At 37.2% G+C, this 72089-nt stretch overlaps 2 protein-coding genes across 2 annotated transcripts; one reads left to right on the top strand and one right to left on the bottom strand.

Annotated features, from left to right (window-relative positions):
- Positions 1-36754: 36754 nt before the first annotated feature.
- On the top strand, positions 36755-43130 carry LOC110868944 (glycosyltransferase family 64 protein C4). Its single transcript, XM_022118226.2, has 5 exons — positions 36755-37298; positions 39006-39402; positions 40137-40300; positions 40400-40470; positions 42668-43130. The coding sequence occupies exons 1-5, from the start codon at positions 37099-37101 to the stop codon at positions 42826-42828; spliced, it is 993 nt and encodes a 330-aa protein (XP_021973918.1). The 5' UTR covers positions 36755-37098; the 3' UTR covers positions 42829-43130.
- A 4100-nt stretch (positions 43131-47230) lies between these two features.
- LOC110868945 (nematode resistance protein-like HSPRO2) lies at positions 47231-48990 on the bottom strand. The gene has a single exon (XM_022118227.2). It carries the CDS (start codon positions 48910-48912, stop codon positions 47512-47514), a length of 1401 nt encoding a protein of 466 aa, XP_021973919.1. The 5' UTR covers positions 48913-48990; the 3' UTR covers positions 47231-47511.
- Positions 48991-72089: the final 23099 nt, after the last annotated feature.

Here is a 72089-nt window from a genome sequence, read left to right as displayed (position 1 = left end):
TGACCTATCTAATTTAAGATAGATATCTTGCAACTTTTGCTTACCCATACTGTAATTAACAAATCGTCAATTTAATAAAACACATAATCACATAATAGTAATCAGGAAAAATTAAGTATCTTTTAAATACTTAATTAGCTTAACTCAGTGGCTCTGATACCACCTTATTTCTGTCACGGCCCCCGACCCGGTTTGACCCGTTTCAGGAGCCGCGGGACAGAAATCCCGTGATATTTATTTATGTGATTTTAGCAGCGGAAATTTTAACATCAGGATCGTTATAAAGCTAAAAACTTTTCCCGATTATTTTATTTCACAACTCGGGATAAAACCCCGATAATTTACAATAATAAGATTTTTCTGATAAATCTTTATTTCAAAACATATTTCTTTATTTTATACTGAGCCACTATCTTAAGCTTGAAATGCTCCCCAGCACTTTTCCTGAATTACAGTAGATCACCTGAAACATGTTTGAAAAAGGTTTTGTCAGCGGGGAAATACTGAGTGAATCATTCAGTTTACTGAAAACGACACATTTGTTATAATTCACAGTATTAAGAGTTTTTACATATGTTTATTATCAACCAACTACCCACAGTATTTGTCACTCGACCGGATCTGTGACTGTGGTCATATCACCATTGGCTGCCCCAATGAATGACGTATATCACTTAATTTTAGGTTCCCCCACCTAATGTGATTAAAACTGTAGTAATGTGCACAATACCCCACATACTGGCTGTAATTTGGTGATTACATAAACTTAATCACTGTAATTATAATTCTGAAAATAATTTGGAGTATTGTAAAACATTTGATAAAAAGAGAATGACTCACATTGCAGATTTAACACGGACAGAATATGATTTAGCCTGATTAACCTAATTTCAATAATAATGCACATAAAACTGGGTTAGTGATCAATACAGCAGTCACGATAACTCACGAAATCAAATTCTCACAACGAACGACAAAGTGCAATACTTAAACATTCACCGATTTAACGACGAACGACAAAGTATAACCCAATGTGGGCGGCACTTAAACATCCATTGGATATATTGATCTCGGAAAATGAATCGTAATAGCGATCGAGTAATTACCCTGTTTTACGGCAGCGATTCGAGTGCAGTGTGTGTTTAATTGTAGTATTTCTGTGCTAATTCGACGTATACAGAAAGTTGGGACGTCGTTTCAACTTCTAAAAGCTACTGCCAATGTCTGCTATTTATAGTGAATTTTGGGACATTCTTACGGACCGTATGGCATTTCCCCTTACGGTCCGTAAGGGGTACAGTCTATTTATGTAGACTAGCTGAGTTCGGGACTAGCTTAGCTGATTCACTCAAAAATCGAATTTCATCTGTACAACGAAATTTTAAAGATAATTATTACTAGGGTTTAACCCCCCTTGAGTTTTAGGGGCCCTGATCCTAATTCCGATTGTTCTGAAATTTTTTTAGGTTTAGTGCAGAATTACTTGGGTGTCTCAATTAGGGTTTCCTTATTGACTAATTATCATTCTAATTATAAATTTTAATGAGAGTTGTTACATAAAGTCCACAACTTTGCCTATCACAGTAACGTTATACCAATGAGAGAAACCTTCCAAATTATCATCAACCGATATCACATCAACCTTGTTTCTGTTTAATAGAGAATCCAAGAACGTACGACTACCTCCCACATTCATGCCCGTTACCCCCTCGCTGTTAAATGCCTTCTCCTGTTGTGCACCCCCATCACTAGGGTTTGCATGAAAACCATTCTCCTTCTCCTTGCCTTTCCTACTAGTCAGATCTTTCGGAACATCCATCTTCTCCCCATCCACAAAACGAGCCAATGATACAAATAATTTATAAGAACCCATCCAAAGATCAGTCATCTCCCCCGCCGATCTTTTCGCATCCATAAAACCACTAAATGACACAAACCCAAACCTCTTCCCCAACCTATCAAGCTTTCTAGCAATATAAGATCCCTCATATGTACCGTAGAACCGAAAAACATCCTTTAAATCTGAAGACGAACACTTTGGAGAAGATTTGAAACAAAAAACTTTGTGATTACCTTCGAACTACCCGTTTCCTTCTGAGATCCACGTATACCTTTACGAGATGGAGCATCCTGCCATTCTTCTGATGATTGCCGCCGTAGATCGTCCGACATATTCGGAGGGTTAGGGGTTTTTTTAAAAATATTCATGTACTATTATGAGAGTATTCAGAAGAAATTTCTATTAACAGGAAAATTAAGGTTACCTTTTTTTAATAGTTTAACACCTTAAATTGTAAATGATGAGTAGATGAAACACCGAAGAAATTAAGGTTACCTTATTTAATAGTTTGACACCTTAAATTGTAAATTGTAATTGATATTTGATAATAGTAGTTGAAACACATATAATAATACTTCTATTCTAACCTCATGTCGAATGTTACGATACCCCCTACATGTATGATCAAAAGAGAAAATACCCTAATCTATTAACAAAAAAAGGAAATGAGAAGTTAACAACATGGATGGCTCAGCCATCTCTGGGATACAAAGCGAAGTAAAACCTCTAGAGCCTAATTTGTACTCTGATTTCCATAAGATATGCAAATTACTAAAAAGGTAAAAAGAAACATATGTAAAGAACTTATATATCACATAAACACTTTATAAACTAATAAGGAGTAAGAACCTAATTAAACCACTAAATAGACATCCAAAAATTTAGGTAAATTTTGAGCTTTAGTGCTTTGCAAGTATATACTTAGGTTGTATATCATTAAAGCTTTGTGTAAAGTCATAGTGGTGGACCAAGCAACTGAAATCATAATACATATAATTGCATTTAACAAGAAAATTAAGAAAACCAATTATGTGTCTTATATCTCATCCTAAATAGGCGGGACTGATATTTTGGTGATCTTAAAATTTGTTTTGTGCGATTCGGGATCTGAGTCAGTTGAACATCTTTTTTTGTTCTTGTTTGGTAGCCTCGGTGGTCTAGAATTATATAAGCGATTGGTGTAAAGTCAATCCGATTTTCGTGTTCTCATTTAAGGACCCGATTGAGTTGCATAAGTACGTTGGATTGAGGGAGCCAGATAAGAAAGCTTTCCAAGACATTATTATTGTGGCGTATTGGTGTTTATGGAATGATAGAGTATAAAGTCCTCTCCCTCTTTCATTGATAATCATTTAATATAAATAGGTACAATAAGATCCCTATTTTAGGGGAGAGATAATTATACAACTATACAAGATACTGTCTCTAATTTTATGTATATCCTACATCTATTACACCCTCGCAGTCGAAGCGAGGGGAGAGTGAATGCTGAGACTAGATCCGAAGTCGTCAAACAGGACTTTAGGTAACCTTTGTAAAGATGTATGCCACTTGGAAATGTGCTGGTATATGAAGAACTCAGATGTTGCCACGTTGCACAAGATTACGAACGAAATGAATATCCAATTCTATATGCTTCGTTCGTTGATGTGACACCTGTGCCTCCACGGTCATCAAACAAATACCAAATCAATGAAATATTGTGTTTCATGCTTGGGGTTTGTAAAATTACGTGTGTATCGTTTGCACATATCAATTCTTGTTCGATTTCGGGCTTTAAATCGCTTTCTGGAAGGTTATACACGATCTGATGCGTAAATATAACCAGTTTAATGCAACAAACACTCCGGAACAGTGAAATAGGCTTAACATACCTTAAATAACCTTTACATAACTTAGAAATAAGTTTTGGATGGTTTGGTATGCCGAAATCAAGTTCATTCGCTTACAGGGACTAAATCCGACAAACTGCGAAAGTATGCTGATTAGTACTGTAACGGACATTCCGGAACTAGATCATTAGTTAAACAAACCCTATATATCCTTTACATATATAAGAAATAGGCTTTGAGGGGTTCGGTGTGCTAAAATAAACTTTATGCTCATTCAGGGACTAAAAGCGTCAAAAGTACATAAGTTTGCATTTTCGCGCATATCTTACGTTTTGAATACATCCGGACATCCAAACCGTTATGTAATCATTAAAATAATTTATTTTAGTGATTGGCATGATAAAATTCCATTCGTCGCGTAATTTGGATCGTTTTTCGCATTCGTTCGTGTTTCGTCGTAATTAACATTCGGTTCGCAACCGTACGACCAAACGAACCAACATCCGAGATATTTTTGAGCATGTTTCATGTTCCCTTTACTTTAACTTCATTTTAGAGCCTTGAAATGGGATTAACGGGGCTTAAACGTGTCAAAAATGCATCAAAAGCCATGTTTTGCACATTCAGGGACCAAAATTGACATTCTGCCATAGTTATCTTAGGAAGAGACCACAATGAAAAATCTAAATTCCAGCTTGTTCCATCTGTTCCCCTCATTTGCACATGGTTTTAATGAAACTAGGGGCTCCCATGGTTTCACAAAACCATGGGCACATGTGTACGGATGAGATCGAAGCTCGTTTTACGATGAACAATCTTAACGGTTCTTGCTTTCCTATAAATACCCAACCCCATTTGCTTCAAAACCCACACCTTGATCTGATTGCTCTCTAAGTTGAAGTGCTTACATTTCATACCTGAGAATAATCGGGTCAAACTTCCGTTCTTGGACCTTTTGTAAGTATTCTTTCGTTTTTTTCGCGTTTTTAGCATGAAAGTCAAACTTTGTTTGAGTTTCTGCATTGACCAGTATATGATCAACACGAAGTTCGTTTGAACTTCATAATGTGAGTGTGGTCACGATGGTTAGTGACTATACCTACTGATTACCACGTTATCTAGGCTTAGTGACGAGTCGTAGTTTCGGCCAAAATGCGTATTCTTGCGTATTTTGTAACCAAACTACGTTTGGGTATCAGGACCCTTTGTCTTGATATCAAACTTGTTTTCAAACCTCGTTAAACATGTTTTTAACATGTTTAACTCGTCACTTTTAGATTTGTGCTTATATAGGTTCGTAAGGTAAGCGATCTAAACAATCGCTTATACTTTCAAACCCGACCCGTTTGGTCGATCATTAGGATCCGACCAAACACTTTAGGTGACCATAGTTGTATAGGGAATAACCTTCCGAGGTTATACCTTATGGTCACTTCGTTTAAATAGTTGTATGATAGGTAGTTTATATGCCTTAGAAAAATTACCAAAATGCCCTTTTTACGCATAAATTCATTTTAAGCATATGTAACATAATTTTTGACATCTAAACTGATTAGGAAACATTGTTAGACATGTTAAGGCATATAATACTTGTCATAGGACTAGTTAGGCGGTCCGAACGCGTTTTACGCGAACGACTCGTTAAAGTAGCGTAAGCTACCTAAACGAGTCGTAATGGGTCGTAAGCACTTAGGATAGGTTTCCTTTTAGAATGTAGGCTTTGTTAAATCATATTACATGAGTTTCTATACTCATTTGGTTTACGAAACCTCATTCTACCCGATCTCCCGAGTTTGGTCCGGTTATTTACATAGTTACCTATATTAGGTGCCGTTTGATTCCGTGATCCCTCTAGCTTTGATTGGTTGTTATTCAAGACTTCTAAGCACCCTCAAGTGAGTACATAGTCCCTCTTTTACTGTTTTTCAAACGTTTTGGGGTGAAACACATGTGCCTACTTGTTACTTTCATGCTTTCCATGTTTTCATATCATATACTTGCTATGTTCATTAGTACACTATTAGTACATGATCTCATTATGTTTTGCTATGTATGTTCACTTAACATGCTAGCCCATTGTTTTACATTTTGAATTGTTCGAACCATTCGTAACCATTTGATGTATGTGAACCATTTGTAATCGTTGGATGTATGTGAACCATTTGTAACCATTTGATGTATGTGAACCATTTGTAATCGTTGGATGTATGTGAACCATTGGTAACCATTTGATGTATGTGAACCATTTGTAACTGTTTGAACCATTGGGTGAGGGAAGTGATTAGGTAACGGGGCAGGTGTAATGTGTTAAAAGCATGGTGGATACGCCGCTGGTACTTCCTATATATAAGTGCTTTTAACACATTATATATCGTTGCGTTATCTAGATCACTTGGGTAAACGATTTTGAAACGATGTCACACAATGATGTTTTCTGAATAATATAAACCATACGAGTTTTGTTGACGAGTTCTACGATATGTTTTACAATTTGATTTCATAAAACAAATGTTTTGGAGTTAAGAATCATGGCTACGAGATTTTATAAATCATATCCAACTTGATTTGAGTTGGTTAAATTATGTCGCAATACTATACTTTTCAAATTAAGGTTTTTAAATAAGTATTGCAACATGTAAAACGAGCCATGAATCTGACACTCACATTAACCTATGTACTCGCCGACTTTTTTATGCTGACGTATTTTCACATGTGTTTCAGGTGCAATAGTTGGTGATATATGATGATGATATTGGTGAATGCTCACATAGGAATGGATGAGGCCTTAGTGACATTAAAAGATGCAACACTAGTTAATTATGTTATGTTTCTTTGTTGTTAAGACATTGTAACTCATTTAATTCAATAAAACGAAACTGTTTAAATCCATGGTTGTGAAACAATGATTCTATTACAACACTCCCCGATGTTTCCGCCACGTTTTGTTGTTTTACGTGGTCGGGGTGTGACAGAAAAGTTGGTATCAGAACCAATGGTTATAGGGAATTAGGTTATTAGTAATGCTTTGACCTAGTCTATAACCTTCCTAGGACCCTAACACAAGTTATCTTGTGTTTAGTTTTAAAGCGATACCATCACTTATCCTTAAGTGACAACCACAATAAGAACATAAATTTTGAATCTGCTTTGAAAACTAATCATCTGTTCTAGGATGATTTATTATATGGTTTTGAACCTTCAAAGTTTTCAAAATCTCGTCAAAGTTTGGTCTAAATAATGTGAACACGTGCAAACTGGAAGGGTGGGTGCCTGTACCCTGGGTCTTCTGTCTAAGGCTAGAGTGTTCGTACAAATCCGCAATATCGGACCAGCCACTCTTACCTGGGAACTCTTGGGGTGAGTGTCCACTTATAGGCGAGCATGTCTTCGCGATACTTTATATTGACCCATTCACTTTGATTAGTCACCATCTCATTTGTTTGCCTTAGGTAATAAACAAATGATCGCAATTTTTATGCAATATCATTCTGTTTTCATTTCCATTGTTTGCGCCCATATCTTTCATCATCTTCATGATGCCTCTTCATCGCAACAACACTCGAGTGTCCGGACTAGGTGCTACAATTGCCCAACAATTTGGCGTCATACTCCAGAAGGCCGTTGATTTAGCTATCACTATGACTCGCCTCAGGGATGAAGCCGTATAAGGGAGCTGCTTCTTGGTGCAATCAATGCCACTGTCATCATCCGAGTCAAATACCCTATTTTCAAATATACCCACAGTGGACGATGGGGACATTTGGTTAACATGTGCCGCTTTGCAATCCAAAGCAAAGCTGTTACAAATCCTGCTGCTGCTCAACCTTCAAATTCTGTTTCATATGTCGCCTTGGCATATCTAGCGCCTCAACCTCTTGAACTTTCTACCTTGTGTATCGACTTAAGCACGCCTAGTGCAAGGTGTCGAAACACCTCTCGTTACACAAATTCCAAAATCCATATAGGATCTTTCTATCCTCATAATTAGATCCTTGTGGATGGGTATCGTTCATCGGAGCCCTTAATTGAATTCTTTGTATGATTCAATACGTACATTACGATTCAATAAGGACAAAGCCGAATTCCTATTAAGTTACTCCTATCTTCATAGATATATTCTTGAAAATGATTAAAGTGCCAAATGAAATCCACGGATTGGATTCCTGGTGTGCTTTAATTATCCGTGTCCAAAGATAACAAATTAAAGGTCAAATTAAACAATTGTGTGATTATGCGCTTATGTGTTCCCTTTTATGTTTTTATGTGATCCAAATTTTTGTTATCCAAATCCTCGTAGAATCTTCCATATCTTCGTATAAGGGATTCATAGTAGGATATCCAAAGGTACTACCTTAAATCCTTAATGGGCTTCAACGTTATAGTCAAAACCCTTGGATTATAAAGTACTATTCCAAAGTTTAAAGACATCATGTGTTGATGTAGTTAAAGATTCCTCTTGGGTAGTTTAGTTAAAGAGATTGATTCGTCAATCTAGTTAAAGACATCCTCTGTTGATGTAGTTAAAGATTCCTCTTGGGTAGTTTAGTTAAAGAGATTGATTCATCAATCTAGTTAAAGATATCATGTGTTGATATGGTTAAAGAGGCCTCTGGAGGTCTAGTTGAAGAGATCATTCGTTGATCTAGTTGAAGAGATTGATTCGTCAATCTAGTTAAAGATATCATGTTTTGATATAGTTAAAGAGGCCCTCTGGTGGCCTAGTTAAAGAGATCATTCGTTGATCTAGTTGAAGAGATTGATTCGTCAAATCTAGTTAAAGATATCATGTGTTGCTATAGTTAAAGAGGCCCTCTGGTGGTCTAGTTCAAGAGATTGTTCGTTGATCTAGTTAAAAGATCCTTTGGTGATCTAGTTAAAGAGACTCTAATGTAGTCTAGTTAAATCACCATAGGATTATTCGTTTGATTTTCTCCCCCTACACAATATAAGATCAACTGTGTGGACTGTGCAAGAAATTACGTGATTATGGATGCATACATAATTATGAAATTCAATGGCCGAACACCACAGTAAGATTTATTATGTGTAAGAACCGATAGTGGCAACCATAACGAAATGTGAACAATGTAATAGAGGTACGGTTGACGCACCAATAACACTTTATATACTTGTATATAAGTGTCCCTCTTACATTGCAAACATGATGTTATTAAAGTTACTAGAAGTTCAGAACCCTAACCAGTATTGTTTTATCCTTTCAACTTCATGTTTTAAGCCTCTCACAAGTGTCCTCTAAATAAATTTCGGGACGAAATTTCCTGAAGTAGGGGAGACTGTGACACCTATGCCTCCACGACCATCAAACAAATACCAAATCAATGAAATATTGTGTTTCATGCTTGGGGTTTGTAAAATTATGTGTATCGTTTGCACATATCAATTCTTGTTCGATTTCGGGCTTTAAATCGCTTTCTGGAAGGTTATACGTGATCTGATGCGTAAATATAACCAGTTTAATGCAACAAACACTCCGTAACAGTGACATGGGCTTAACATACCTTAAATAACCTTTACATAACTTAGAAATAAGTTTTGTATGGTTTGGTATGCCGAAATCAAGTTCATTCGCTTATAGGGACTAAATCTGACAAACTGCGAAAGTATGCCGATTAGTACTGTAACGGACATTCCGGAACTTGATCATAAGTTAAACACACCCTAAATATCCTTTACATAGCTTAGAAATAGGCTTTGAGGGGTTCGGTGTGCTAAAATAAACTTTATGCTCATTCAGGGACTAAAAGCGTCAAAAAGTGCATAAGTTTGCATTTTCGCGCACATCTTACGTTCTGAATACATTCGGACATCCAAAAATTTATGTAATCATTAAAATATTTTATTTTAGTGATTCGCATGATAAAATTCCATTCGTCGCGTAATTTGGATCGTTTTTCGCATTCGTTCGTGTTTCGTCGTAATTAACCGAACAACGCAACCGTACGACCAAACGAACCAACATCCGAGATATTTTTGAGCATGTTTCATGTTCCCTATACTTTAACTTCATTTTAGAGCATTGAAATGGGATTAACGGTGTAACACCCCGAAAATATAAATCTTTATATTTAAAGTTTAAAGATCTAAATAAACAAGAATTAACCAACTAGGAGTTTTAACCTAGTTAATTACAAGTCTTGAAATAACTCATAATAGGGTTAAAACACTTAAACTTAAGGATAAATCAAAGTTGAGGGTTCAAACTTGTCAAAAACTGAAAGTTAAAATGCTGAATTGTAACAAAACATACCAAACACACCATTTTTGGTGTGTCTGGTCGATCAAGGAGGAAGGGGCGACCAGGGACTTCTCCAAGCCCTAGCTTCACACTAAAACTTGCAAAATTGAAGCCTAAAATCCGTCCCAAATCGAATTCTAAACACAAATTAGTGATCACCTCGTCGTAGGGATCAAAAGGTATGTAAAATTTCGGTATTTTGCTACATCTTGAATTCTAGGTTAAATGTGAAGAACGAAAATCTAGCTTAATTACTGATGCATGGATGAAATTTGAAGGGTTATGAGGTTTAGGAACAAACCCTAGATGATTTCTTGATAAAATCTTGTATGATACTTGTAGGGTTTCATAATCACCATTGTAAGTGAATAGTGAGCTTGAAGAAACTTGTTAGATATTAGAGTTATGACTCTTGCTCTTGCATAATCTGAGATTTAGAAGTAATCTCAAAATATTGATGTCAAGATGTATGTAAAATCGACTAATTGAAGCTAAATTAGATGATTATTACAAATCATGAACTTGGTAATAACTATAAAAAAATCTGACCCGCTAGGTATTTGTTGAAATGCCTAAGTGGGGATTTAAATGTTAAAATATGACACAAACGCAGATTTAATCATGGTTCATAATAATGCGTTAATAGTCATGAAGGGAGTTCTAAACAAGTTGTAAATTGAATTTTCTAGGCAAAGAGTCCGGATCGTCAAGCGGACAAGCTGGAGAGAATTCACGGGGAAAAGGCGTGCTCTAAAGGTACGAAATTTATCGTTTCGTTACATTATGCCTAATTGTTAGTTTTATGTAGTCACTCTGAAACATGATAACCAAGATTTACCAACATGTCACGAATATCACTAGTATCTTAAACAAGTGAAACGGGTCAAAACAAGTGACAAACATGGATTCTTGCGTGCCCTGAATGGTGCTTAATTCAGCACCCAAACGGGTCAAAACAAGTCTTGTAGTAAACATGAAGCTAGACACCACTACTTAATGCATGGTTTTAAACAATGCGTAAGCCGCGTGGCGGACACGCTAAATAAGTTGAAAAACTTAACTCCTAATATAGGAGTTAAAGTTTAGAAGTTGTAAGCATGACAAGTAGCATAAAAGGGCAAACTTGAAGCCTTGGAAATAAGCTTGTAAACTATTCCGTAGACATTCCCTCGCGAGAATAGTCAAGTGTTGTCATTGGTAAAAATTCGGGTATGGGTAATTAGCTTAGTCGATTAACAACCTTATGCGAAAGTAAACCATTTTGACGCAGGAAAAGATTCGGCAAAACTGCAAAATAAAACAAGAAAACATGTACAGCAGCTACCGTAAATTACGGTGGTACCGTAATTTACAGTAGCCAGTGAAATGCTACGGTGGTTTTCCACTGAGTTACGGTAGGCCACAATAGTCCAGGGGCCACCGTAACTTACGGTGCTACCGTAAGTTACGGTAGCGCCCAGTTTAAATATGATTTTATTTTAAATTTTGATTTCTTGAATATGTTTTCGGACCTAGTTTTCGAACATGTTAAGTTTCAAGAATCATAATACTAATGTTTGTTTAAAATTTTTAGTCCCAGGTAATTCAAGTAGTAGGATGAAGATCAAGCAATCAAATCGAACCGAACACACCAAACAACGCTTCCGCACTAGAATATTTTGTTTTATATCTATGTAAACACTTGAAGTTTTAGTCTTGAATATTGTCTAGTAAGAATCATACGTTAACGTTATGACTCGTTAGGGTTTAATAAATTTCTGAAAGTTTTTGTAAACTCTAATTCTTGTAGTAATTGCAAGTTTATCTATTAGTAATATCAACCGGGTCTTACAAACGGGGCTTAAACGTGTCAAAAATGCATCAAAAACCATGTTTTGCACATTCAGGGACCAAAATTGACATTCTGCTATAGTTATCTTAGGAAGGGACCAAAATGAAAAATCTAAATTCCAGCTTGTTCCAGCTGTTCCCCTCATTTGCACATGGTTTTAATGAAACTAGGGGCTCCCATGGTTTCACAAAACCATGGGCACATGTGTACGGATGAGATCGAAGCTCGTTTTACAAATGAACAATCTTAACGGTTCTTGCTTTCCTATAAATACCCAACCCCATTTGCTTCAAAACCCACACCTTGATCTGATTGCTCTCTAAGTTGAAGTTCTTACACTTCATATCTGAGAATAATCGGGCCAAACTTCCGTTCTTGGACCTTTTGTAAGTATTCTTTCGTTCTTTTTCGCGTTTTTAGCATGCTGCATTGACCAGTTTATGGTCAACACGAAGTTCGTTTGAACTTCATAATGTGAGCGTGATCACGATGGTTATAGTTCCTAGTGACTATACCTACTGATTACCACGTTATCTAGGCTTAGTGACGAGTCGTAGTTTCGGCCAAAATGCGTATTCTTGCGTATTTTGTAACCAAACTACTTTTGGGTATCAAGACCCTTTGTCTTGATATCAAACTTGTTTTCAAACCTTGTTAAACATGTATTTAACATGTTTAACTCGTCACTTTTAGATTTGTGCTTATATAGGGTCGTAAGGTAAGCGATCTAAACAATCACTTATACTTTCGAACCCGACCCGTTTGGTCGGTCATTAGGATCCGACCAAACACTTTAGGTGACCATAGTTGTATAGGGAATAACCTTCCGAGGTTATACCTTATGGTCACTTCGTTTAAATAGTTGTATGATAAGTAGTTTATATGCCTTAGGAAAATTACCAAAATGCCCTTTTTACGCATAAATTCATTTTAAGCATATGTAACATATTTTTGACATCTAAACTGATTAGGCAACATTGTTAGACATGTTAAGGCATATAATACTTGTCATAGGGCTAGTTAGGCGGTCCGAACGCGTTTTACGCGAACGACTCGTTAAAGTAGCGTAAGCTACCTAAACGAGTCGTAATGGGTCGTAAGCACTTAGGATAGGTTTCCTTTTAGAATGTAGGCTTTGTTAAATCATATTACATGAGTTTCTATACTCATTTGGTTTACGAAACCTCATTCTACCCGATCTCCCGAGTTTGGTCCGGTTATTTACATAGTTACCTATATTAGGTGCCGTTTGATTCCGTGATCCCTCTAGCTTTGATTGGTTGTTATTCAAGACTTCTAAGCACCCTCAAGTGAGTACATAGTCCCCTCTTTTACTGTTTTTCAAACGTTTTGGGGTGAAACACATGTGCCTACTTGTTACTTTCATGCTTTCCATGTTTTCATATCATATACTTGCTATGTTCATTAGTACACTATTAGTACATGATCTCATTATGTTTTGCTATGTATGTTCACTTAACATGCTAGCCCATTGTTTTACATTTTGAATTGTTCGAACCATTCGTAACCATTTGATGTATGTGAACCATTTGTAATCGTTGGATGTATGTGAACCATTTGTAACCATTTGATGTATGTGAACCATTTGTAATCGTTGGATGTATGTGAACCATTGGTAACCATTTGATGTATGTGAACCATTTGTAACTGTTTGAACCATTGGGTGAGGGAAGTGATTAGGTAACGGGGCAGGTGTAATGTGTTAAAAGCATGGTGGATACGCCGCTGGTACTTCCTATATATAAGTGCTTTTAACACATTATATATCGTTGCGTTATCTAGATCACTTGGGTAAACGATTTTGAAACGATGTCACACAATGATGTTTTCTGAATAATATAAACCATACGAGTTTTGTTGACGAGTTCTACGATATGTTTTACAATTTGATTTCATAAAACAAATGTTTTGGAGTTAAGAATCATGGCTACGAGATTTTATAAATCATATCCAACTTGATTTGAGTTGGTTAAATTATATCGCAGTACTATACTTTTCAAATTAAGGTTTTTAAATAAGTATTGCAACATGTAAAACGAGCCATGAATCTGACACTCACATAAAACCTATGTACTCGCCGGCATTTTTATGCTGACGTATTTTCACATGTGTTTCAGGTACAATAGTTGATGATATATGATGATGATATTGGTGAATGCTCACATAGGAATGGACGAGGCCTTAGTGACATTAAAAGACGCAAGACTAGTTAATTATGTTATGTTTCTTTGTTGTTAAGACATTGTAACTCATTTAATTCAATAAAACGAAACTGTTTAAATCCATGGTTGTGAAACAATGGTTCTGTTACAACACTCCCCGACGTTTCCGCCACGTTTTGTTGTTTTACGTGGTCGGGGTGTGACAGTTGATGTTGAACCGGATTTTCCGACAAGTAAATGACATTGATGTTGGCACAATAGACCAGACTAGCAGACGTAACAGGTTTGTGTAACTCCACTAACAGGTTTCAGAGCCAACATAATTCGGCAACAACATTTGGAACTCCCCGGTATTCAGCTTTAGCACTTGACCGAGATATAACAAATTGGCGTTTAGAGGACCAGGATAGTAAATTAGGACCAAGATACACACAATAGCCAGAAGTGGATCGACGTGTGTCTGGGCAATCAGCCCAGTCTTCGTCCGTGAAAGCGCGTAACGAGAAGTTTGAAGAAGAGCCAAGAGTTAAACCATACGAATAAGTGCCTTGCAAATATCTAATGATCTGTTTCAATGCATTCCACTTGTTGAACAGTATAACAAATATCCAGTCTCGTAAAGGTTAAGTATCGTAAGGCCCCTGCAAGACTTCGATATAATGTTGGATCCTCAAACTCAGGACTAGAGGTTGCATTAAGTTTTGGTTTAGAGTCTACAAGAGTTGCCATGGGTTTACAAGAAGACATACCAGCCCTATCGATGACGTCTATAGCATACACTTGTTGTGACAAAAATAAGTTACCATTCTGCCTAGTGACATGGTCCCGATCGCATCCCAATGTTCCCTAAAGCTCTCGAATAGCTTCTTAAACTCTGTTAGACCTGCAAAACCCAAATCATATCAAAGTAGGCCATTCGAAACTAATTGTAACACCCCGTGTTTTCGAATATCAAAGTCAAAGTCAAAGTCCAAGTCAACTTTGACTTTCTTTGACTGTAGATAGTCGATTTTGTGTTTTAGTTGTATTATGTGGAGTAAGTGTTGTAATATGCAAGAACCGAAGTAATCGAATGTGTTTTAATGCGAATCGATCTACGGCCGTGAATGATAGGAAGTAACAATGCGATAAAGTAAATCAATCAGTAATCAAGCTAATCGATCAATCAATCGAACTCGAGACTCGAATTACGCGAATTGTGGTATTATTTTACGTGTGTGTGTGCCTTATGTGTTACTTGTGCGTGCTTACTGATATTCACTAATTTACACATATTTTAGTCCCCCATTTTATCCCCATTTTATGCGTTTTCGGCCGTAAAACCGTCATTCGGATACTTAATCAGGTATATTTTTGTTTACAGGCCTAAAACAGCATACCAAACAAGAAAATGATGAAAACGATGATTTTTCGGGTGAAACGACAAAGCTGCGAAGATTCTGTGAAGAAATCGGATCTGGGCAAGTTGCACCCCCATGCGGTCGGTGGCACCCCCGTGCGGATGCGACAACAAGGCTCAGCTCGGCGTTGCACACCCAGTGCGATCAGGAGTGCAACGAAATCTCGGGAACGCACCCCCGTGCAAATGGTGGCACCCCCGTGCGGATGCGACAACAAGGCTTAGCTAGGTGTTGCACACCCAGTGCGATCAGGAGTGCAACGAAATCTCGGTAACGCACCCCCGTGCGAATGGTGGCACCCCCATGCGGATTCGATGACCAGCCCCGATCCCGGATATGCACGCCCGTGCACCCCATGGCACGCCCGTGCGAGACCGAAGACCAGTCAACTCTGCTGATGTCATGCGGTATGGTGGACCACCACCAATAATTGCTTAAAGTGCACGGTCGTGCCAAACCAAGAACGACCGTGCAACTTTGAAAAAGCATAAAAACAGAACAGAACCATTCTATTAGTAACTCTGGACATTTTGGGAGCTCTGCAGGCGATTTTGAGGCTCCGAAGGCTGCTGCTTTCACTCGGATTCAAGCCACATTGCCCGGTTTTGCTCATTTACTATCCAGATTCTCATTCTTATGCTTGTTTATGGTTTGGTTTCTCAAATCTTTCCATACTTTTGTTATATTTCAAGCATTTAGACTGATTATTATGTACTAATGTAAGCCTTTGGGCAAAAACACAACAATCCCTTGCTTGATTAGTATGTTAATCTATGTTTGTAATGACATTTTGAAGTATTTTCTATGATTATCTTTGATGATTAGTTTGCAACCTTGTTATTGATATTGATTTCTTGATTATAAGTAATTGTGTTGGATGATTGGTGCTTGGTTAGGTAAGATAGTTGCAAAATGAAGCTTATTTAATCATGTATTAGTAAACTTTTAATTTGGTTAACTAGTTTAACTTGGTTAAAATGTAGGCACCATGATACTCTAACGGGTTAGTGGTTTAATAAAATGCAATTATTATTAATCAAGAGAGCTTGCCCTCACGGAAGGACTCTAACGGGTTAGATGGTGTTGTTACGGATTCTTGCCATGATTTGTTAGCCTAGTTAGTAGTTTCGGCCAAAATTGCTATCTTGGTGAATTTATGTGTAAGATTTGTAAAATGAACTCGGTTGTGATTTAATCTAGTTTATGCTTGTCTCGGTGGCTGCATTGTGTTTATCGGTGTTGCTTTCCTTGATTAAGTGAGGTTAGAAAACTCCTAACGGATGACTAACTTATTTTTAGGAGATCTTCATAGACATTTATCAATTGCACGTTAAAGAACAATTTTAGGTGGTTAAAGTGTGTTTATCGTTTTAACTTTCCGAATGATTGTCATGTTAGGATTCCCGAAAGGGATACTAATTGTCTCGAAATGGAAAATTGACCGAATGTTTCTAAATGCCAAAACTGACTTAGTTGACATGCTGCGGTTATGTATTAAGCAAGGCTATTTATATATAATCTACTATGTTTGATAAATATTTATTTATGCTTATTTTAGATTAATTAAAACCAAAACAAATTATGTTTTTACCGGTAATTTAGTGGCAAAGGTCTAGTATTATTTCTCCGCCCATTTCCGTGGATCGATACTTGGTTCTTACCGATACTTTACTACATATATGACGGGGTACACTTGCCCTTTCGTGTGTGTTTTGATGTAAAAGTAATAATCACTTTTATAAATTTAAAACCAATTCGTGTGTAATTTCATTGTAAAAATATGTATAGTCGCGCACGTACCAAGTTTTTGGCGCCGTTGCCGGGGAGTGGCGAGTTTTAGGAACGACCCGAGTCATTGTGTTATCGGTGTATATACTTGTTAATATTTGTGTATACTTTCGTGATTATTTATTCGTTGATTTATTTGTTAATATTTCTTGTTTTGAATTTAATTTATTCGTTTTCATGATTCTTTTGTACACTTGTAAATTTTTATTCTATTTATTTGTTCTAATCCGGATTTATTTATTCATTTATTCTTTAAATTTTCGGCTCTTAAAAATCGTTTTTGCACTAGCCGATTCGATTATTTTTATTGCTTTAATTTTTATAAAAATTTCGGCCCATTTTCGGATTTTTATAAATTTTTCAGCCCATTTAAAATAATATTCTGTTTCTTTTCAGCAAAAAAAAAAAAAAAAAAAAAACAGCCTTATTATAATAATATAATATTCTTGTCGAGCAATTTTTCGTGTCCTCAACCCCTGCTCCCGACGCTGCTGAGCCTTCAGACGAACCCGAGTGTGATCTGAGGAGACGTCTTCATTAGAGATCCCGTGCGGTTGCGCTGCAACTCGCAGCAGCTGTGGACGAGCAGGTGGTATCCGCTGAGACAGAGGGCCCAGCCGACGAAGGACACATCATCATGGCTAACGACAAGAAGCGTGTTTACGAAAAAGCTTCATTCACGTTGGACAGGACCATACACAGTAAAAGAGGTATTTCCTTATGGGACTGTTGCAAAAGAGAACGCGGACGGCGTTATTTTCAAGGTAAATGGGCATCGGTTGAAGGTTTACATTGGAGGGCCGATCGAGTCGGCGGTGGAGGTTATCGAGCTCCACACCCCGCATACAGCTTAAGTGTGGGGACATGAGTCTTGCTATCGACTCGCCGACAAAAAATTAGCATGAGTCTTGCTATCGACTCGCCGACAAAAATTTAGCATGAGTCTTGCTATCGACTCGCCGACAAAAATTTAGTTTGGAGTCTTGCTATCGACTCGTCGACAAAAATTTAGCATGAGTCTACGCTACCGACTCGCCGACAAAAATGTAGCAAGAGCGTCAAAAGCGCTTTAGGGGTAGTATCGTCTTTTTATGTGTTTTTCTAGTTTTAGCGTAATTTAGAAGTGTTTGGTAGTTTCCGTTTGTTTGTACAGTTTTTATACGTGCCGAGTGAAGGGTCTACGTGGGAATATTGTTAAAACATGTTGCGGATGGTAAAAATGGCGAAAAATGGCCAAAAAGAGTGCTGAAACTGGTTTCTGCAGCAAACAGACACATCTGCAGATTTGGCATGGCCATGCCAAGGGTCGCACGCCCGTGCGATTTCCGGCTGGCCTGCACCTCGAGTCGCACCCCCGTGCATTACCGAGGTCAACGTGCAAGAATGGGTCAACATCGGATTTGCACCCCGTGCGAAAATGCGCACCCCCGTGCGAAAATCCGCACCCCCATGCTAATATCCGCATGACCGTGCGCATGGTCAGGGGCATTTTTTTCATTGTTCCATATAAAAGCCCTCATCTGCATCCACTTCTCGCATTCGCGAAACCCTACTGCACTCTCGTTTCTGGCCAATTTTTTTTCCCCAAAATCGCACCATTTTTCGCACGTTTTCTCAGATCTTCTCGCACGGTTTGACTTTTTTTTTCTTTCTTGTCAATTTCCTGTTTTTATCGCTTTCTAGGGTTAGATTCTCCGATGTCTTCAAGGATTTTTAGGGTTCCCTTCATAAACAAATCGAAACCCTAGCCCTTGCAAGAACTTCACAAATCATGAACACCCGGCTGATTTCCTATCCCCCTGTCACTAAAAACTTGAAAAATTTCGAAAAAAAATTGACTGTTCTGATTCGGGGTTAAGAATCTGCAGAAACGGGATCGCATGGTCGTTCTGTACATGGAACGGTCGTGCGTATGCGGGTCGTTCATGATTTTTAACTGTGGTGCCGGATACGCACGGTGATGCGACCAGTCGCACGTCCGTGCAATCCCGTCATGTTCCGATAATCAAGACCGCACCACCACTGATCTCGGTGACGCATTACCATGCGTCCATTCGCACGCCCGTGCGAAACACCCAGATCAGTTTGACAGAATCTTCATAACTGTGGGTTAGGCTGAGCATGAAGAGGAGGAGCAGAATCAGCCACCACCCACACCACCACACCAGCAGTTCCAGCAGCACCAAGACTGGCCACCCGGCATCCCATCTTATCCTGATTTGTACTAGCAATTTCAACAAATGCAGCTGAACCAGGAGCAGCTGCGAGTCAACCAGGAGACGGTGCTGACGGTGATGATGAGTAGCTGGTGGTGGTAGTAGCATTTCAGTACTTTATATTTCGGGTGTTATTTTTGCATACTATTTCAACACCCTCGGATTGTTTTGTATTTTAAAACATTTTACTTTTTGTTATGTCTTTATTTGAACTATTAGTATGCATGTACATTATGGTTTATTTGTGTTTATCTATTACTGTTCTGTTTTGCTGTGCCATATGCCATACTTGCAGATTCTGGCTATCAAGTCTTTGATCGGAGCATATGACCAAACGTAGCTTTGGAAGTCTCGATTCATTTGATATCATCTTGAGGGGAGTACTATTATCCTTTTTCTCTATATTTCGGGTTTCGCATTGGGGACAATGCGAAGTTCAAGTGTGGGGAGGGGGTTAACTTTGTTAACTTTGTTTGTCCTCTAAAAAAAAAAAAAAAAAACTCCAGAAAAATCATCCAAAATTATCCGTGTTCTGTATATATTTTAGTAAATATACCGGTTGGTTGTGTTTTAGAAAGCTTCGGACTTGATAAAAACCCGACAAGCAAAATAAATTTTGAAAAAGAAAACCGGAAAGCGTGACAAACAAAGAAAGACTTGCATGATAGTTTTCACACTTTTACCCATTCCTTCCGTTACGTGAGCATATTTGAGCCTTGATATTGTCATGTATTTGTTCATTTCGGAGTAGGAGTGAGCCGGATGTCATGTGTAATTTAGAACTTGTCACTAGAATGCTTGTTAAGACCATGAACTTGCGGAATTGTGTAGAAGTGATAGAGGCACTTAGATTACCCCTTTGTTGTTAACCTTGTTCTTTGTGTTATGTTTCCCGTAAACCGTACATTACCCTTTAGGATTAACCATGTCGAGCCTTCCCGTTTACCTTTGTTTACCCAACATAATCGCCCACTTAGCCAAATTTAGCCTTTTTATGTTTTAAACCTTTTAGTGTTGAAACTCGGTCAAAATAATCGTTTAACTAGCGCTTGTTATAGTTTATTATTCATTGTATAAATCCATTAGTTTGCAAAAAAAAAAAAGACAAAAGAAAAAACAAAAAAAAAAACAAAAAAAAAAACAGAATATAAAACACCCTAAAATAGGGTGAAGTAGACAAAATTCGAGCAATTTTGATTAATAAAATGATGAAATCTTGTTTATGAGCTCGTTGTCGCATAAGTCGCCTTTTTAAGGCATTTGTATGTATAGTTTTGTTGTATTGCGCTTGTTAAACGTAACTACCGAGTTTTAACCGTTTCACCACTTTAAATATCCCTTTCCATACCCTTCGCCCAAGCCTAACGTTACACCCCGTAAAGACCTCTTGATTTACACTTTTTCACATGTTAGTTGGTGGAGACGAGATCTTATGACAAGCTTATGATATTGCACATTTCATTGACAAGGCATTGAGTGTTTACACGTACACATTTTATGTATGTTTCACAAAGAAAACCGAGTGTGTGTGAACATTGTGAGTTGTGTGAAGATTAGCATGTTAAGTCAATTGAAAGTGAGTCACGGCTTTTTGGTTATCACCATATATTTGCATATGCTTGTTTGGGTTTGATTCATTTGATGTTGTCTTTCGAAAAACCGGCTAACCGTTTGTAGTTCTTTTAATAAATAGTGTGTAAATTATCGTTCTTGTTTGTTCCGTCTTTTATTGCTTTTTAGTTCAGCTTGCTTGAGGACAAGCAAGGTTCAAGTGTGGGGAGATTTGATATTCACTAATTTACACATATTTTAGTCCCCCATTTTATCCCCATTTTATGCGTTTTCGGCCGTAAAACCGTCATTCGGATACTTAATCAGGTATATTTTTGTTTACAGGCCTAAAACAGCATACCAAACAAGAAAATGATGAAAACGATGATTTTTCGGGTGAAACGACAAAGCTGCGAAGATTCTGTGAAGAAATCGGATCTGGGCAAGTTGCACCCCCATGCGGTCGGTGGCACCCCCGTGCGGATGCGACAACAAGGCTCAGCTCGGCGTTGCACACCCAGTGCGATCAGGAGTGCAACGAAATCTCGGGAACGCACCCCCGTGCAAATGGTGGCACCCCCGTGCGGATGCGACAACAAGGCTCAGCTAGGTGTTGCACACCCAGTGCGATCAGGAGTGCAACGAAATCTCGGTAACGCACCCCCGTGCGAATGGTGGCACCCCCATGCGGATTCGATGACCAGCCCCGATCCCGGATATGCACGCCCGTGCACCCCATGGCACGCCCGTGCGAGACCGAAGACCAGTCAACTCTGCTGATGTCATGCGGTATGGTGGACCACCACCAATAATTGCTTAAAGTGCACGGTCGTGCCAAACCAAGAACGACCGTGCAACTTTGAAAAAGCATAAAAACAGAACAGAACCATTCTATTAGTAACTCTGGACATTTTGGGAGCTCTGCAGGCGATTTTGAGGCTCCGAAGGCTGCTGCTTTCACTCGGATTCAAGCCACATTGCCCGGTTTTGCTCATTTACTATCCAGATTCTCATTCTTATGCTTGTTTATGGTTTGGTTTCTCAAATCTTTCCATACTTTTGTTATATTTCAAGCATTTAGACTGATTATTATGTATTAATGTAAGCCTTTGGGCAAAAACACAACAATCCCTTGCTTGATTAGTATGTTAATCTATGTTTGTAATGACATTTTGAAGTATTTTCTATGATTATCTTTGATGATTAGTTTGCAACCTTGTTATTGATATTGATTTCTTGATTATAAGTAATTGTGTTGGATGATTGGTGCTTGGTTAGGTAAGATAGTTGCAAAATGAAGCTTATTTAATCATGTATTAGTAAACTTTTAATTTGGTTAACTAGTTTAACTTGGTTAAAATGTAGGCACCATGATACTCTAACGGGTTAGTGGTTTAATAAAATGCAATTATTATTAATCAAGAGAGCTTGCCCTCACGGAAGGACTCTAACGGGTTAGATGGTGTTGTTACGAATTCTTGCCATGATTTGTTAGCTTAGTTAGTAGTTTCGGCCAAAATTGCTATCTTGGTGAATTTATGTGTAAGATTTGTAAAATGAACTCGGTTGTGATTTAATCTAGTTTATGCTTGTCTCGGTGGTTGCATTGTGTTTATCGGTGTTGCTTTCCTTGATTAAGTGAGGTTAGAAAACTCCTAACGGATGACTAACTTATTTTTAGGAGATCTTCATAGACATTTATCAATTGCACGTTAAAGAACAATTTTAGGTGGTTAAAGTGTGTTTATCGTTTTAACTTTCCGAATGATTGTCATGTTAGGATTCCCGAAAGGGATACTAATTGTCTCGAAATGGAAAATTGACCGAATGTTTCTAAATGCCAAAACTGACTTAGTTGACATGCTGCGGTTATGTATTAAGCAAGGCTATTTATATATAATCTACTATGTTTGATAAATATTTATTTATGCTTATTTTAGATTAATTAAAACCAAAACAAATTATGTTTTTACCGGTAATTTAGTGGCAAAGGTCTAGTATTATTTCTCCGCCCATTTCCGTGGATCGATACTTGGTTCTTACCGATACTTTACTACATATATGACGGGGTACACTTGCCCTTTCGTGTGTGTTTTGATGTAAAAGTAATAATCACTTTTATAAATTTAAAACCAATTCGTGTGTAATTTCATTGTAAAAATATGTATAGTCGCGCACGTACCACTTACTTTATGTTTGGTGTGGTATTCAAGCAAATCAATCGAAAATCAAATCGAAACTCGAAAAGCAATCAAACTCAATCGAAACTGACATCGAAACGTGACTTATAGAAGATTGTATGTTAGATATAGTGGTTGGGATTAAAAGTAATTTGACAAGGAACGCTATCATATCCATATCATCGTCCATCGAAATCGAAACGTCGAAAAACGTCGCAAAATACTCGAAGTGCGTGGCGGATCGAACAGGAAGCATCCTGATCGAACAGGCCAGCCGATCGGCTAGCATTTTGCCAGCCGATCGAGCAGCCCACTCGATCGGAGCTCCCAGCCGATCGGCTGCCACTTTCCTCTTTTGGAAGCCTATAAATAGGGCTGTCATTGTCATACCTTCCATTTTTGAAAAGCTCTGACCGAACCAGCTATCTTCTTCACCTTTTCTCAGATTTCTCTCAATCCCGGTAAGTTTTCATTCTAATTCTTGTACGTTCTTGATCATTACTTGATTCTACACCTTTCTTGGGTGAAATCACCAAGATCTAAGTGTTCTTGGGTGATGTCATCATGGTGTTCTTGAAGAACTTCAAGCTTTGGCATCATTCAACCATGGATAGCTTAGATCTAACCGATTTCCACATAAACCAGTTAAGATCCATCATAGATCTAAACATTTTCATGATGTGAAGGATTGAAAGAAGGATTTCCAGCTTTCTTTCAACTCTTTTACACTCAATGCTTTCAAACCGATAGAAACGGAGCTTGCACCGGCTAACTAATCATTCAAATAGTTAAAAGGTTCAAGACTCAGATTCTATGAACAAGGTTCACCGATTTCGGGTTAAACTCTAAACCGACATTCCGAACCGTTCACCGGCCGGACTTGGGTGATTCCTGTTCGAGCCAAGGGAACAAGTAGGAACGGAGGTTATCATAGTTTAACACGTTGTCAAGTTACCTTGAAAGAATGACAAATAAACAAACAACCAAGTGTTAGACGAAAGGCCGACCAGGTCAGAAATGCTGGCCGAACGGCTAGGCTGTTCGAACAGCCCAGCCGATCGGACATGCCAGCCGATCGACCGGGCCAGCCGATCGGCTAGCACATGGTCCCACACTTCCAAACTTTTGAAGTATAGTATTGATGAAGTGATGTTCGATCGAATGGGTCACTCGATGGGTAAACATTACTGTTCGGATCATGAGATACTATGCTTCAACACTTAATCGTTTTCACAACTCGTTCGTAGTAGGGAATGTCAGCCGATCGAACAGACTGTTCGATCGAGTGACATTCAGCGAGGACCACTTCTGAAATTCCTAGCCGATCAAGTGAGCTAGCCGATCGAACGAACCGTTCGATCGACCGACTTGAAAGGTAGGAACACTTCAGTGTTCTCAAATGCTGCAACGAAAACTTCAAAAGTTCAAATCCTCGAACACAAACACACCAGAGGAAGAAACAATCCACTCGAATGGTCCAGCCGATCGAGCCAACCGGCCGATCGAACAGGACTGTCCAAACCAATGTACCAGCCGATCGAACGGGCCGTCCGATCGAACCTGCCGTTCGATCGACCAGCCCATTCGATCCATCCACACTTGTTTACTTTTCCGCGTTACTTATCGTTGTGCTACCGAACTATTCAGGCTAATCTTACTCTCAGCGCTCCCTTCAATCCACAATCAATCACTGTGAGTATACTCGATCCCTTTTTGCTTTTAGCACTTTTGGGTGTTACATACGTTACCTATCAAATCACAATCAAACACACACTATTTGAACGCTAACCGAATGCATGTGCTATGTGACTAAATGAATGCTGTTTATTATGTTTACACGTGGAGTGCTATCTACCTGCCTTAGCAACATAGTACTATAGTTTGGACTCAGCACCCGTTCACACGGGGGTTGTTAAGGACAATTACTTGCATGGATTACGGTGGTAATCATGTATTGCGAACCGTCTCGGACGGTCAACCCGCAGTCGTTGGTACCGATGGTCCCATGTCGATAATTAACATGCATCGTTTTCCTCTGCGTACGTGCCTGGTTATGCGTAAACTATTCGAACTCTATATGCTATTATCAAACTTGTGTGCTCACCTTTACATTTTATGTATTGACTTTATTTTAACGTATGTGACAGGTAATTAGGATGCTTACTTGCTAGGAAAGCGAGGCAATAATAAAGCTTTAGAGCCCATCTAGCAGTTGTAGGTCGTAGCCTACCTAGGGGTCTCTAGAAGCGAATAAACTATAGCCATGGAGCCGTTGGAGTTGTTCGATCAAGCATCTATGGCATTAGTTGTCTGTAGATCTTGTCCGGACGAGTCTTAATGACTCTGGGCAGTACTTCTAAACATTTGGTTTGTAATAAATTGAATCTGAGTTGTCGAAACAGTACTATTTGTTTAGTTGTATTCTATGATAACTTGTTTATTTATTTGGGATACGGTATGGGACGTATCACTTAACTGAATTTGTAATAATAGTTGTTGTGGAAACTTCTGGACAATCTGTTTCGCTCAGTGCCGCGCCCCGATGATTCCGCCATCGGTTGGGGTGTGACAGATTGGTATCAGAGCCATAACTATAGGGAATTAGGCAGACACGACCTAGTCCGGGTCGCTGTCTTAAGAACCTAGACTATAGTTAGGAACCATCAGACCCAGTTTATGTGCTTGATTCTGCGATCTTTCCTTATCACTGCACTCGAGTTTTCAAATAAAAGTCGGTAGGTTTAGTTGGGAATAGGTGTGAGAGCCGCAAACTCCTGACCAAGCTGCCTGACTTATGCTGATTTTATTCGTTTATTCATGCTCATCTCATTATTTTCACCAACAAACCAAGGAGGTTATGCCAAATCAGGAGTGACATCCATATTTTGACTAATAACCTCCTTTATTTTATTAAAAACAAGGAAGAAATTGCTAAGCCAAGGGGTGAAACCCTGACCTTGGCAGTTTGTTCTGGACTTTATTTATCTCACCAAGGCTACGACGGACTCCATCGACCTGAACTCACAAGTATGACCTAGGGAACATGTGTGGAATGCCCAAGAATCGAGGCAGAAACACGACCTCTAGAGTCGAAAGTGACGACAAGTCTACTGTGAATAGTCGAGTTGCCTTGGGTAGTCAAAGTCTAGTAGCCGCAGACAATCTATCTCTCGATTTTATGTGTTTCGATTCTGATAACCGCAACCGCGTACTCTGATGACTCGTTGAATTTTTGTGTGTTTATGTGTGCTTTCCCTGTTCTGTGTTTATATTTGGGATGTTATTCGATTTTGCTATCATTTCGATCGACGCACACGACTCGTACTGTTATTCTATCCCTAATCGATCCCCAGTTATCGCAAAACTAGACGGTATCATACTATGTTATGCTATACGACTAAGTTAGACTATACTCTACGATGCTATTCGATACGATATTCGAACGACACGCGAGCTTTGAAGGATAGGTTTCTGTATTCTGACTACCTCTGTAATCAAATAGGAATACGCTCTGTGTGTATGTGCTTCTGTGCTTCTGTGCTTCTGTGTTCTAAGTGTTTCTGTGCTTATGTGTATCTGTGGTTATGTGCTTATGTGTTTATGTGATACGTGTTTCGACGTGATTCTAAGCTTTAGATAGTAGTAGACGTGTGAGGTGAGATTCGATTTCGTTGTGTTGAGACTCGTGACGATGTCTAATGCAGACCATGTCGTCGTCTGGATCCCGACCCCGAGCCCCACTTACCCGCCAGGAAAAGAGGGACAGACGTCTCGCTGCTATCATCTCCAAAACCGTGGCAAAAGCTGTGAGTGAGGTGTATGAAAATGCTAGCAAGTCGTCAGAAGAATCCCGAGCCGAAATCCCTAAGGATTCAAGCAAGGCTGCTTTCAGCTTCAAGAAGTTCAAAGCATGCGGACCAAAAGAGTTTACTGGCGAAGATGGTCCGACAGCCATGTTTCACTGGTTCGACTCAGTCGAAGTCACTCTGCGCCAGAGCGGATGTCCTAAGCATCTCCGTACTCTCAATGCTACAGGCGTCTTCCAGTCCCGTGCTTTAGACTGGTGGACGACCGAACGAAACAAGCGCGGAAATGATGCTGCTTACGGGCTATCATGGAAGGAGTTGAAAGCGATTATGATCGAAGAATTCTGCCCTCCTCATGAACGCCAAAAGCTGGAGGACGAGTTCTGGGGAATCAAGTAGAAGGATGGAGACAACGCTGCTCTCACTGCTCGCTTCAAGCAGCTTAGCATTATCTGTCCTGATCAAGTCAAGACCTCAGATCAAGCCATCAAGAAGTACATCCGAGCTCTACCCGACTGTGTAGCCGATTTTGTTCACGCCACCAAGCCAGCAGCGATCGAAGAAACCTACCTACTCGCCGCTGAGATCAACGATAAGCGAGTCAAGTCTGGTTTTTGGGACAAGCAAACCAAGTCCCTGCATCAAGCCACTGCAACACCCACCGACTCATCTGCTCAACCCTCCAAGTCTTCAAGAAGGAAGAAGAAGAACAACAACAACAGCTCCAGCAACAAGAGCTGTGCTGCCGCAACCACCGCTGCTCCCCTACAATCTGTACCAGCTCAACAGCAGCAGCACCAGCGTTCAGCTCCAGTGATCAATGCACCGCCAGCAAAGCGTGCATACACATGCCCTCACCCACTCTGCCCGACATGTTCGTATCATCATCCAGTGGGTCTAGCTTGTCGTTTTTGCGCTCACTGCAACCTCTACGGTCATTTCACTGTGAACTGCCGTTATGGTCCCCGACAAGCCCCAGCTCAAGCCACCGTCAACCAAGCTCTACTCCCTGCTCCTCAAGGCCAACCAGCTGCTCCAGCACCAGCAGTCAATGCTCGAGTCTGCTTTGCATGTGGTGACCCTAACCACTTTGCCAACAGATGCCCGAACAGGGTAGTCAAGCAAGAGCCCCAGCAGCAACAGCAACAACAGCAGCCTCAGCAGCAGCAGCAAGCAGCCCATGCCCGAACTTTCAATCTCAATGCCCGCCAGGCTCAGGCGGATAACAACGTGGTTAATGGTACGTTCCTAGTGAATGGTATTTATGCATCATGTTTGTTTGATACTGGAGCCGATAACTACTTTGTGTCATTTGAATTCGAGAAGCTCCTTAGTCGTAAGCGCTCTTATCTATCCTCGTCATTCGAAGTCGAAGTTGCTACAGGGAGAACTAGTGCCGTTAACTCAGTACTCCGTGATTGTACTCTCGAATTCAACAATCACATCATTCCGATCGACCTTATTCCGATGCAACTCGGAAGTTTTGATGTCATAATCGGCATGGACTTTCTTCGTGAAAACCATGCTGAAGTTGTGTGCTTTGAAAAGATGATTCGATTCTCGCTCGCGAATGGTGATCTCCTATGTGTATACGGTGAAACAACGTCGAAAGGTCTTAAGCTTATGTCGTGTATTCAAGCCAGCAAGTATCTCCGCAAGGAATACCGAGCCTTCTTGGCCAACATCGTAGTAGCGGAGAAGGGAAAGAAAAAGAAAGTTGAAGTCAAAGATGTTTCAGTGGTTTGTGAATTTCCTCAGGTGTTCCCGGACTACCACCAAGTCGTGATATCGACTTTCGTATCGACCTCATTCCTGGAGCTAACCCCGTTGCCAAAGTCCCTTATCGACTCGCTCCATCCGAAATGCGGGAACTTTCGAACCAACTCCAAGAATTACTCGAAAAAGGCTTTATTCGCCCAAGCACCTCTCCTTGGGGCGCGCCAGTCCTTTTCGTCAAAAAGAAGGACGGGTCATTCCGGATGTGCATTGATTATCGGGAATTGAATAAGCTAACCATCAAGAACCGATACCCTTTGCCACGAATTAACGATTTGTTTGATCAACTACAAGGTGCAGCATGCTTCTCTAAGATCGATCTACGTTCAGGATACCATCAGCTACGGATTCAAGAGGAAGACATTCCTAAAACCGCTTTTCGAACCCGTTATGGCCATTACGAATTTGTTGTTATGCCCTTTGGTTTAACCAAAGCACCCGCGGTTTTCATGGATCTGATGAATCGCGTGTGTAAGCCATACCTTGACCGTTTCGTCATCGTGTTCATCGACGATGTCTTGATTTATTCCAAATCGAAAGCCGAACATGCGCAACATCTACGTTTGGTTCTCGAGTTACTCCAAGGGAACCAACTCTATGCCTCCAAGTGCGAATTCTGGTTGGAGGAGGTTCAGTTTCTGGGTCACATAGTGAATGGTCGGGGTATCCATGTCGATCCTGCGAAGATTGAAGCTGTCAAAAGCTGGATTACGCCTAAGAACCCGTCAAAAGTCGCCTACAGACTCGAATTACCGGAGGAACTCAGTAACGTCCACCCGACTTTCCACGTCTCTAACCTCCGAAAATGCCTTGCTGATCATGATCTAATCGTACCACTCGACGATCTTCAGGTCAACGAAACGTTACACTTCGTGGAAAAGCCTGTCGAAATCATGGATCGCCAAACCAAGCAGCTCAGGCGCTCTCGCATCCTGATCGTAAAGGTCCGATGGGAAGGCAAACGAGGCGCGGAGTTCACTTGGGAACTCGAAAGCGACATGAAGGCCAAGTACCCGCAGTTGTTTAAATAAATAGATCTGAAGTATCAAATTGGTAAATCACGGTGTCGTGTAGCCTTCGAGCCTAATTTCGGGATGAAATTCCCTAAACAAGGGGAGGCTGTAACACCCCGTGTTTTCGAATGTCAAAGTCAAAGTCCAAGTCAACTTTGACTTTCTTTTACTGTAGATAGTCGATTTTGTGTTTTAGTTGTATTATGTGGAGTAAGTGTTGTAATCAGCAAGAACCGAAGTAATCAAATGTGTTTTAATGCGAATCGATCTACGATTGTGAATGATAGGAAGTAACAATGCGATAAAGTAAATCAATCAGTAATCAAGCTAATCGATCAATCAATCGAACTCGAGACTCGAATTACGCGAATTGTGATATTATTTTACGTGTGTGTGTGCCTTATGTGTTACTTGTGCGTGCTTACTTTATGTTTGGTGTGGTATTCAAGCAAATTAATCGAAAATCAAATCGAAACTCGAAAAGCAATCAAACTCAATCGAAACCGACATCGAAACGTGACTTATAGAAGATTGTATGTTAGATATAGTGGTTGGGATTAAAAGTAATTTGACAAGGAACTCTATCATATCCATATCATCGTCCATCGAAATCGAAACGTCGAAAAACATCGCAAAATACTCGAAGTGCGTGGCGGATCGAACAGGAAGCATCCTGATCGAACAGGCCAGCCGATCGGCTAGCATTTTGCCAGCCGATCGAGCAGCCCACTCGATCGGAGCTCCCAGCCGATCGGCTGCCACTTTCCTCTTTTGGAAGCCTATAAATAGGGCTGTCATTGTCAAACCTTCCATTTATGGAAAGCTCTGACCGAACCAGCTATCTTCTTCACCTTTTCTCAGATTTCTCTCAATCCCGGTAAGTTTTCACTCTAATTCTTATACGTTCTTAATCATTACTTGATTCTACACCTTTCTATCTTTCAAAACTTGAATTCTAACCGTGAAATCACCAAGATCTAAGTGTTCTTGGGTGATGTCATCATGGTGTTCTTAAATAACTTCAAGCTTTGGCATCATTCAACCATGGATAGCTTAGATCTAACCGATTTCCACATAAACCAGTTAAGATCCATCAAAGATCTAAACATTTTCATGATGTGAAGGATTGAAAGAAGGATTTCCAACTTTCTTTCAACTCTTTTACACTCAATGCTTTCAAACCGATAGAAACGGAGCTTGCACCGGCTAACTAATCATTCAAATAGTTAAAAGGTTCAAGACTCAGATTCTATGAACAAGGTTCACCGATTTCGGGTTAAACTCTAAACCGACATTCCGAACCGTTCACCGGCCGGACTTGGGTGATTCCTGTTCGAGCCAAGGGAACAAGTAGGAACGGAGGTTATCATAGTTCAACACATTGTCAAGTTACCTTGAAAGAATGACAAATAAACAAACAACCAAGTGTTAGACGAAAGGCCGACCAGGTCATAAATGCTGGCCGAACGGCTAGGCTGTTCGAACAGCCCAGCCGATCGGACATGCCGGCCGATCGACCGGGCCAGCCGATCGGCTAGCACATGGTCCCACACTTCCAAACTTTTGAAGTATAGTATTGACGAAGTGGTGTTCGATCGAATGGGTCACTCGATGGGTAAACATTATTGTTCGGATCATGAGATACTATGCTTCAACACTTAATCGTTTTCACAACTCGTTCGTAGTAGGGAATGTCAGCCGATCGAACAGACTGTTCGATCGAGTGACATTCAGCGAGGACCACTTCTGAAATTCCTAGCCGATCGAGTGAGCTAGCCGATCGAGTGAGCTAGCCGATCGAACGAACCGTTCGATCGACCGACTTGAAAGGTAGGAACACTTCAGTGTTCTCAAATGCTGCAACGAAAACTTCAAAAGTTCAAATCCTCGAACACAAACACACCAGAGGAAGAAACAATCCACTCGAATGGTCCAGCCGATCGAGCCAACCGGCCGATCGAACAGGACTGTCCAAACCAATGTACCAGCCGATCGAACGGGCCGTCCGATCGAACCTGCCGTTCGATCGACCAGCCCATTCGATCCATCCACACTTGTTTACTTTTCCGCGTTGCTTATCGTTGTGCTACCAAACTATTCAGGCTAATCTTACTCTCAGTGCTCCCTTCAATCCACAATCAATCACTGTGAGTATACTCGATCCCTTTTTGCTTTTAGCACTTTTGGGTGTTACATACGTTACCTATCAAATCACAATCAAACACACACTATTTGAACGCTAACCGAATGCATGTGCTATGTGACTAAATGAATGCTGTTTATTATGTTTACACGTGGAGTGCTATCTACCTGCCTTAGCAACATAGTACTATAGTTTGGACTCAGCACCCGTTCACACGGGGGTTGTTAAGGACAATTACTTGCATGGATTACGGTGGTAATCATGTATTGCGAACCGTCTCGGACGGTCAACCCGCAGTCGTTGGTACCGATGGTCCCATGTCGATAATTAACATGCATCGTTTTCCTCTGCGTACGTGCCTGGTTATGCGTAAACTATTCGAACTCTATATGCTATTATCAAACTTGTGTGCTCACCTTTACATTTTATGTATTGACTTTATTTTAACGTATGTGACAGGTAATTAGGATGCTTACTTGCTAGGAAAGCGAGGCAATAATAAAGCTTTAGAGCCCATCTAGCAGTTGTAGGTCGTAGCCTACCTAGGGGTCTCTAGAAGCGAATAAACTATAGCCATGGAGCCGTTGGAGTTGTTCGATCAAGCATCTATGGCATTAGTTGTCTGTAGATCTTGTCCGGACGAGTCTTAATGACTCTGGGCAGTACTTCTAAACATTTGGTTTGTAATAAATTGAATCTGAGTTGTCGAAACAGTACTATTTGTTTAGTTGTATTCTATGATAACTTGTTTATTTATTTGGGATACGGTATGGGACGTATCACTTAACTGAATTTGTAATAATAGTTGTTGTGGAAACTTCTGGACAATCTGTTTCGCTCAGTGCCGCGCCCCGATGATTCCGCCATCGGTTGGGGTGTGACACTAATATTCATGTAAGAACACAAACTTAATACAATTAAACAACAGGTTTTCAACCACGTATCAAAACGTCGACCAAGTAGGGTTGCTCCCGTCGGTTAGATAGTACCCATGTTTGTATGAGTGTCCATCCATTCACATTAAATGGACACTTATGTGTGGTTTCATTCCATTGAATGAGAAATATTGGAGATTGCTGGAGAACATTGATGTCGTTGTTTGACCCAGACGATCCACAATACGCATGCCAAAACCATAAATCCTATCACGCAAGCGTTTCAAGCATCACCGTTGGGTTTTTTTTATCACCTCTAGTATATTGGCCTCGCAACGCAGTGGGACACATTCTCCAAATTAGTTGTGTACAGTCGATGCTACCCATCATCCCAGAAACATGATGCTTTTCTTCATGTGATTGGTACAAAACCTTAACATCGTGGCTTATCGGTCTACGCAAGAACTCATTATCGTATAAGTGAATAATAATGTTGCAGAAAAATTGTAGGCATTCCCATGAAGTCCTTGCAGACATACACAAATACTCATTGTTTACGTCAAGAGTATTACCAGTCGTGAGTTGTTTAACGACATATGTGATTTTTTTTTGTAACAGAGTAACACACTTTTTTAGCCTATCATCTACGCCCTATTGAAATCAATTTAAACCGTGCATATAGGTTACCAACAATGTTTAGAAACAAGCGTTCCAACATATGAAACCATTGACGGAAAATAACCTCATTGTATTTTAGGTCCTCCCCAAAATAATCTTCCATAAGAACTAAGAACTTGGGGATCCTTTTCGCGGTCACATGCCATGGTTCTTTTAGTACATGCTGAAGTTGTTGTGTCTTCCTCTTCGACTTGCTCGATGAGATCCTTGAATAAATGTATGCTACCATCGTTTGATAATATATCACTATTGGAATCATTGGGCCAAATGAATAAGTCGATGTCATCGTATGAGAAATTAGCAATGCTGTTGGGTAATTGATAAAATTGAGAGGATTAGAGGTTTATGAATGGTGGATAATTTGATTGATAAACGATTATGGTAGAATGGTTGGGTATTTAAATTATTTTTAAAGTATTTATTTATTTATTTGTTTTCAACACCCTAACGGTCATATTGATCACTCCAAATGGTCATATTGACAAGAAAGTCGTTGCTTCCTCTACCCTCGTTTGTAACCCGCCAAGCCTACTCGTATGGGCGGGGGTGGTGTACCTGGCAAGGGTAACAACCCTCGAACCCAACCCGTATAATGCCCCATCCACCTTAGAGCGTGTAATTATTAAGTTTTAAAAAGTTAGATTACGTGTGTTTTGAAATGTTCACATCATTTTCGACGTTGAATTGAAATTTTCAAAAACGTAAGTTGAGTGGTGAACTTGGTCTACAATAGATAGATAATGATTGATACATAAATAAATAAATACTAAGAAAAAACTATAACTAATATATAGAAACTTAGGCTACGCGGTATGGGGACAGGCATAGGGCTGACAGGCTCCGGCGCCGGGCCAGCACATCGCACCTAGGGCCGGCCCCATCGTCTCCGTCATGCCTCCGACGCCCAAGAAGGGCCTGGTCTCTCTTTCTTTTCTTCTTTATACACACACATATACATACATGCACATATATGTATATTGAGATCCATCCTCCACACCCTAGGTCCATCCCCTTTAGGCCCATCCTCACACCCGCTTACATGGACGCCTACGTGGTGGAGCATCCTTTAAGAACTACCCTCATTCACACCCCATAGTCTTATGGATCACTTATATATCCAAGATTAACGGCCGACATAAAGTTGAATTTAAAAAAAGCTTAAGGTATTTTATGATTCACATTTGTTTGATAACTTCTGTGGCCAGGGCTAGGGATGTGTTCGGTACCGAACCGGTACCGGAACTGAAAGTACCGGTACCGAAAATACCCAAAAGTAGGTATCAGTACCAGTACCAATATACCCGGTACGGTATGGTTCGGTACCGGTACGGTATCGGTATTTGAGGGTAAAACCAATAAATACCGGTACTGTACCGAACCGGTACCGAAAATGTCAAAAGTTGGTACCGAAAATGTACCCCGTTCGGTAAATTCGATACCGGTACCGGGTACCATTTGCTCATCCCTAGCCAGGGCTATATAAAAATGTAATATAAAATATATAGATCGTAAAATAATAAGTTTAATAAAATAGAACTTACAATAAGATCTAAAAAGGGAATCTTATATTTATTTTGCAAAAAAAAAAAAAAAAAAAAAAACATAAAAACACAGAACACAATAAGATCTAAAAAAGGAATCTTATATTTATTTTGAAAAAAAAAACATAAAAACACAAAACAGAAACTATATGAGAATTGGCTTTTATATGAAGGTTTAAAGCAAAACATAGTTTAGTCATAGTGAATTTTCAGTTGCCAGTAAATATATACACTTTACAAAATTATTAAATAAAATCCTTGATTAAATAATTTAATAGCCTAAAATAAAATCCTTGATTAAATAATATAATAGCCTAAAACTTGTTTGAATAAGATACTAGCCCAACACTTGTTTAAATAGCATAATAACCTTATACAGTTATACTAATATGGTTTACAAGTTTATACTAAGTTCACTTCCAACACAATAAAAAGTAGAAAAGTTGTTATTTTTTTTTTGTCCCACTTGAATATGATTATACTCTGATTTGTAGTTTTGTTTGTCGCTAAAGGGTTCCTTAGTTTTCATAAAAAGCAGATATATATTTTTTTTTTAATTCTAGACTTCATATCGACTAGTATAAAATTGAATTTATAAAAAAAGATACATCTTAGCGTCATATCATATTGCTTTAGATAAGGCACGTCAGGTAGCAAAACCGACGCTTCTACACGAACAACCATGATTTCACACGTTGACACCAACCACTTAACAAGCTTTGTTGATTGAAATGAACAAAAATACATCTTTACAATAGATTAACTTTTGGTTTTCTTTGATTTCTTTATCAACCTTATACAAATATTCATAGTTGATCACAAAATAAACACAACACATTTTATTGCATGCACATGACTCGACTCTCATACATTATATTATTAAGTATTTAAACAATATCAAAACATACTCGTGGTTTATAATAAGATCCGTAACTTATAATAAGATCCACAAGATAGCTTCTCCCAACGACCATAAGCCTTCATGAATGACCTTAGATTTCGGGACAAACTTCTTACATGTATACATCCACGTCCAGCTTATGTTAACTAGAATTCCACACCACCCTCGATCTCTAAATACAAATCTTGTTATTACCACACTTCTTCGTTTACTCTAACCGAGAAATTTCTATCCCTTCTACATATAGCGATAATATAAAGCAACAATATAATCGTCATGTAATGAATGGAGATATGAATTTTGTCAACACTTAACATTTCGAAATAAAAGTTCGCATAGTTTTTACTTTTTATTCGAAGACGAAGTAACGAGTTTAGGCATTGTTTATATTATTTTATATCTGAACGACGAATGTTACCCTACTTCTACTCTTAAGCCACACCTATATATTTCTTGTTTAACCCATGCCAAAAATTAAACCTTGATTTTCTCTTAAAAAAACAAGAGCCTCTTCCATTCGGCTAAAATTTGGATTTTGAAAAGGGAGTTTATTATTCACACACCTCTCTCCTTTATCTTTCTCTATACATACATAGATATATATAGAGAGAGAGATAAAGTGAAAAAATGTGTGAAAATAAGATACTGGAGTGTGAGAATAGTGAGAATGTTTCAAAAATCCTTATTCTTTATTTGACAAGTTCACATGGTCTATCATTGTCATAGGTTACATCATACAACAATGTTTCCTAAGCTCCAAACACCTATCATTTCTAGCTATTAGATCAAGCTTGGCTAGATTTTTTTTAACAACGAACAAAATAAATGCTCGGTTATCCAAAATAACCCAATAACAAAAGACGACTTCACACGTCTGCAAACACACTGGATAGCCTAAGCCCGCCATCCCAAACAAGAAGACCCATTGAGATTGTGAATTTGTGATTAAATTCAAAATTGAAAAATATCATAATATCCATATGATTATTCAAATAATAATCCCTCCGGCCTAAACTAGTCAAACCTGTGACATAGACCTTTCCTGTTCATCACCACATAAGATCCCCACCCTCCTAACTGAATCACCATCGTTTCTTTCACCGGAATCACTACCAATCTCCGCCGTCCATCTCCATCTAGAGAGAGAAAACCTTCAATAACAACATCTAGAGAGAGACACACACAACAGTTACACTAATTAGGAAGATCAACGCTACAGATTAGTGAAAAAACTGGTTGATCTGAGATCACATCGGAAATTAGGTCATTTGTAGTTCGTACGGAACTAATGGTGGCGAGAACGAGTTTAATTAGCCGCCGGACGGTTCAGAAGTTCCGGCAGACGGCGATCTCCGCCGCTGGATCACTCAAAATCAAACTGTTACTGTTAATCAGCTTCGTCTTCATGTTAACCTTGCTCGCGAGCTGTACGCCGTCGTTTTTCGGATGGAGTCAACAGAGTGTTCCTCCTGTTGATCGGAATTCAAGGTCAATTAACTACATCTAGCATTTATATCCAGTTATATATAGCAAATTAGGTATCTGACTATCTGTATACATATATAATAACACTTGCAAACAGTTGAAACTAGATCTAACTGTTATGTGAATATGTGAAGTTTGTAATTGAACAGGATAGGAAGTTAGAATTTAGAAACCCTAGGTTTGTTATTATACATGTATATGTGGTTGTGAGAACTTAGGCTAGGTTATGCTTGTTTGAATAATAAATGAGGATCAAGTTGTGATATGCATTAATTGATAGTGTTAGGCTTCATGTTTGATTTGGAAATTGTTACTGTTTTTCAATGAGGATCAAGTTGTGATATGCATTAATTGATAAAGTGTTAGGTTCATGTTTGATTTGGAAATTGTTACTGTTTTTCAATGAGGATCAAATTGTGATGTGCATTAATTTGTAAAGTGTTAGGTTTTATGTTTGATTTGGAAGTTTTGGAAAATTTTACTGTTTTTTCAATGAGGTTATCACGAGTGTTGTTTTTTTCTGTCTTTCGGATTTCTATTTCTGGTGAGTTGAAATGTTTGGATTAGCAATTCTTATATGTTTGATATATGCAGTGCAACATGTTTCACTTTTTGCTGATTTGCTGGTTTTAATCAATCTTTACAATGCAAATCTGCATCAGAATGTTACTTATTATGTAATGCTTGATTAAGGCAATTATGTTTCGTTGATTGTGTTTAGGTCAAATATTGATGTAGAAGTTAATGACTGGATTTAGAAGTTCAGAAGACAATACTTTACCATCTAGGCTATGGAAGCGTTACATCAGTGAGTATTATGTGATAATAGTGAGGATGCAACTCAGAATACTAATTTGTATAGTTTATAAAGGAAAGAAAGAAAGAAAAAACGAACGATGAGCCTTTTTTTTGGAAATCTAATTAGGGTCTGGTTTGAAAATAAAATGTGTGTTCATTGGTTTTGGATGTTTATAGTCCTGTATCTGGTTAGCTATCAAAGATATGGTAGAAGTGACACATGGCCATTCTGGCTTTAAAGCCATAGTTTTCAATGGTGCAAGGCGCACTCAAGACACAAGGGTGAGCCTTGGGCCTAGGCGCAAGGCGCTTAAAAAGCGAGTGCCTGATATAAGCAAGACATATAGCATAAACATACCATTCTTAGGGATTTTAGACTTGTTTTAGGCTTCTTTAGGCTCGTCCAAGGCCATTTTTGGATGTTTCAGACCAGTTTGGCCAGAATTTGTAGATTTTTACCGGAATTTACAGAACTTGGTCGGCATCTGGCTGGAACCTAGCCAAAACCTTTCCAGAGCGTCACCGTGGATGGCCCGCAAGGTGCTTTCCTTGCGACTCGCCTCGTGTGAGGGCCTAGACGCGCGCCGGGAGGGCTTTTGACAACATAGTATATGTTGTTTGGAATCAGTGATTATGTTCATATTTGGCAATAAAATTATGTTATTTAGGTTTGGTGTAATACCCTTGATATCCAATTTAGTAATTTTTTGCTTGTTTGGGTAAAGTAAGCTATTTTTGGCCTCTCTTATGTGTTTACATTCAAATGTGACTTCATATGTTCAACATGTTCTATATATATAGCACTAAAGTTCTATTCTAAATGCTTAACATATTATGTATACACAGTGCACTTAATATACTAGTCTCGGCATTATGTGACGTATGTTTGTTTTAATATAATTATTTTTCCAGGAAAGGGTATACATTGTTGATAAATACATGGAAAAGATACGATCTTCTTAAGCAATCCATTTCTCATTATACATCATGTCCTGGACTGGACTCAATTCACATAGTATGGAGCGAACCTGACCCACCTTCAGATCCTCTCGTCAAATTTCTGAATCATGTCGTAAAGTCAAATCCAAAAGATGGCCGACACATCGAGTTGACTTTCGACATAAACAAGGAAGATAGTCTTAACAACAGATTTAAAGAACTCAAGAATCCAATTACAGATGCTGTTTTTTCCATCGATGATGATATTATATTTCCCTGCTCGTCAGTAGAATTTGCTTTTAGCGTTTGGCAAAGTGCACCCGATACTATGGTGGGATTCGTTCCTCGAATTCATCTGATCAATCAATCGGTACGTCTTTGATATATTGTTTGTACCTTTACGTGTTGTTATAAACTTTATAAAATATGTATGGAAGCCTGCTTCATTAAAGAGAAATATAGGGCTATAGCCAAACACGAACAAGACCTTATTCGTGTTCATTTGTTAAGGAAATATATGTGTTAACGAACTGTTCATGAACACTTACCGAACGAGATTTTATGGTCGTGTTTGTTTGTTGAGGAAATGAACGTGTTCCTGTTTGTTTGTTAATTTAAGGCAACAAACGTTTATGAACACAAACTAACGTTCATGAACATAATTGGAAACAAACGAACACAAACAAGCGCTCATACATATCATACTCAGTATATATAATACAAGCGCTCATGAACAGAATATATAATACAATGATACTTATTAGTATTTTATTTGTCGGAATTTTGAAGTACTTAAATAAAATATAAAAACAATATACACTAATGAACTATCGAACATAACGAACACGTTACCGAACGTTCACGAACATAAACGAACGAACGCGGCCTTTGTTCATGTTCGTTCCTTTAACTAAACGAACGAAATTTCTTGTTCATGTCGTTCGTTTGATAAACGAACGAACACGAAAGAACTTCCCGTTGAATCGTTCATGAACTGTTCGCTGAATGTTCGGTTCGTTTGTTTGTAGCCCTAGAAATATATATATATATTTCTCATAGCTTTGGTTAACAGATGTAGTTGGTTTATCTTTATTATCTGTGCAGAAAGAGAACAGATATCCTTACATTTACGGTGGATGGTGGGCCGTATGGTGGACCGGTACATATAGTATGATACTATCGAAGGCATCGTTTTTCCACACGAAATACCTGCGGATGTACACTAACGAAATGCCTACATCCCTCTTGGAATATGTCAGGAGGAACAGGTACTTAAAAAAAATTACCCCTCACGTTAACCATTTACCTGCTAGGAAGTTATTGCATAACCGTCAAAATTTTCACCAAGTTTCAATTTATCTAAACAGGAATTGCGAGGATATTGCGATGTCATTCTTGGTGGCTAATGCAACAGGGGCCCCACCTATATGGGCAAAAGGTAATTTCATGTCATTATAGAGTTGACAATTTCGACCCGTTTACTTATCAAAAGAGTAAAATGCCACTTTTGTCCCCGAGGTTTGGCCAGTTTTGCGACTTTTGTCCAAAGGTTTGTTTTTCTCCAAAAGGTTTAAAATCTTACCATTTTCATCCGGCTTGTCAACCCCATCCATTTTTCTCCGTTAAGTCAGGGGTATTTTCAGCTTTTTTGTTAACTTAAGCTCTTTTTTCACTTACGGACTCGCTTGTACATTATGTTGAATGCTTGTACATAAAGTGAAAAAGATCGAATTGCCCTTTAAGTTAACAAGAAAGACGAAAATACCTCTGACTTAACGGAGAAAAACGGATGGGGTTAACGGGCCGGATGAAAATGGCAAAATTTCAAACCTTTTGGATCCAAATGCGGAAAAACAAACCTTTGGACGAAAGTTGCAAAACTGGCCAAACCTCAGGGACGAAAATGGCATTTTACTCCATTCAAAAAGTTTGTTAAAAAGGATATGTGTTGAAAGTGTTTTTTTAATTCGTAAAACATACAACCTTGAACCTCTTGAATGACCTTATGCAATAGGCTATATCACTATCGTAAATTTGTTTTACTATAGTTCTTTTGTAACCATACTAAGTATCTTAAAATTTTTTTTGGTCATCAAGTATTTTGGGTCAACTTAACCAGTTAACCCGACCATCCAAAACAAAAATTACCCATTCTAACTAGGGGTGTGCAAATGTCGGTTCGGTTCGGCTTTTACCTTTAACCATATTTGTAACCGCTAGCTTCGGTTATGGAATTTCCTTAGCCATAACCGTAACTGAATTTCGATTCGGTTATGGTTCGGTTTCGGTTAATTTCAGTTAATTAACCGATCTATAAGTTTGATCTAAAAGATAGTTATTAAAGCGATCGCTCAGGCGCGTAGGCGCAAATAAGGCCCTGGGCCATAGTCACAGGAAACGCTAAAAGACCTGCGAACCGCGTACCAGATCATTCGTACCGAATCGCGGTACATAAACGTCCCAATCGCCTCTGGTACGCGTACCGGATCGCTAAATTGAACCGTTCCCGATTGTGTTCTACAACGTGTTCCAATCGCTAAATTCACGTTTTTAATCAATCCGAAACGCGTTTCCGATTGTAGTGCCCGGTGTTCCGGTACGACCAGATTCATGTACCGGAAGTTGAAAAGCCAATTGACACTTATATTGGAAAGATGTATAACAGTTCTGTTTCCCCCTGTTTTTAATTGCCGCCATTTAACTTTTCACAATACAATTGCCGCTATTTTACAGTGTATAACAGAGATAAGTGAACAGCTTTTTCCGCTTTATAATTGGCGCCATTAACTTCTCACACTACAATTAACACACTGTAATTATTACCAGACTACAGTGGTATGCGGTACGCTATAGGATACACAGTACCACGTACCGAATTAGCGTTCCCAAATGAACCTACCCCCCAACGTACCGATTTTAGAAAGGCACGAACTGCGTACCGGTTTTTGTACCGCGTACCGAAGCGTACCATGTTCCATGTGACTATGCCCCGGGCCCAACAAATTGCCCTGACTGCGCCTCGCGCCTTTGATCTTCAGGATAGTTCATGTATGCCAATAATGTTATTAAAGTGAGCGCCAAGGCGCGCCTAGGCGCAAATAAAGCCCCGGGCCCAAGAAATCGCCCTGAGTGCGCCTCGCGCCTTTAATAAGTATGACCGAAAATTTAAACTAAATAAACATATAAGACAGTTATTGTTTCAGTTACTATCGTTTTTATGAATAAATAAAAAGACAAAAAAAAACATACACATGCATAAAGTGATAAAAAGCTTTCGTATATGTTTTTTCATGTATATAGAGTTTGATTCCTTGAACATGTATATTTTAAATATAGATATTTTAAAGGCATGTCTTAATTCATTTCGGTTCGGTTAACATTCAGTCATGGGACACCTTTAACCATATCCATAAGCGACTTATCGGTTAATCAAATAGCATTATCCATAACCGTCGGTTAATATCGGTTAATTCGGTTCGGTGGCGGTTCGGTTATCTATTAATTTTGGTTAACGGTTAAGGTTTGCTCGCCCCTAATTATAACCTACACCCGTTATTCCAAACGCTTATTTTGCTACTTATACTTGTCAGATTTACTACCATAGTACCAACGGCATGTTTGATGTCTAATTGTAGGCAAGATATATGAGATCGGATCGACAGGAATCAGTAGTCTTGGAGGACATAGCGACAAGAGGACCGAGTGCGTGAATAGGTTCGTATCCGAGTTCGGCAGGATGACACTGGTTCCAACCACCGTGAAGGCCGTTGATAGCCGTAGTACCTGGTTCTGGTGATTCCATATGCTTCTCATTTCCACTTGTATTCTTCTAGAGCTCTTTTAGTTACCACTAGCTATCGATTTTAATGATGTTGGCATCCATCAGACCGAACCAAACCACGTTAACTAGTCTTTACATTGAACACGAAAGTACGAAACGTTTAGCCTGTTTGTTGTATCAATACTCTATTTCTATGGTCAAACCTCAGTAGTCAGTAGATTTCATGTGTGTATTTTACATGGGTTACTTATAAATTTGATGGGTTTGTTGTAACTTGTTACTTAACATGAATGTAGAAACAAACAATTTGCATTTAATATTTGGACCAATTGACCATACCTTAACTAACATGGGATTGTAGCTTATCTGTTGGGGACTTGTGTACAATCCAACCCATACTCCATTACCAATTGTTTTATCTTTAGTTTGTTTCTTTTGACCTAATAATGTGCAAACTGCTGTTGTTGCCAAAAACATGTTGCAATTTCTTGATAAAAAGTTTTTTTTTATTAAAATAATAAAGGGGTGATAAGATCAAGCCAAGTTGTAGGCTATCTTCATTCTTTTCACACCAAGGCTAATTAATGTAGGAAGAAATTGGGGTAAAGTATCATAGGATTATGATTAAATACAAAGGATCCTAATTGTAAGAAGTGTAAAAAGGATTTATAGAGTGACAAGTATCCAATAACCTAAAAAAACCCACTACACAAAAAAACCCCACTACAAAAAAAAAAAAAAAAAAAAAAAAACCCTTAAACATCCACCACCACCAAAAACCTAAACCCCCCCCCCCCCCCCCCCACATCACCCACCCTAAAAAAAAAAAAAAAATTGTTTTCTAAAAGCAAAACAAGCTGGTTTTGTAGATTGACATCAACATCAACATTTTTAGTTTTACTTTTCTTCTACAATAAGAATGTGTTTGTATCTTTACATATATCTGTATGTCATGTTGTCATTATATTATAGTAAAATTTGCTTTTGGTGTTTAAACTATATACCATAAGTAGATATTGATGAAACTGAACTTGGTGCATTGCTATTCAAGATTTTATTAGTAAAAACAAAGAACTAGAATATTATTATATTAGGTGTCAGTTTTTATAATATGGTACACTCTTATAGTCATGTCATAAAGAAATCGCGGTTATAGCTGGGTGTTACGTGACGAATTTGTTGTGTATCACTAGAAAGGCTTGATTAAATTATAATTATATGCGAGACGTATATTGTGAATCAGTTTTTCGGCTTTTATCATCGATTAAACAACGTATTTTTTCCGCTGATGAATTTAAATGATACACGAACAAGCATAGTAGATGACCTAACATCTTGCAATTATGATTTTATCCTAATATGATTAGGTATATCACAACTTGCTTAAAAACCCAAGTTTCATGGCTTTCGTAATAGAAATCCACTGAATGACTTCACATATTCTCAATTCTCAAATAGATAAGTTTGATTGATATAGGTCAAAAGTAAACAAAATAAAAATCTATACTAGACATGAGTGGCGGACTCAGAAAATATTTTCAAAGGTGCGATCGGGATTTTGCCCTATAAAATACGCTAAAATTTATTTTCAAAGGGTGTGCCCCGCCCACCCAGGCCTCTACCTAAGTCCGCCCCTGTTGACAATAAAAAACTGTTGAACACAACCATCAACTTGATACTAATATTCTACATCACAACTTAGAAAACCAAGTTTTATGACTATAATAGAAATCCATTGAATGACTTGACATAAAGTTTTACTGATTAATATAAGGTTAAAAGTAAACAAAATAAAAACCAAACTAGATATGGGTGGATAACAATCAAAAACTGTTGAAGACAACAGTCAACTTGATACTAATATTCTATATCACAACTTAGAAACCCAATTTTCATGACTTTCGTAATAGAAATGTATTGAATGACTTGACATATTCTTAATGCTCAATAGATAAGTTTGACTGATTTAGGTCAGAAGGAAACAAAATAAAAATCCACACTAGATGTGGGTGGATAACAATCAAAAACTGTTGGAACACAACCATCAACTTGATATTAATATTCTATTATGTCCTTTTGTTTACTATAAAACCATATCCTAATTCATTTGCAATATAATTAATTGATTTGGTATGCAAGTCAAGTGCCTAGAAGGCTAGAACTCTAGAAGTACAAAGGGATTAAACTGTCGACAGAAATTAATCAATATTTTATGCTATGTTAGCTAGGATTACTTAATTCACACGACATTAATTAATAAAAGAAAAACGTTTTTTAATCGAAATCTCACCTAAATACCCAATACATTTTTTATCACGTATCATAAAGTTCTATGCCAGATTGTCATCAAATAAAAATATATACAAATAATATAGATGATATAATACAAATTATAGTTTTCTTTTCATTCTTGTTTGTTAAGGAAATGAACATTTGTGTTTTTTCGTTAACTTTTAGGTAATGAATACAAACAGATGTTTATAAACAGAAATGAACGTTCATGAATAAAATCAAATACAAACGAACATATATTAACAAATCTGTAATATAAAATACATTGATTTTTATTATATTTTATTAATGGAATTTTGAAGTATTTAAATAAGATATAATTAAAAAAAAACCTAAGACTAGGGCTGCAAACGAACTGAACTTTCAGCGAACAGTTCATGAACCGTTCGGCGGGAAGTTCGTTTGTGTTCGTTCGTTTAATAAATGAACGAACACGAACAAAAAATTTCGTTCGTTTAGTTAAATGAACGAACATGAACAAAGGCCATGTTCGTTCATTTGTGTTCGTGAACGTTCGGTAACATGTTCGTTTACGTTCGGTAACATGTTCGTTTACGTTCGTTTGTGTTCGTTTGTTTATGTTCGTTTGTATGTTCGTGTTCGTTTGTTTATAGGAATATATACATACATTATATTATATTGTATGGCCCAACTTATATTTGTATGTTCGTGTTCGTTTGTATGTTCGTGTTTGTATGTTTACGTTCGTTTGTGTTCGTTTATTTTATTTTATTACCCAACTTATATTATATTATATTGTATGGCCCAACTTATATTTTATCGTTTGTTTATGTCATTTGTGTTGAGCTTACTTGATGATGGTTGGACGAATTCAAGTTTATTTTGGTTATAGACGATCTCAAGATTATTTTGGTGGATTAAATGGAGACTTGAAGTTTAAGATGAAGTTTTGAGACACTATTTTGTGTTAGTTATGTTTATAAAAAATTATATATTAAGCTACTCAAGTTTGGATAATTAGCTTGGTATATTTTGGATGGATCTACTTAGTGTTTTTTTTTGTTATGGTCATCTTCGAAAGTAAATATATGTTCGTTTGTCTTTGTTTATGTTCATTAACGTTTGTTTGTGTTCGTTTGCGTTTGTGTGCGTTCATGAACGTTCGTTTGTGTTCGGTACCTAAATTAACAAATGAACACAAACGAACACGAACAAGTTCATTTCCTTAATAAACGAACACGAACAAAAAATCTCGTTCGTTAAGTGTTCGTGAACTGTTCGTGAACACATGAAATCCTTAACAAACGAACACGAACAAGGCCGTGTTCGTGTTCGTTCGGTTCGTTTGCAGCCCTACCTAAGACGCTATCGAACACAAACGTAGCTTGTGTTCATATTTGGTCACATAATCTAAACGGACAATTTTTCTTGTTTGTGTTTTTTCTTTATTAAACGAACAAACATAAATGAATATCTCGTTAAATTATTTACGAATTGATGTTCAATTCGTTTCTAAGAAACTAAAATATGAGACGAAAATTATTCCAATAAATTAAGTTGGAGTAAAATGTTTTATTCGTCCCAAAGGTTTGGCCAGTTTTGCGATTTTCGTCAAAGTTTTGTTTTACGGCATCTGGATACAAAAGGTTTGAAATCTTGTCATTTTCATCCGGCTCGTTAACTCTATTCATTTGTCTCTGTTAAATCAAGGGTATTTCCATCTTTTTTGTTAACTTAAAGAGCAACAGGGGCGGATCTATAGAGGACCAAGGGGTAGCCTCCGCGTCAGAAAATTTTTGACGTTTTTAGTGTAAATTTTGGAAAAATTTGACGTTTTTTCGATTTCGTTACCGCCTATTAATAAAACGTTCCCGCTTGGTCGGAATTCTAGATCCGCCACTGAAGAGCAAATCGGTCTAACCGATTCGGTCAGGGATATTTTAAGCGCTTGTACACAAAGTAAAAAAGACCGAATTCCCCTTTAAGTTAACAAAAAAGATGAAAAATATCCATGACTTAACGAATAAAAACGGATAATGTTAATGAGCCGGATAAAAATGACAAAATTTCAAACATTTTGAATCTAGACGTAAAAAAAATAAATCTTTAGACGAAAGTCACAAAACTGAACAAACCTTAAAAGACGAAAATGACATTTTACTTGTTAAATCGACTAAAATTAATCTAATAAATTAAAATTTTAATATACATAAAAATTTGAATGGAATACAACAAGAATAGTTTTTGGTATACAACAAACATTGACCATTGACCTTATCCACCAATCAAAGACCTACTCTTACTTTGACCTCAAATTTCCCCAACCTAAACCTGCCTGTAAAACCCCAACCGAGTCACAACCACCAACTCACCGAGTCAACCCAACCCGTCTATTTTTTTAAACGACAAATTTCTTTTAACCCTGACATCTGCGACTCAACCCGTCTATCTACTCCAATAATCCCCCAAAAACGTCTTCGCCCCATCCAAACTCGGAAAATAAGTCGGTTCCAAAAATATCCTCCCCAAAGAATCACTCGAATCAACCGTCACAAACGCCAAACTACCTTTCGCCTCCACACTCCCCATCACCACCACCAACAACTGCTTATACGCATAATAAAACTTCTTCACCGCCGCTTCAACCGCCTGCAAGCTCTGCAACAGATGAATCTTCACGGTGGCGTTCTTCCTCCGATACAGCTTCATCGCCGCCTCCTGAATCCTCGGTCCTCCGTTCGGATCCACCTCCACACCGAGTATGTACGGTACCTTATGCCTTAAATTCTTCGAACGTTTCGTGATCTCTATCAACGCTTTTGATCGGAAACAAAACGATTCCGATTCCGATTCTGTTTTAATATCTAACTGATTCTTCAACCGGAGAAAATCGTCTGGATCCATTAACAAATGCAGATCTTCGATCTCCGTCAACAGTTTCCAGATCTGTTCTAGAATGTAACCGTTATTCGAAGCGGATTCAAAACTATCCGAATCGATTTCCGATTCGATCCGGTTTAGGATCCGATTCGCGACGTGGATCCAACACTCTAGGATCTGGTGCGTTGTGTATAGCGTACGGTTTTCGTAGTTGCTGACGTCAGCTTTTTCCGGTGGAGATTTTGTTAAGTAATGAAGCTCTGATGGCTTGCAAACGACGTCGTAGTGGAGACTCGGCTTCCCGCTCAAATTCGGCTCACCTAACCCTAACGTGTACGGGCACCGTCTCATTTGGCTTTCGATTGAGTACTGGATTTTCTGAGCCACTTCTTCGGCTCTCTTCCACGTGGCAAGCCGAGGTAACAAGCTTTCTTCGCTTATCTGGGTCACTAAAACCGTCGCGTCTTCTTCATCATTCAGCTTCCACACCTCAGCCGAGCTTCCTTCACGAGTCAACACACCGGTACTCTCTCCAATATCAACTATCGGCGCGGTGATGACGTCATCCTGTTCGCAAAACAACGAGATCAGCTCAATCTGGCTCGTGGCTAACGACTCGAGCCGCCGGCTCCACTCGCGCCGGTTCACATACGGTCTAGGATCAGATAACACGGTTGAGACAAACCGGAAGGTAAACTCTAAAGCGTGTAAAGCTGGTTTCAAAACGACCTCGTTTTGCCACTCTGGAAACTGTTTTTTATCCCAAGAGTTTCTAATTTCGGGTAGGTGTAAGTAATGGTCGTATGCGGTGCAGGCGGTATCGGACGCTGGTGATAATTCGGTAGCTCGAAGTGGAGGTGGTGGAACTGGAACAGAAAGTTTTGGTGATCTGGTGGTTGGTTTGGAATCAGGTGAGACCATTTTTCCTTTGCAATCTAAATCGACCATTTTGTTGTCTAAATACATAACAAGTGTGGTTAAAATTTGTTGAGAAATGAGAAGAGATGTTAATTTGCAGTGAAAGTTGCAGGTGGAATGATGTGTGTATATATAGGGGGGTAATGGATATGGGTGAGGGACAGAGGGGGGGGGGGGGGGGGGGGGGGGGGAATAAACGCGTGTGGAAGCGAGGAACATGGAATTTGAAAGTCGCCGCAATGTTGAAGGTGTTGTTTTTTATTTTTTTATTTTAGTTCTAGAATTTTGTATAAATTTTTATTATTAAGGATGCAAACGGAACCGTTCGGCGGAAAGTTTGTTTGTGTTAAACGAACATGAATATAGGCTGCGTTCGTTCATTTATGTTTGTGAACGTTTGGTAACATGTTTGTTTATATTCGATAGTTCATTAAGGTTTTAGTCTTTATATTTTATTTTAATATTTCTAAATTCTAACAAATAAACTACTCCCTCCGTCCTATTAAAAGTGTCCTATTTTGAATTTTCAAAGTCTTTATTTATAAACTTTGACCTTAAATAATTTTGTTTGTGTTAGATAATACTTGATGAAAGTTATATGATTTGAGTGTGTTTTACAAGTGTTTTTATCGGGTTAATTTTCATCAAGTTTTATATAATACAAACAATATATAATTAAAGTCAAAGTTTATAAATAAAGACTTTGAAAATTCAAAATAGGACACTTTTAATGGGACGGAGGGAGTCTTTAACAAACGAACATTAGTTTGTGTTCATCAACGTTCGTTTTTGTTTATGTTCGGTAAAGTATTTCTAAATTTTATGTTTGTGAACGTTCGTTAACATATTTGTTTATGTTTCATTTATGTTCATGAACATTAGTTTGTGTTCATCAACGTTCGTTTTTGTTTGTTACCCAAAACGAACACGAACACGTTCATTACTTTAACAAACGAACACAAACATAAATGTCGTTCGGTAAGTGTTCATGAACAGTTCTTGAACACATATTTCTTAACAAACGAACACGAACAACGTCTTGTTCATGTTCGTTCGGTTAGTTTGCAGCCCTAACGTCAAGTAAAAAATCTGACTTGAAGGTAAGAGGTTTAGCTCAATGTATCTCAAGGATTAAATGGTGTTTTTCTATAGTTGGATGATTCGACTTTTATTGTGTTAAATCTTTGGGCTAGCCATATCATGTGTTTATTTTCGTTAAAGTGGTGTGAGTTCAAGTCTTAGAAAGTAGGTAATAGATCGATTTTTGGAATAGATTTTAGGATAGTGAGTATTTGTTGTTAAAAAAAAGATGGGTGTGTGATTTCTTGTTTAAAAAAAAAATCTGATTTGATCCTGTGTTTAATAAATTGGTTGGCTGGATGTGGGAACTGACTATATATAAATCGTCCTGTTGTGTCTGTTGAACCGTCTTCACTTAAAACAGTCAAACCAGTAAGTTATAGGTCGGATCGGTGAACCAACATGCTAGACCGGATGGTTGGGACGTATTTCATAATGATTTATATATTTAACACTTCATATTTTTTTCACAATACAAATCCGTATTAAAATATAAAGCAGTTGCGTATTTTGTTTTGAATTTGTTATATACATTTTTTTATTTTTTAATTATTTATATCGTTATGCAATTTTTTTTTGTTGATTTCCTGGTATTTTCCACACATAACGTGTTATATTTATTGTTGTGATCTATTTTTTTTTTCTTTTTTGGTAATCTTAATTGATATAATAAATGAAATGATAGTAAATATAGGCAACATGATTTGTGACAGGTGGATGGTGGATGGAAGAAGAAAAATAGGCTTATCCGTAAACAGATAAAGTACCTAGCATTGAATTAACGGGTCGGGTCACGTTCCATCCCTCGGATAAAAGAAGCTTCCCAAATCCCAATTGGGAATATTAGTCATGGGCCATGGTTCTTTGTATGAAAAAACCATGTGTTTTTGGCGCCATTATTTTCTATTAATTCCGTGATACATAATTTTTAACGTTTACTAGATGCGTAATGTTTATATCATTTTTTTAAACCACAAACTTGGATCAGTGACGAAACAATAGAGTATCATCGTGCCATCAATAGAATCACCAAATCATATCCATCTTCACTAGTAATAATGTCTATAAACCAATTTATGAGGAAACCCAATAAATGTAAGAAAAACCGTGAATCGAATTCAGGACCTATTAGTACCAAAGTTTTATCATACCACCAAGATGCCACTAAGCTATAAAGCCATAGACATAATGTTTATGTCATGTCTTTGAATTTAACTCATGTATGTTTATGTTCATTTTAAAGAATTTGTTTATAGCAGTGGACATGCGCTACTTTATGTCGCGTATATATGACTTTAAACCATATACAACAAACAAGGGCGTAGCTTTGTGGGGCTAGGGGGTGCCACGGCCCCGCCGGTCTTTCACTCATTAGTGTAAATTTTCTAGTATTCTGTCCGAAAATTTTATAAGTATTGAGTCCGACCCCATCAATATTTCGCCTAAAAGTTTGTGGCTCCCACCAAATTTCTTGTAAAAAAAATTATACATATTGTCATATTGAGTTAAAATAAAAATCGTTAGTGTTGTCTGGTCTATCATCAGCAGTTTATTGGAGAGAATAAAGCAATGGTCGGCGCATGATGATTGGTGACACGTAGGTGTCCTTGTGTACTTCTTGTCTCCTGCACGATTGCTAATCGTGCAGCATTGCTGGACACAGACTGCCGTGCGCCTATTGGCTATCTGCTCTGACATTTGTATCAGTTGTACTATCTAAGGTCGTCTAGTTGGCGCAGAGAAGCATGTGTTTCTTAGACTTGCGCCATTTTGTTGAAAAATGGACTAAGTGTTAGATTTTGTCTATTTTGGGTATGGCTCGCTGCGCGACCTAAGCTTGCTTAGTGTAGTCGGTGCAGAATTAAGGACGATACCCCTTCCGATACAACTTTGTCAACAGAATAGTGTGTAGAATCCATATTTGTCCAAAAATAAAGAACTTAAAAGAAAAATATCGAGAATAGTCGCTTTACTATGTGTATACTAGCTTATTTGACAAGGTATACACCCCATACCAATAAAGGTTTTATGGCTTTCTCAGTGCAGTTCTACCTTTTTTTTTTTTAAGAAAAAAAATATATTGAATTTAAATAACCCCAACTTTCACCTATTAGACAATAACTCTCTTAACTTTCGATTTGTAGCACACCACTCACAACTTTCAACTTATTAGTCGATACCACTCCCAAACTAACCCAACACTAACCCAGTTTGTTGACATCAACTCCCACGTCACCAAACCAGTGTCATGTCATAAAAAATAAGTCATATTTCAGCTGTCACGTCAACAAAAAAGCCAAGTTAGCAAAAAATTTCACGCCACCACACAAGTGCCGCATCAGCAAATAATTAAGTGGGTTATGGTTTACTTAGTTTGGGAGTGCTATCGGCCAATAAATTGAAAGTTGGGAGTGGTGTGGTACAAATTGAAAGTTGGGGGGTGTCATCGACCAATTGGTGAAAGTTATGGTTATTAAAATCCAATACCCAAAGAAAATAAATTACAACCAAACGATGTGTTTTGCGAACGTTATATCATATGTTGAGGTCAAACACATATTTATACATCACGCAATTGATGTAGTTTGTAGCAATAAGTCACTATTGAGGGTTGTGTGAAACACCCCTCCAAGCAAGTATCCCACCGAAAAAACATGTTATATGACTATAATATAAAGACTATCCCTCAAAAGTCAAAACTATAGTGTGGCCCATAGGACAACAAACTTGTAGTCTTACACAACATTAACCTTTAACAGCTAACCATTTACAAATATAAATTGTCTGCCAGTGGGGCGATAGATCATCAAGTTAGACCTATCAAGACTCAAGCGAGTAGTCGATTTAGACATTACGAGTTAACCACAGGCTTCGATTAATCTTTTGATCATACATGTTTATTGTTAATTCATTGGTTTCCTTAGCAAATCTCATATGCATCACAATATCTCTTTATATATGTGTTTAATTATAGGAATAATGAATTTTAATAATCCCAACGATCGTCCATTGACCGGCAACACTTCCAACTTCAAAAATTCCCACTGGCGGTCCCATCTTTTCACATATTGGCCTTCAATGGACCCTGTCTAACAGAACGCTAACGCTGTTAGTCTCCGGTCGCCGGAAAAACATTTTTGACTGTAAAACTCTATTTTAACAGGAAAACTCAACCTTTTCGTTTCAAACCTCTTTGTAACCTTATTACACACCCTTAGTAACCTTTTCTAGTAAAAAGCCCCAATTATTAAGGTCGCCGGAAAGACTCATTTTTCGCCGGAAAACTTCATTTTGGTCGGAAAACTCAACTTTTTAGCTGGAAAATTCAAAGTTTTCATCACAAACCTGTTTGTAACCATAGATCGGACCTTTAGGGACCTTTTTCCGACCAAAAACGTTTTTCCTTCGATCGGAGACTAACAGCGTTAGGGTTCTGTTAGTCAGGGTCCATTGAAGGCCAATAAGTGAAAAGATGAGGCCGCCAGTGAGAATTTTTGAAGTTGAGATCATTGTCGGTCAACGGACAATAGTTGAGATTATTAAAATCCATTATTCCTTAATTATAAGAATGTGTATTAATATTCATGTCTTTATATAACAAATTATTGGTTTTGTCATAACTATTATTGATATGTAATCAGAATGAATAATACATTATTCATCATCCCATATAATCATGATGAACCATGTAAGCATTTATGTTTCTACCATTTTAATGGGATTTAGCCAATTTCATACACTTCATAGGCCAATAGGTTGAAGATGAAGAAAGAATCAAGATTAACCATAGCTACCATCTTTTTGTCACAAAAAAAGTAAGATGCTTTAAACAGTTGTTAAATGTCACATTTAATATGCAAGCTAGATTTTGTACTAAATTCAAAAGATGCTTTAAATATCTTCTACACTTTAACAAATTTGTACCTAAAACGTTTAAAACATGAACTTAATAAATGTACATTTAAATGTTTTAATTTATCATATAACTTTATTTCGATTAAAAATACATATCCATTTTGTTAAATATTTTTAGCAACGTGAAGGAGACAATCCGGATATTAATGATGACGTGGGAAGACCAAATTCCGTCATATATCAATTTCCCGTTTTTTAACGCCGGATAGAGGGGATATGTAATTTATTATTTAATATAAATATAAATGAAGATATTAAATCACGAGATTGCCATTGAAAGTGTATATTGGTGGACTACACATTTAAATTGAAGTGCCATAGTCTTGTGTGCCCAGAAAGGCCATGGCTGGATGTTGAATGTGACATCTAATTTGATTTGTGGGTTTTTGGTATGAGTGTAAACGACTTAAGCCGCTTGTAATCTATCAAAAGCGATTCGTCAAAATGAGTGAGTTTAAATGTGCTCAGACCCAAGCTGGAGTGATGGAGCCTACTAATAAGCTCATTTAAGGAAAGGAGCCTGAGCCTGATTTTTTTAACGTCAAATTTAGATCATTGACGTACCATTGGAATGTCATCGTGCCACCAGCGGAACCAACCAATTATATACATCTCCATTAGGCAATAATGTCAGGCTAAACACCGATTCAGGAGGAAACCCCAAAAATCTGAGAAAAACCTCATTAATGGTTCCTATGCCTTATCACACCCTTAAGATGCCAATAGGCTATAAACCCCCTAGGCTCGATTAACCTCATGATCATTCATATAAATTTACTTAATATATACTAAATATATATTCACATAATTATACTAATTATTATTGTTATATACAAAGTCATGATAAAAAAAATAGATACATAATGTCTATTATGTTATTTTTAAAAATTATATAAAAGTATATATAAATTAATTAGTAAATTAATAAATAAGTATATAAATGAGTAAAGCATGAACTGAACTCAAGCTTTACAAATAAAGCTCGAAATGAGCTAGAGCTCTCACAAATTTAAACAAATTGAGGTTGGGCTCAACATGTCTCATTTATGCCTCTAAACTTTTGGGTTCCATCAATATGTATGGAACTTTTTTTTTTGAACGGCCAACAAAAAACTTTATTATAACACTAGCCAGCGGCTACCACCAAATGTTACAAACCCAAACAAACATATTAACATTCAAACACCAAAACAAAAGATTTTATCTAAGGCACATCAAAACTCCGCCATTGTTCCCAAGTTACCGCCGACATTTTGGCTCGATTCTTTATCCACAAGAAGCTTTTGGCCTTCACTTCTTCTATCATATTTGTTAACGATCTCAACTTACCGGAAAAAATCAATTCGTTCCGCGCATTCCACAGACTCCATATTGTAACCAAACACACCGCATGGAAAGCTATTTTCTTTTTAACCGAACCTGGGAATCGAACATGCTCATCCAAGATATCTTTTAAGCTGAAAGCCATAAAAAAGGGAGCCTTACACCACTGAAAAACGAGCTGCCAAATTTCCTGGGCTACTTCACAAGCAACGAAAATGTGATCGCTAGTTTCAGGTGAGATTCCACAAAACGCACACTCCACGTTTTGAATCGGAACGCCCCTACGAGACAATGCAAGTCTGGTTGGAAGTCGTTCACTCTGAGCTCGCCAAGCGACTATAACGACCTTTTTCGGGATCCAACTATTCCATTTCACTACATACTCCGGGATTGTACAGGATAACTCAACTAATTCCTTTTTAATACTAGCAACGTTAAATTGGCCCGAGTCGTCCAAACACCAAACCCATTTATCCTTACCTGAAGTTACCGCCACCTGTTGTAGAAGAGATGACAACTGCTGGAATTGAAGGTTTTCTACAGCATTGTTCAGTTGCCGTTTCCAATCCCAGACCCAAGCCGGCCCGCCCCGAGACGCACCTGACCTTTCTGCCACCGAGCACGATATGTTCTTATCCAGCTGGAACAATAACGGAAACATCACACTTAAAGGTTCCGGCCAAATCCACGAGTCGGTCCAGAAAGCAATATCAGTGCCCGTTCCCACTACACCGACAATGTTTTTGGATAAGTCTATCCCCATGCTTGCCAGTTTCGCCGCATTACTGCATATATGTTTCCAAGGACCCGTCAGAAGTGCTTTACACGGAATCGGGTTCCATGCTCTCGAGCTTGAATGAACAGTCCAAATAAGTTTACGCCATAGACAATTACTTTCTGTTTTAGACCTCCACCACCATTTCGCAAGCATTGCAAGGTTTATGTCCCGTAAAGAACCAAAACCTAAACCCCCGTATTTAACTGGAAGCATTGCCTTCTCCCACGCCATCCAAGCCATTTTTTATACTTCCTCCGAACCGCCCCAAAAGAAGACCCGCCGTAGTCTTTCTAGTTGGTTGATAACAAGAGCCGATGAATGTATGGAACTCTTGAATTGAAATAGACACTTAAGGTGAATTTGATTTTGGTTGGAGTCGGATTAAAGACCAAATCAAATTCAGAACTAGAATTTTGAGTTTAAGAGTTTCGAGTTGTTTCGGCTTGGATGTTCGAGTTCGAGTTCGAGTTCAAATTCGAATTGTATATTTTGTATATAAAATATAAGCTCGAATCAAGCTACAAGTTTATGTATTTGTTTTCTTAATTCGGTTTTGGTTTGTTACAATCAAGTGCATTTGTATTCATTTTAGAAAGTTCTTAATCCAAATACTGACCCGAATAAACAGATTAAACTGCATTTAATTAAGTGAACACCCTAGCTTTCGACTTATTTATAGTTTAATATTTGATTAAGTGACCCTAGCTTTCGGACTTATTTATAGTTAAAATAATAAATCCTAGTAATCTTTAATACTTGATATAATCAGACAACATAATGATAAACATATTGTTTCCATTAAAACACTTTTATCAAACACATGGTTTTTTTTGTTTTTAAACACTCATATCGCCTATTGAGGGTCAAGTGGTTCAGCATTTGACTAAGTTCAAGTATTCAAAATCGTTTGTATAAAAGGATGAAGAGATAGTGACGTAGTCCACTACATCCAGCTTGGATGGTGTAGGTGGAGAGCAGTCATTGGGGTTTTGTACGACAGGATCAGGGTTCCAACTAAATTAAAGAGGAAATTTTATAGGGTTCTAATTATACCCGCTATGTTATGTGGGACAAATTGTTGGGCTATCAAGAAAACATAAGCAAGCAAGATGGATGTAACAGAGACGAGGATGTTGAGGTGGATGTGTGGGTACGCTAGGTTAAACCGGATAAGAAATGGGGTTTTTAGAGAAAGGGTTAAAGTAGCTAGTACATCAGATGAGATACAGAAGGAGAAATTGAGATAATTTGAGCATGTGAAGAAGAGCAGACGATAGAGCCAGTTAGAACGATAGAAAACCTCATTGTGAAGGGGTGGAGGAGAAGATGCAGACCTAAATTGACTTGGAATGAGAAGAGTAATCATGATTTGCTAGGGTTGCACCTCTATGAGGACATGGTCTATCATATAAGTTTTCTAGCTATATTTACAGGTTTTTATGATGTGAGATCTGTTATTTTAACCATGCATTCTTTTATCACTATTGTTGTTATTGGTAGCTTTATAAGACACACACGTCTTATGCTCTATTTATTTGTTTGTTGTGGGATTTGGAGCCGATGGTCTCTTTATAAGCAACATTTTTATCCCAATGATAAAGGTAAGGTTTATCTATACCCATTCTTTCTAGACCCTATCAATATCTTTGCTATTTAAAGGATTTACTAGGTTTGCTTGTTTTAAGGAAGTATAGGCACGTAAGATGGAGGTAGCAGAGATGAGAATGCTAAGATGGATGTGTGGGCACACAAGGTTAGACCGGATAAGAAATAATGTTTTTAGGGAGCGATTAGAAGTAGCTAGTATATCAGATAAGATAAAGGAGGGAAGATTGAGATGGTTTAGGCATGTGAAGAGGAGGCAGATGATAGAACCATTTAGAGTGATTGAAACCCTCGAGGTGGAGGGGAGGAGGAGTAGAGGTAGACCCAAAATTACTTGGGATGAGCGGATTAAGCAGGATTTGCAAAGATTGCACCTCTCTGAGAACATGGTCCATGATAGAAACTCGTGGAGACGTATGATTAAGGCTAAGGATTACTAGGAGAGGTACAATTGTGTTTCTAGGTGTAGTATATGGTCGTACATATGTAACTATGTGTATAAGATGTTTTGTACAATTGTGTTTTTAGGTGTAGTGGATGGTCGTAGATATGTAACTATGTGTATAGGCTGTTTTGTGTTGTCACACTTGTTTAGTTTTACCATGCACTCTTTCACAACTCATGCTACATTGGTAACTTCATACACACACACACACACACCTCATGTTCTATTTATTTCTTTCTTGGGTGTTTTGGAGCCGAGGGTCTCTCTGGAAGCAGCCTCTCTATCCCTAGGGGTAGAGGTAAGGTGTGCCTACATCCCACCCTCCCCAGACCCTACAAATAGCTTTGCTATTTGTGGGATTTTACTGGGTATGATTGATTGATTGATTGATTGCTTGTTTTACATAAACTTAAATATATTAAAAGATGAACACTCACCATCCACTTCCATATTGCAAGTTCATAATACCAAATGGGTTTCTAGTCATTGCTGCATAATGCATGTGCACCACGTTGATGATACATTAGCATCAGTTAGGCTTGAGCTTAACGTTGATATCAATCTTATTTCTGGTTTGGTATATCTACATTTAACATTTCTAGGCAAATAAATTCCATTATCTTAAGGAAGTTGTGGATCACTCTCACACTTTTTATGTGTTGTATCACATGTCCAGCTTAGGTTGCACTTTAGTTACCTTCCATAGGCAACACGTTTTAAAACCAACTTAATTAATAGTTTAGGACGCAATTAAACATAGTCAATTAATATTTAAATTCATTAACTATAAATTATAATCAAACTTAGTCAATCACACTATTTGTCATATAGACTATCTCGATTGAAATTAATCAAGGAATAATGAATTTTAACAATTCCAACTATTGTCCGCTGGCTGACAACGGTCCCAACTTTAAAAATTCCTAATAGCGGTCCCATCTTTTCACATGTTGGCCTTTAATGGACCCTGACTAACAGAACCCTACGTCGTTAGTCTTCGGCCGCCGGAAAAACATTTTTGGCAGGAAAACTCCTTTTTGGCTTTCGTCTCAAACCTCTTTGTAACCTTATTACGGACCTTTAGGAACATTTTCTAGGAAAAATTCCAATTATTGAGGTCGTCGGAAAAACTCCTTGTTCGCTGGAAAACTTCTTTTTGTCTGGAAAACTTAACTTTTTGGCCGGAAAACTCAAAGTTTTCGTCCCAAACCTGTTTGTAACCATAGATCGAACCTTTTCTGACCAAAAACGTTTTTTCCGGCGACCAGAGACTAACGACGTTAGGGTTCTGTTAGTAAGGGTCCACTGAAAGCCAACATGTAAAAAAATGGGACCACCAATGGGAAATTTTAAAGTTGAGACCGTTGCCGGCCAACAAGCAATAGTTAAGATTATTAAAATCCATTATTCCATTAATCAACCATAGTCGTGCATGGACAACTTTGCTCGATTATATTTACTAACTAAAACAATCAGTCTTCGTTATTTATAGTTTAATTTATGGAATATTAGATTTTAATAATTTTAATTATTTGTCGTTGCCCGTCAACAATCCCGACTTAAAAAATAACAACTGTCAGTCCCAACTATTAACATATTGGCCTCCAATGGACCTTGACTAACCGAACCCTAACGGAGTTAGTCTCTGGTCGCCGGAAAAAAAAAACGTTTTTGGCTAGAAAAAGGTTCCTAAAGGTCCGATCTAAGGTTAGAAAGAAGTTTGGGACAAAAATGTTGAGTTTTCCGGGCAAAAAGAATTTTTCTGGCAACCTCAATAATTGGGGTTTTTACTAGAAAAAAAAAAAGTTCCTAAAGGTCCGTAATAATGTTACTAAGAGGTTTGGGACGAAAAGGTTGAATTTTCCGGCCAAAAATGTGTTTTCCAGCCAAAAACATTTTTCCGGCAACCGGAGACTAACGACGTTAGGGTTTTGTTAGTCAGAATCCATTGGATGCCAATATATTAATAGTTGAGACTATCGGTTGTTATTTTTAAAGTTGAGATTATTAGCGGCCAACAACGAATAATTGGGATTATTAAAATCCGATATTTCTAAATTTATTTGTAAATTGTGTGATTGATGATATTTTGTATTATGTATTTTAAGTTGCTGATAATAAAAACTATATATGCATATGGTAAAATGCCAATCTAATATGGTATATTTATTGTTTTGCAGGGTTGTTCCAACGTTTTTAAAAGTTTTAAGTGAATTATAAAGTCGGGGTCCTATTAAATTGGTATAAAAAAAATCAGCAATTGAGATTAAAATTTGAGACATTGAATAACCACATCGACTATTTTTCCAAATGTCGGCCCTAATTTCGCCCAATTCGCAATCAATTTCACATTGATTGCTAAAAAAGCCACAAGTAACGAGGGTTGATGTGTTGCGGTGCCGCTTTTAGATTCTGAAATGAAGCGTGCACGGAGAATATGGACTCCTAGAGTAAAATCCTAAATCATGCGCCTAGAAATATTGTTTAAATGAGCCAAAAACAAGTATAACATTTGAAAAGTAAGAAATTTTGAAGGCCCTTGTTTTTTAATAACCGTAGGCCTTAGTCTAGGTTAATAAGCCTAACGGACCGACCTTGTTGTTTTGATAAGGTGTTTTTAAAAGTTAGAGATAAATAAATAATATACGATAAGTTTTTAATTAGGTACTTTCATGTATTGATAATAATGAGTAGATAAGGTTTGGTACATAACTTGCCAACCAAATGAATAAAGATATGAGTCGATATCTAGTTTCTTCTTTTATTAGGTTAAATTTTGTGGCCTAAAAAAGTAAGCTAAAAAATACATCAGAAATAGTCCTCATTCACCCGACAACCTCATCCTATTAAAACCAATTGTATTTTTTATTTATAAATATAAGTATGATATTTTGTTAAAAACATAAATAAAGAAAAGTATACTCATGATGAAACTCCAACCAAAATACTATATGTTTAAGAAAAAAAAAATACTCTGATTTTATATCATTAATCATCTTGACTTGTGATTTTATATCATCAATCATCTTGACTTGCGATTAGAAACCGGGCCAGCAAAAAGCTAGAATCCAAACTTATAAGATTACATCATGAATGTTAAAATCTCATCATCTAGGCCACTTAATACTATATCTTGACTTTCATGCATGGTAGATCGCATAACATCGCCATAGGTAGATATCAAAGGTCATACAAGCCCTAGATAATAAATATCCCATTCCTTCATAAATGCAACCTTGCAAGCAAATGCAGAGTACCATAGTCATTGCTAGTTGATTAACATTAGTTATCAATACACCAATATGTATGATATGACATTTAAATACTTTTATTATAGAAAAAAAATGTAGCACAAAAACATGAGTGTGTGTGTATGTTGTAACTTGAGGATATTAAGTGGTATATGACTAATGAAACATGTTACAAAATATACCAATTTAAATAACATATGATATAAAATGGTGCAAAAAAGATCTAGATACAACTTCTATGTTGACTTTTGGTCTAATGACACAAATGAAAGTATGCAGGGTAACTAAGGGTAAAATGGTTAATGGATCGATCATATGGGCAGATTTTTAAGAGGAGATGACGAATCATATATTCATTCGTAAATTACTTGATAGAGGCAGAGGCTTTGCCTCTCTTCATATCTATATCTATATCTATATCTATATCTATATCTATATATACACGTACACATATATAGAGAGATGGTGAGAGACATGGAAAATAAGTTACTATTGAATTTGAAGTTTATATATCAATGTTTTCCAATTTATCTATCATATTTAGAGGATCAATATAGTTAAATTATAAAGCATTTCATTTTGTAGAACTCAAGGAACTTGAGGTATAAAGCTTACCAGCATGTTTAAGGTTAGAATGTTTATGTAGTTACATGAACAACTTTGGTTGTGCTCAATTTTAGTTTCAAAATGTTATGATTTCACTTTAAAGTTAAGTTGTTACTAGTTGACCTAAAGCTTATAGTACTTATATCAATGAGTTTATGCTTATTTGTCAATCTATGTGTGTTTAATATTTATCACCATTGTCTTTATATGATGGGTTGTGTTAGCATGCCATAACCTAAGTGTACATAACCTATCATGTCAATTAGTTGATTATGGCTCGATATACATTTATATATATATATATATATATATATATATATATATATATATAATAGGTTTTAGATGAACAACTAGAAATAACCGAATTTGCATGCAATTGTGAGTTCGAATAACTATTGTCGGAATTGGTAATTCTTGTGAAAGTAAGGCTATAAGTGTTATAAAAATATTAAGTTGAGGTGTTTAACTCATACCTTTAAGGTAGTTAACTACAAGTAACATTGGGCTGTCTTTAAAATAGTTAAAAGCTCGTGAGACTTTGAAAGAAATCATATTCTAGGATAGTAATCATCAATATCTTGAATCATTTTTTTACTTAATTAAATGTCTTCTTGAAATTGGGTTATTGGATTTTAATAATCCAAAGTTTCACCTGTTGGCCGATAATAATCCTAAGTTTAAAAATTCACTGGAACGATTCCAACTCGTAAGAATTTGGCCCATATTGATTCTTTTATAACATATAAAAATTTGGTCTCCTCAATAGATTGAAGCGCACCTGTAGCCTCCTTAATTGAATTAAGTGCACTTAGGGGCTGTTTGTTTACCTCTTAATAAGGCTCTTAATGGTTCAGACCTCTTACTGGTTCAATACTTAATGGTTCAGACTGTTTGTTTCGCGAGCAAATGTCTGAATGATTCAGACATTTGCCTCTGAATGGTTAATCATTATAAAGAGTCCGAATGGTTAAGACCTCTAATCTGAATTGGTCAGACATTTGCCTCTGAACGGTTAAGTATTATACAAGCTCTTAATGGTTCAGACCTCTTACTGGTTCAGCACTTAACCATTCAGATGTTGCCAAACAGCCCCTTACAGATTGTAAAGGATCGATGTGGCCAAATTCTTACAAGTTGGGATTGTTAGAGTGAATTTTTAAAGTTGAGATTATTATCGGCCAATAATTGAAACTTAGGATTATTAAAATCCAATAACCCTTGATTTAGGGTATAAAGTCTAGGTGGAAATTATCACCTTCATTATTCTTACAACAATTATAATGTTTGCGTGAGTTGTTTTTACCTTAATCTATTAGTAATAAGCTATGTTTTTAAATAACAAAGTCCATGAGGCAACATTCAAGTAAAAGGTTATATTATTAATCGACATGCACACCATGCATACATTTGGCAACATTCAAGTAAAAGGAAATATAACTTGATATCAATATTACACCAAAGCATTGATGGAGAATGGGGTCTTGTATCTAACACACCAACATATGACGTGTTATAGACAGTCTATTAAAAATTTCTTGAATCATTTCATATTTCATAATGTAATTGATATGAAACATGTATTACAAATATACTTTATAACATATGATATAATAATTTAGAATTATTTACGTGGATAGTCCATGTGATAAGACAATATTACAGAATTTACGGTTTTGGTCATAACTATCCAATGGCGACCAACACATTTGGTTCTTGTAGTGGATGATCCTAAAAATGCCTATAACGTTCTTGTAACAAGTCCAATTTACCATTGTACAAAATACCATTGTCACCTCTATTGTTGTAATGTTTAAGCTCCACCCATTTTTCACCTTCCCTCGACCTTACCTCTTGATTAGCCCTTTAAGTCTTTAACTCTCTCTTTATATCCATCTCCATCTCCTTTTACACTATGTTATTGAAGTAATACAACTCCAATGCTTTAGTTGAGAAGTTATGTCAGAATCTTACTCATTCATGTAACTAGTTCTCATCTAAAACTTTGATGGCTGGTAGTGAGCACGTAGTACTGTGAGTTAACAGTTAAGACCAAAGGTGTTACCCGTGAGTGAACAATTTGGACTAAATAGGAAACTATGACCAAAATTGTAATGTAGTTTTAGCACAATGACCATTTGTGTAATTAAGTCATAAATTTACGAGTGAATTTTAAGTTTTGTCCTTTATCTTTAGGTCACTTTGCAAGTTTTGTCCTTTATGTTTAAATTTGACGAGTTTTGTCTTTTATGTTTAAAAATCAAGCACGTTTTACACTTTATGTTTAAAAATCAAACACGTTTTGTCCTTTATGTTTAAAAAATCAAGCACGTTTTGTCCTTAAAAATCAAACATAAAGGACAAAACGTGCTTGATTTTTAAACATAAAGGACAAAACTCGTCAAATTTAAACATAAAGGACAAAACTTGCAAAGTGGTCTAAAGATAAAGGACAAAACTTGAAATTCACTCTAAATTTACTTATAAAACATATTTTAGAAACATCTATACATATACACCGTTTAAGAAATCAGTTACTTAGGCTCAAGATTGCCAATAATGAACATGTGTAGTGAAACATCACTCATAAATCGTTTTAATCGGATATTATTGTTTATATATATTAATTTCTAACATTAGGATGAATAGTGCCTAAATTGTTGTGTGGTTTTTGAATTTTGAAACATTAGTTATACAAAATTATTTTTAAATCTGAAATCAATTAACTTTGGTAACTAAAACTTATTGATTTTGTTTTTTTTTCTTCAACATCCAATTCCAATGTTTGATCATAACTTCATACTTAAAAAAAGCAAATAGCCCAATATGATTTGTTAAATACATGATGCATATTATATTATTTACTTGAATAGTAATATATTTATATTCTTTTTAAAAAATTATATGTGTATACCATTAACACTGTATAAACCTTTGGTTTATGCTTAATTAGTTATCGTTACATTTAATTAAGGTATTATCGGAAACAATACTGTTGTTTCCAGTAGATTTTAAAATACGTATCAATGTATTAATATTGTAACGAGTCAAACCAATACCAAATGCATTCTCCGCCGTTAAAAACTTAAAATAACTCTTTTACTTGTTTATACAAATTTTAATTTTCATTTCCTTCTTATAATGAATTGAGTAAATATTGGGTTTTCTTCTGAATTGGTGTATACACATTATGTCTAGTGGAGATGAATATCAAGGGCGGACCCAAGCCCAGCCCAAGGTGGGTGGACGCACCCCCGGGGAAAAAATTAGTGCTAAGTTCCGTCTAAAATCCCGTCCGCACCCCTTTTAATTTTTTGTCCGCACCCATTGGAATTTTTCGACCGCACCCTTGAAATTTTTAGTCCGCACCCCTTAGGTAAAAAGTGTTATCAATTTATATTTTAATTTTTTTTAGTAAACTCTTTTTTTAAAAAAAATACTACCTAAATTATATAACTTTTAATACCTAGCTAACTAAACCCAAATACTCATACCTTTACCCACTTATAATTCCTAACTAGCTAGCCCATTAAGTTTTAGCCCATTAACTAAACCCAACAATATTTCAAACTATAATAATAAAATAATTAAAGCCCCAAAACCTTTAGAAATTCTCTCCCGCCCTCTCTCTCTTGCGTCCTTGCACTGCCAACGAACAACATCACCTAGCGACAACAGTCCAGCAGCCGGCGACCACCGTAATCAGCCACCATACCACCGTCGTTTGACACCAAATCTAACTGGAATCCGAACACGGGTAAGTTTCTTTGTTATTTTGATGATTTTGGTTGATATTATAGGAGAAAAAAGGGTAATAAAGTTGTTAAATAGGTTTGAAATTTTGTTTGTTTTGACGTTGTTTATGGTTGTTTAGATGATTTTTAGGGTGATTATGTTGTTTATATATTTTTAGGGTGATTACAATTTACGTTATGATTTCTAAGGCTTGAATAGTTGAAAATTAAAATTAAAATTAAAATTGAAACATTATATCATGGAGCGATTAACTTATGTTATATAGAGAAAGAATTGCTTAAGAAATTAGTTTTAGATGATGTTTTGAATATATTTCAAAAAATGAAAAACCGTAGGGCGTCGACGTTTTAATTATGTTTGTAATAAGGTTTGACATGTTTTTGATGATTATATAAATTTCGTTTGATGTTCATTTGTTTTACATGACCCAACCCGACCCGACCCGATACGAACCGATTTTTTTACTTATATACCTAAGGGCCTAAAATTTTTAAAAATTTTCCGCACCCCCATGGAAAAATTCCTGGGTCCGCCACTGATGAATATTATCGGGTGATTCCGTTGATAACAGATGATACTTAAGTGATCTGTTAGGGGAGGCGGGGTGGGGAAAAAATGTGTGCGTGATAGTTTCTTCCACGCGTGGAAAACAAACAATTCCCACCGCCACCTAAATTTTTAACGAGTGATAGTATGTGTGCGTGATAAACTTCACGCGTTATGGGGTATTGAGTGATAAGTGGATGTGAGGAGGTGTGAGGGTTTATTGTTGGGTGTTGTGAGTGATGACCATTGCCATAAAAAAGATTATGAGTGATGGAAAAATGGTTGATGACATGGCGGAACTTAATTGGGTGTTGTGAGTGATGAATGATGACCACCCCCACCTTCCTTAGGTCATACGTAGTGGGGCGGTATGCCCCTGCATAGCGCCGGCAAAACGTCGGGCACACCGAAACGGTGGGTGCTATCAAACAAAAATGGGTGGGTGGCGCGATAAATATAGCGGCGTTTTGAAATGTTATTTTGAATTTTTGACCGTTAATAAACGGTCATATTCTATAAAAAAATCAATTTATTTATTTTCACACTATAAATAACTCTCAACTCTTCCATTTTCTTTTATCAAATCATACTCAAATATTCTCTTATTCTCTATATATTTTTTAAAAAGTTTTGAAGCTACTCCCACCCTATTAAAAAAAAATGGGTTCTCCGTCGGAAGACTCGTTCACCGATATTTACCGAAGATTTTTTTCACCCGAAGAAGACGCGGAGGAGGAAGAAGCGGTTACGAGTGCATGTACTTTTGTGATACAAGCATTTGAGCACGTTCGGCCTACTCCCCCTCCACGACCCATCTTGCGGCGCACCTATATCTTGCGAGATCGTGAAGCCGCGAACGAGCGTTTGATGAGAGACTATTTTGATGCGACGCCGGTTCACGGACCCAATGTTTTTAGACGACGTTTTCAGATGAGCCAAAGATTATTTTTGCGCATTGCTAATGATTTGGAAAATAAGTATGATTTCTTTAAGCAAAGAATGGACGCACGAGGATATTTAGGCTTCACCTCAATTCAAAAGGTCACATCCGCGTTACGTATATTATCATACGGAAACACGTACGACATCAACGACGAGTACTTGAAGATGACGGAGAAAACAACCCGAGATTGCTTGGAACATTTTTGCTATGGTATTTTTTTATTGACTTTTATTTATGTACTTACTTTTATATATTGATTTTTTAGTAGCTTACTAGTAAAACTTTTATGTATTAAATTATATTTTAGGTATATGCGAGTTATATGGAAAACGTTATTTGAGAAATCACACGTGGAACGACCTTCAACAAATATATGAGGTGCATCTAGAAAAGCATGGAATACCCGACATGATTGGTAGCTTGGATTGTCGTCAATGGCGTTGGTATAATTGTCCAACCGCATGGCGAGGTCAACATACACGGGGTGATCAAAAAGGACCAACTTTGGTATTACAAGCTGTTGCGTCATACGACCTTTGGGTTTGGTCGGCCTTCTTTGGTGTAGCCGGGTGTTTTAACGATATTAATACGATAGAGGCTTCACCATTATTAGAGAGCTACATTTCTGGAACTATATCAAATGCCGGTTTTCATGCTAACGGGAACGACTACGAGCATGGCTACTATTTGGGCGATGGTATATACCCGGAGTATTCGATTATTGTTAAAACAATTTCTGAAACGTTCGATGAGAAAAGAAAGTATTTTAAAAAATTACAAGAGTCTTCAAGAAAGGAATCGAGAGGTGTTTTGGGGTTCTACAGCAACGATGGCATTTTATCAGAAAGCCTTGTCGCATGTGGCATAAGGATAGAATACGAATGACCATGTATGCTTGCATCATTTTGCATAATATGATCATTGAGGATGATGGAAAAGCGATATGCCAAAACTATATTCCGGAAGATTTAGTCGAAGGAACCCAAGCAATAATGGAAGAGAGACTCGCAAATGCTTAACTATTGCGATCTAGGGAAATACATAACCCGTTGAAGGCGGATTTGGTTGAGCATGCTATGGGCGATTCGCCCAATTCGATACAACAATGACGACGAAGAAGATTCCGAGGAAGAAGAGGTTGAGGAATTCGAAGATGGGTACTTTGAAGACGAAGGTTTGGCTGCCGGAGAAAACGAAGAGGAAGAAGGAGAGAACGAAAATCAGGCCGAAGAATAAATACATTTTTTTAATTGTAATGTTTTTTTTATTTAAGTGTAATGTTTTTTTTATTTTAGTGTAATATTTTTTTTAATTTAATGAAATGAATTTTAATTTTATAAAGTTAGAAAATAATTATAAAAAATTAGAAATTAATAATTGAGTAATGATTAGACGGGGGTTTTATGACTACGGGCTTAAGTGCATAACGCCCCATAACGCCCACCCGTATACGTGACGCGCCACGTGTTGCATAACGCACACTAAGGGGCGTTATGACTACGGCCTTAGTGATCCAAATTTATCATTAAAAAATAAAAAAAAAATGAATTGAGTAAATATCATGATTTCTTGTTTTTCAATCCCACGCGTTCTCCGCTACCCTTTTATTACCGCCGCTATCATTTTCATTGGACACCATGTCACACTGCCATTCGTTTAAAGGCATTACCCCTATCCAGCTAAGCCTGCACCTTACCACAGCTAATCACGTTACCTCTCACGTGACTTGTTTCAAAAGTCAAGCCTACGTCGTTCGACACGTCTCATGTTGGTCACGTGACTTTCACGTCCACTAATTTGAACTCTGCTGACGTGTAAACATTTCATTGGGTGGGCGGTGACATGTCATCAAGAAAGCATGTTGCCACGTAGTGGTTTGACAGTTGAACATCCCAACTGTAATTTAGCTTGTACGTTCAGTTCGATATTTAATGTTTCTTTAATATTTATTATCCTTTCGACCGGCCCATGTCTATCTAGTATCTACAACAAAGATTTGTTGGGTATGTGTACATGTTTGAAGGAAAGATAACTATTATTATTTAAATAATTATAATTAAATAATTATAACCAGTGATTTTCCCCTCGCACTTCGCGACAAAAATTCGGTTGGTATCTGTTCGATTCGTTATATACCTACACTCTGAGTAACACTCACTATAGTAATTGAAAGAGAAAACCTTACATCGATCGAAAACAATAAAACCGAGAATATTCATACGAGTACCGATGGTGTTCTTTTTTTTTTTTAATGAAAATGACTGGTTTGCTCTATTCACCAATAATTCTAATATTTATCATCCCTGCCTAGGATTGAACCTGGAATATCTCCATTAAAAGGCATACGCCTCTACCAAGAGGGCTAGCCCCACATTGGCAAAAACATAGAATCAGACACAACAATACGATCTTAGTTTATCGAAAGGAAAAACGATAAAAAAATCACGGTAATGATACAACAATCGAACTTGCGTCGGCTGCTTGAAATACAACGCATCAACCCCCACAACACATCATTTGCTCAGTTGATATCAATTTTATTGGTTTGCACTCTATGTTTATTTTTTTCAACGTTGCCATATAAAGATTATGGAAAACGACTATTGTGTTGCTATCGTACCAACCCAAACCGAAACCGACTGAACAACATTTGTATCATTACCGGGATTTTTTATTGTTTTTCCTTTCGATAAACTAAGATCGTATTGCTATCAAACCGTACCGAAATGAACAAGATCGGCACCGGTATGTATTAATCTTTATGATTTTTTGTTTGATAACATATATCATGTCGCTATCGTAGTGATCCGAATGTAAGTTATTATAAAAAAAAATCAATCTGAATGCTTAACAAAATGCTACTAATAAAAAGAACAAATACCTGATAATTATCTTATTACTAAACAATTAAATGAATAACTGATAAAATACTACTAAAAAAGAAATACTTAAAATATTTCAACTACTATTCATCATAACTTTATATTATTATATATAATATAATATAATATAATAATATAATCCTTGTAGATATGTATGTGAGTCGAGTATAGGGCTGTAAACGAATCGAACGGACACGAACACGGCCTTGTTCGTGTTCGTTCATTAAGGAAAAAATGTGCTTATGAACACAACTAAAATCAGCGAACGTGATGGAGTTAGGCTAGAGGAGAATGACAGAGGGTCTTTATGATTTTTTGTTTGATAACATATATCATGTCGCTATCGTAGTGATCCGAATGTAAGTTATTACAAAAAAATCAATCTGAATGCTAAACAAAATGCTACTAATAAAAAGAACAAATACCTGATAATTATCTTATTACTAAACAATTAAATGAATAATTGATAAAATACTACTAAAAAAATACTTAAAATATTCCAACTACTATTCATCATAACTTTATATATATATATATATATATATATATATATATATATATATATAATCCTTGTAGATATGTATGTGAGTCGAGTATAGGGCTGTAAACGAATCAAACGAACACGAACACGGCCTTGTTCGTGTTCGTTCATTAAGGAGAAAATGTGTTTATAAACACAAATAAAATCAGCGAACGTGATGGAGTTAGGCTAGAGGAGAATGACAGAGGGAGCAACGCTCCAACTTGAAACCAGAATCATGAAACAGAGGTCGATGTGAATATCGATGAAGGATAGGGGAATGATGCATAAACCCAATGGGAATAGGGGTTTCATATATTAATTCTTAGGGTAATAATATAAACAAAAATTAAAAAGCAGAAAACGTTTTGATAAAATCAAATTACAAAAATCTTTCATGAACAACATAAACAAGCAAACATGAACGAATGTTCACGAACACGTTACCGAACGTTCACGAACACAATCTATTTTGTTCATGTTCGTTCATTTATTAAACGAAGAACATAAACGAACTTCTCGTTGAACGTTCGATTCATTTACATCCTTAATCAAGTCGTAACTGAGCTATTTGAAATCATGTTGTTAAAAAAAATTGACTGAGTCGACCATACATGAGTTTGAGCATAATTATGGTTCATTTAGTAAATGAGATTGGCCATGTGTTTTGTATATAAAAAAAAACTAAAGGGTTGTTTTTCAATCTTCATTGTGTATATATCTAATCTAATCTAACTTAAAATAAAAAACTTTAAATAATGTCACATGTCATTCTCTCTTTCAACCTTATAAATTTTATTTATATTTGTCTAATAAATTTCTTTTATTATTAATATTAATTAATAACTAGTATATAGATATCACTTATTTTTATCCTTATCTTTATCTAAAATTAATAAATAACTTTAATTTTGCAATTTAGACCCTTTGTTTTTTTTTCTACTTTTAACCTAAAGTTTTTCATCTTTTGCAATTTAATCTCAACTTTTTTTTTTCAATTTTGGTCCACCAGACTTTTCATCTTTCCCAAGTTTTTCGTTTCGTTCTAAATTTTGTGAGTTAACGCACCACAACGTGCGTGTGGGGTTCAACATTTTTTCGTATATTTTTTTCCCGTTTGACTGGTCCGTCGCGTCACATCTATTTTTCTGCGTTTGACAAGTTCGTCCAACACGCGGGTCCTGGATGGACTTAGTTATTTTTTCTATGTTTTACGTTTCGGTTTAATTTATCAGCAACGAGCGTGCGTGATTCAAGGATTTTACGTCTGCTTTTGGCTCGGCATTATTTTTCTTCCTGTTTTTTTTTTGTTTTGTTTTTACGAGTTTTTCCGGTGTTGGTGGTCGCTGACAATGGTATAATATTGTTACTACTTAACACAGTTTTATGACAAACGCTGCAACACAGGGGCTTAATACTAGTTTATATAAATATAAACATACTATATTACATTTGACCCGACTAATTTCTGGAAAAATTTGCGTAAAAACGTATATCAACTTGAATTTATACATACACGTACATAAAAATAACCACGTAAAAATTGATTACAAAGTTTTTAGAAAGTTAAAAGATTAT

Source organism: Helianthus annuus, chromosome 7 (genome assembly GCF_002127325.2).
Source record: "Helianthus annuus cultivar XRQ/B chromosome 7, HanXRQr2.0-SUNRISE, whole genome shotgun sequence".
NCBI classification, from domain to species: Eukaryota; Viridiplantae; Streptophyta; class Magnoliopsida; order Asterales; family Asteraceae; genus Helianthus; species Helianthus annuus.
This window is presented reverse-complemented; position numbering and strand designations above follow the sequence as displayed.

Excerpts from the sequence above, each read along its gene's own strand:
- LOC110868944 (XM_022118226.2), top strand. The coding sequence starts at position 37,099 with ATGGTGGCGAGAACGAGTTTAATTAGCCGCCGGACGGTTCAGAAGTTC. Across the intron at positions 40,301-40,399 it reads GAATATGTCAGGAGGAACAG|GAATTGCGAGGATATTGCGA; the intron begins GTACTTAAAAAA and ends TTATCTAAACAG. Across the intron at positions 40,471-42,667 it reads CCCACCTATATGGGCAAAAG|GCAAGATATATGAGATCGGA; the intron begins GTAATTTCATGT and ends GTCTAATTGTAG.
- LOC110868945 (XM_022118227.2), bottom strand. The coding sequence starts at position 48,912 with ATGTATTTAGACAACAAAATGGTCGATTTAGATTGCAAAGGAAAAATG.